Below are 68,359 nucleotides of genomic sequence, written 5' to 3'. Positions count from 1 at the left end.
TGTTAGAAAAAGTTGGGGCGTCACATGCCCCCATGCATTAATCATGAATTGTATAATTTGATTGATTTTAGCAAAAATTTTGCGAAATTTACGCTGAAATTTCCATGCGTACCTTTTCGATGTAGTGGTTGAGAAAGAACTTACTTGAGGGTAATCCGGACAATTTGATGTTCCTGCCCCCTGTGCGGTGAGTAGATGAAAATTGCTGAAGTGAACGAGCCGCATATCAACGTCAAATTGCCGAAGTGGACCATTGTGGGCTTCTAAATGGACCGTACGGATCATTCGGGCTTTGAAACGTGAACTTGGGCCCGTTGGTTGGAAGAATGGGCTTGGGCCCAAACTTTTACTATAAGTAACTTTTTTCTTAATCGATTCATTTTCACTTATCACAAACCCTAAGCAATTGAGAATCCTCTGAACTTTCAACCAAAAAGATGTCTCAACTCTCTGAAATTCCTGCCTCTGCCTACACTCGGGAGATGGAGACCCTCGGGGCCTACCCGATATCCCGACGTTCGATGGTGAGCCGGTGCCGGTAAGCCGGAATTCGCTGACCCCCGGGACGCGACCGTTGCAGCTTCTTCCATTGCCAGGTACGGAGTTCCCGGTCCGGTACGAGACGAGTCGGATGCGCGGCTTTCAGTCCGAGGTAAGTAGAAAATTTCTTTCTCTTTTTTTTTTATTTTTTATTGCTTTTGATCCATAACTATAGCAATAGGACTATGTTTTTGCGTTTAGGCCTGCGTCAACAGTCGCGTCACGCAGGTAGGAGTTGCGTGGCGCAGCTGTTCTTCCATGAATAGTTGCGTGACGCAGCTGTTCTTGAATGAATAGTTGCGTGACGCAGCTGTTCGAGGCGCCAGAAACCCTAGCTTGCTGTGAACCTTTGAATCGACCCCTTTTAACTGTGTTAGACCTTGACTTGTTGATGTTCGATTGTTGATAGCTCTAGGCGATTTGATTTTGCCCTGAAAATTACATGAAAACAATACAAACGTAGTGGAATTAGGTTGAAATTGAACTACTGCGTACCTTCGACAGTTGTGTCACGCAGCTGTTCTTCGGAAGAACAGTTGCGTGACGCGACTGTTCGTCAATGTGTAAGTGTCTCGGATAGTTGCGTGACGCAGCTAGCGAGACGCGTGGCGCGACTTTGTGGTTGCGGGACGCAGCTAGCGAGACGCGTGGCGCGACTTCGTGGTTGCGGGACGCATCTATTCTTAGGGCCACATATTTCAAACAGTTGCGTGGCGCAGCTGTGGAGTGGCGTGGCGCAAGTGCAGAGATGCGCTACGCGGCTGTGCTTCTGAGTGCGCAACTCGGGCAGAGCTGCGTGACGCAGCTGTGTAGGCGCGTGACGCGGCTTTGTAGTTGCGTGACGCAGCTACGGTTCAAACCGAACTTTGATTTTTATTTTTCATGCCATAGAAGAAAATGAACAATTGTTAGTCTTATATTTGTTGAAATCGAAATTTTTCTTACAGGTTAATCTGGGCAAGGCCCGCTCGGGCGGATCGGCTACTGATGCTTTTGCTTTTTGGGATCTGCTGGACCCGCCTATGCGAGCTCAGGTTATCGCTGCAGGCTTCGGAGATTACGCCGTAGGATTGCGCCGCACGCAGCCTCGTTTCCCGCCCGCAATGCGATATGCATTGATGGAGAGGTGGAACGATTGCACACATACTTTCGTGTTCGGGTTCGGCGAGATGACTCTCACGCTAGTTCACTATGCTGCGATTACTGGCCTGCGCTTCACTGGCCCGGTTCCCCCACTGGATGCTCGGTATCAGACGGCCACTCTTGGGGCCCAGTTAGTCCATTCGTTGCTCGGTGTCACTACGCAGACCCGGTACACCGTCCAGGGGTGCATGTCTTACGAGACGGTCTTTCAGTTCTGGGCCGAGAGGATCAGGACCCGGTTGGAGGCTTGGAGGGAGTTGCCGGAGGAGGCCCGACCTACTGCTCCTGCTTACACTCGGGAGGAGAGGGACCAGGCTGCTCGGTCCTTCTTGTTTTACATTATTTCGTCCCAGTTGCTGTGCACCTCCCAGAATAAGGGAGATTCGGCAGTGCTGGCATGTCTTCGGGATCTGAGCCAGGTCGAGTCCTTCGACTGGGCCACACTCGGTTTGGCTCACCTCTATCATGGTCTGGATGTCTGGACCCGTGGTAGTGGTGAGTCGAACTGGCTGTTCATCCAGCCACTGGAGGTAAGCTTTTTCGCCCTTCACCTTTTTATTTGTTATTGACAACCATCCAACCAACTGATGTCATTCCTTTCTCTGCTGCAGGTATGGTCCTACGAGTACTGTATCTATCCCGGCGGTCCGAGCGGCGACTCTCCTATCGAGTCCAGGAGGATTCCTCGCTACCTGGCCCACTGTCACCACACTTATGCTAGTGGCGAGGATCCCGAGTACTGGCGGAGCTTCCTTAACGATCGGGAGCTGTCTGCTGTGAGTACACAGATATTCTGAACCTTTAGCTTATCTTCTTTTTCCCTTTTCTTATTTCAATGCACAACAAATACTGATTTCTTATTTTGTAGCTGTCCTTGTCTCCATGGGACTGCGAGGCTTGGAGGACCTACCCGGGCCGGGAGGTGGTTGAGTTGCACACCCGGTCGAGGCTGTTGATGCGAGGATACTGGGCTGACCGGTACTTTCTCGGAGAGAGAGTCTTTGACACCCCGATAGCTCCATCACAGCGGAGGGTGCCTCATGCTCCTCCTCGGCATATGTGTCTGCTGGAGGGCTTGACCCGGGAGGATTTGGAGATAGAGTACAGAGGCTTCTCGGTGAACGATTTCCTGTCCATCGGTGACTTCCCCTCTTACTTCGCCTCCCGGATGCAGGCCTGGCTTCCCGAGGTCCTCGAGTACACCCAGGTAACTCATCTAATCTTCTGCTTATTTACTATTGTCACTATTCTCGCTGTTTCAAACCACTGATGCCATTATTCTCTGTAACTTAATCTAGGAGCGGAAGACGCACAAGACTGCGGCTCACTACCGAGCTGAGGCAGCGGCTGAGGCAGGTGGCGCGGCGGCTCCGGCTGGACCGGCCGATGTAGTGCTTGGCGACGTGCCGTTCCCACCTGGTATGGAGGTAGTGCTTGATCCTGGTCTAGGTCTTGGATCTGGCATTATCATCCCTGCTGATCTTCGGCAGGCTCCTCCTCCGGTGCAGCTGGACCCTGAGCACACTACACATGTAAGTTATAAACCGAATTTACAAAGTTAGAAGCATTGTACCTGAGTAATCTTTTAATGGATGTTCCTTGTTTGCAGGTGCCGGCTCAGAGGTATCAGGAAATATGCCAGCGGTTCGGGTTTGCTCGAGCTTACATAGGTCGGCTCTACTCCGAGCGGCACGAGTTGGTATGAACTTTACACACATTTACCTTTTTGCTTCTTATTATTTTGGTAAATTTTCTTACATATGCTTGCCTTTACAGGAGCTGGAGAACGGGAGACTGCGGAGGCATCAGTCCTGTCAGTCTAGTGCCGTGAGCCGGCTTCAGGCAGAGGTGGAGCGGCTTCGGACGAGATTAGAGGTCGAGGGCATCCCACTCGACTCTTCTGATGAGGATGAGGATGGCTCTTCTTCGGATGGCGCACCACCATCTCCACCCCCTCCGACTGTTGCTGGTCCTAGCCGTAGGCGGCGTTAGTCGTGCTGCACGTCTCCTCCATTTTTGAACATTTATTAGTTTTTTCATCATTTATTCATTCATTTTTTTTTGGATGGTTGTACAGTTATACCATAATCACTATTTGTATTTCTTTTGGTATTATTTACATTTTTATTATATTTTACTTTTATTATATTGTGGCATGTGTTTGTATTTTACAGTTGTGAAGTCCTATTCCTGCAAAATAAAACACAAACACAAACACGAAAAGGAAAACGGTGTCCTGTTTATTTACAAAAGCGGTCCACCTCGTTAGTGGTCCATAGACCAATTTATTATAGATAAAATGAATGAAATAAAATGAAATAAAGAAAGAATAAAATACTGGACTTAAAATGAAATACTATATGTAAATTAATTACCAAACAACAGTGGATCGTATCACTTACCTGACAGGGCAATTAACGCGGTAATAAAAATTCAACCTCCTTATTGTACAAATCGTCCTTCTTTTTGATTAGTGCGGCTTTAAATGCTCACCAACCCGAGCAGTCCTTACATGAATGTCTTTTCAACTACCCTTGACAGTGGGCATTAAGTCGAGTGATGACCATGCTTCACTCAACGGTCCCTTTTACCCTTCTATAAATGGGAGTTTCATTTCACTTTTCCTTCACATCAATGATTCAAAGCAAATCAGTTTCTTAAATAACCTTTTTCATGGCTTTCAGAAACCAAGTCTCAACTTTCGTCCGATCTATTCCTGATGATCTATGGGGAATTCCTCCTATGAACCAACTTGCCTGGTTGAAATATTTCAAAGATTTGAAACCTGATTATGGTTTCCTTTCTTGGCTCGTTGCTCATTTTAATCCTAACATCATGGTTTTCCGATTTGAAGACACTGAAATAACCCCGACTTATGAGGAAATGTGTGCTGTAATGGATCATCATCCTGAACAAGATGAAACTCCTGCCCTTCCCCCAGGTCCTAGGTATAATCTAGCTGAGATCGTAGCCCTGTGTCCGGTTTACCTCCCTGATGGCATAAACGTGGATCAAGGTCTTCCCTTGGAACCTTTCTTGAACAAGGTTTTGTTCGCTGATCTAGATCTTCCTTGGATCCGAGCTTGCTGCTTCTTGCTACTGAATGTGTATGCCATGAAGAACCGTCAACCCAAAATTGGAGATTTTCGACTTCTGACCGTTGTTCGTGACATGCAATTACACCATCATACCGTCTTTATGATGATCATGGGAGAAACAATGTGTTGGGTCAGAGATATTGCCCTTCACATCACCGACTTCAATGTTCATCATCGCGGTTGTCCATTGCTATTGCAAGCCTGAGCTCTAGACAAATTAAGCCTGATTCCTCCTGTTCTCGCTCGCTTGATTCCGACCTACAGTGCTGCCATTTTTCAATCTCGGTCTTGGAGACGCTTCGATTTTGGTGGTAATCCTACCATTCGATGGACTTGTCCTTGGTGGAGGATTAGACTGGTCACGATTGGGAGTATGAATCTCAATTATGTGTTGTATGCCAGTCTAGACCGTTCCATGGCCTATTTCCCTGATAGGATCAGCCGTCAGCATGGGATGATACAACGCATTCCTAGAATTCACAACTTTGAGAGTGGTCTTATTACGCAGCATCTGCTGACCAATCTGGTTGACCGTTGGCGCGACCGAAACACCAGGTACCTAGGTGAAGGAGTGATGCAGGACACTGTGACACCCGCGTACGTGAACTGGTTTTATGCCTTATGATGGTGTTGGGTTCTGCAAGGGTCAGTGTCTGATGGTAGCCCTTGTTGAAATAAATGCTGTTATTGCTTTCTCTGTCTTCTTTTAAGCTCGAGCTCTGAGCTCCTATTTAATGTATCTGCTTTCTTTGAATCAATGTATTTACTATCTCTGGCTTTATTAACTCCTGCTTTCTGCACATGTGAATAGACAACAAACTTTTTCTTTCGAAACTATTTGTTGTGTTAGTTATTTGGGCCTCCTGCCCTTGGGTTAATAAATGAAAGCTCATAAAGAAAAGATTACCCTACAAAGACAAAAAGCTTATGCTTGGAAACGACAAAGAATGAAGTGATTGCTCTATCACCTGTACAAATAAGACAAAAATAACAAATGTGACTCCTTTTATGTATACATGAACTTATGTGAATGTAAAGGTTTATTCATGGCTTTATTGATCCTCCCAGGGAAATTACTGAGAAAATGGTATTCGTCCCTCTGATCAACGTTTTAAAAGAATTCATTATTTAGGCAGGGCCAACAGCCAGGACGTTTCAAATCAAGTGAGTCGATCTTTGTTTAAATAAGCAGAGAGGAAGATCTTGCATTCTTCGACCACAACCCCGAAACAGGAAGAAAGACTTTGGAATTCAAATCTTTTATTAATCTTACTTCTTTTCAATATTATACAGAAGTAAAGAGATTTTATTCTAATACAATGGTCGTTCGCTCTAACTACTTGATTTCCTATTCTCCTTCGAGTCAAGTTGATGGCGTTGAGCAACCAATCACACATTTATCACGAACGCATGGCATGAATTCTGCATTTAAGCTAAGCACCACGCGTTAATCCCGAGATTTTATCATTTTGCAATTTTTTTTATGCTCTAACTTTTGCCTAGGCCGCCCTTTCGGGTTTTCAACCTAGCGAGCTCATCTTCTGTCAGACCCGCTTCTACTAATACTCTGAGAGACTTCTTTTCAAGCTCTACCGGTAACACTGCCTCCATTCCGTATACCAATTCAAAGGGAGAAGCTCCATTCACTGACTTGAAAGTAGTGCGATGCCCCCAGAGCGCGAAAGGAAGTTTCTCAGCCCAGCTTCTGTACCTTTCGCACATCTTTGACAGGATTCTTTTGACCTCCTTGTTCGCTGCTTCTACTGCACCATTAGCCTGAGGGCGATAAGGAGAAGAATGATGATGCTCAACCTTATATTTATAAAGCAATTGGCCAACCTCTACTTGAAAATGAGAACAATTATCTGTGACTATGTGATGGGGAACACCATAGCGACAGAAAATGTTCTATTCAATGAATCTTGCCACATGCTTGGCGGTTAGGATCTTATAAGATTGAGCTTCGATCCATCTAGAGAAGTAGTCGACTACAGCCAATATATACTGATGGCCGTTTGATGCTGCTGGCGAGATTTTACCGATGACGTCTATACCCCATGCAGAAAAAGGCCAAGAAGGAGTTGTTGGATGGAGTTCAACAGCAGGCAAGTGGCTTTTATTGTCGTGGTATTGGCAAGCTTTGCAACGACGCACATGTTGAACACAGTCGCCTTCCATCTGCATCCAAAAATAACCTTGCCTCATGATTTTTCTAGCTAAGCTCATGCCACTTAAATGAGTACCATAAACTCCTTCATGAACTTTTCTCATTATGTCTTCCCCTTCTTTCTTGCTCACACATCTTAACAACATCCCATCCCAAGCTCTTCTGTAGAGTTCACCATTAGCCAGGACATAGTTCAGAGCCATTTTCCTTAAGACGGCACGGTCTTCTTTCGTCGCATCATCAGAAAAAGTACCATCTTTCATATACCTCAGAATATCCGTAAACCATGGTTCTTCCTCCGACTCCACCTGATTCACATAATGTTCTTGATAGCACGGGATATTGGTTGCGGTAATGATAAATGGCTTCTTCGGAACTTTACTTAAATCTTGCCAAGCCGACGCTAAGTTTGCCAAGGCATCTGGAATTCTGTTGTAGATTCTTCCTATGTGAGTGAAAGTGATCTTATCAAACAGTGCTGCCTTTTTCAACAAGTACTCGACATAGGGTTTCAATCTCTCTTCTTCGACTTTCCATCTCTCGTTGGCGTGCTCAATAACCAATAAAGAATCTCCTATCACCTCAACTTCCTTAGCATCGGATGCAAGAAGGGCTTCCATTCCCATGATGCACGCTTCATATTCTGCCATGTTGTTAGTGACCGGGAACAGTAGTCTCTTGCACATGGTTGTGACTTGGCCGTTAGGTGCTTCCATGACGATACCAGCCCCAGCTCCATTTCTGTTAGCTGATCCATCAAAGTACAACTTCCAAGCTCCTGTTTCAACGCACAATAAGTATTCATCCAGAAATTCCAATTCCCATGATTCGTCATCTGTCACAGGGTTTTCTGCTTGGAATTCTGCCATGGCTCGGCCTTTGACCGTCTTCTTCGTTACGAACTCCGCATCCACACTAGACATCTGAATCAACCACTTAGACAGCCGTCCCTCTAGAGTAGGTGTTTTCTGCAAATACTTCAACGGATCAATTTTGGAGACGAAAGTACCCTGAAGGAATCAAAATACGGCCTCAACTTCTTTATCGACCATACTACTGCCATGCACGTTTTCTCTATCAGATTATATTTCTCTTCGATGGGCAATAGTTTCTTGCTGATGTAGTAGATAGCTTTCTCTACTCCAGCAGAATCCAGCTGTACCAACATTGCTCCGACTCCTGCATCTTCTATAGATAGGTACAAGATTAGAGGTTCTCCTGGTCTTGGTGAACTGAGCACCGGTGGATTCATCAGATATTTCTTTATGTGGTCAAAGGCCTTCTGGCAGTCCTCATTCCACTTAACTGGCTGGTTCTTTTTCAGTAACTTGAAAATTGGAGCACAGGTGATGGATAACCTCGAAATAAATCTACTGATGTACTGAATTTTACCCAGGAAACTTCTCACCTGACGTTCTGTTCTCGGCGGTTCCATATCTTGAATGGCTTTTATTTTGTCTGGGTCAACCTCAACCCCGTTAGGTCCTACAACAAAACCTAACAATTTTCCCTTCGTTACTCCGAATACGCACTTCTTGGGATTGAGCCTCAAGTTGTACTATTTGACCCGTGCGAAGAACTTCTCCAGCATCTCTGTGTGTTCTTCCTGTGTTTTTGTCATGATCACCATGTCATCTACGTACACTTCCAGTCCCTTATGGATCATATCATGAAATAACGTAGTAGCCATCCTCTGATATGTTGCCCCGACGTTCTTTAGTCCGAACGACATCACTCTATAGCAAAATGTTCCGAAGTCTGTGGTGAAGGCGGTCTTATGCTTGTCCACTAAGGCCATCAGTATCTGGTTGTATCCGGAGAATCCGTCCATGATAGAATAACATCCCATTCCGGCAGCGCTGTCTATCAAGACATCTATGTGCGGAAGTGGAAAGTCATCCTTAGGTGATGCTTTGTTCAGGTTCCGGTAGTCGACACAGACCCTTATCCTCCCATCTTTCTTCAGCACCGGGACTATATTTGCCAACCATTCCGGATAGTGAACTACTTCTAAAAATCCTACATCCAACTGCTTCTGGACTTCAGTTTTGATCTTGTCCTGCCATTCTGGTCTGACCCTTCTCCTTTTCTGTTTCACTGGCTTGATATTCGGATCAGTAGGGATGAAGTGCTTTGCTATTGATCTATCAATCCCTGGCATGTTTGCATAACTCCAGGCAAATACCTCTGAATTTCTTTTAATGCATTCTTGAAGATCCTATCTAAGCTCGGGTTTGAAGTCTGATCCGATTTCAATTATTTTTGGGATTTTCAGTGGTGCTTAAATTAAATGCAAAATGATGCAATGCATTTATGTCAAATATGCGCGTGGTATAATCAATGCCATGAACATGACAGTCAGGAAAACAAGAAAACAAATAGTCAAAGTTCACTTCCATTGATTGAAATAAAAGAGGAAAACCATCCATATTGTTCTCAAAACAAGCATCAGAAAAACAAAACACAGGATTAATTGCCTGTTCAATACATTCATTACAAGCATCTTTTATTGTCCAGATCACTTTAGCTGGATCTACATCTCCTTCATCTTCCTTCGGGGTAGCGTCTTTCTCGGCCTCTCTGTGCTCTATCATCTTCTCCGCTTTCCTCTCTGCCTCTTCGGCATCTTCAGCAGCTAGAACAGACTGGAGGATCCTCGCCTTGGCTTTTTGCTCTTGTACTAACCTAGAAGCTTCATCCCCAATCCCCAAAAAGTCTTCAAACTCGGATATTTTCTTCAACCAATCAGATTCAGTGTTCCAAGGAAGGTTCGGGTGACTTGATTAGCTTCTCCTCATAATCAGTCATAAATATCTCTAAACCGGGATAGGTCTTCCCCCTACTTTGAAATTCCCCTTCAGCTTGTGGAATAAAGAAGATATGATTCAAATCTGACCCTCTAACTGGAGACCGAATCTCATACTTCTCCTTTTTCCTATTTTCAAAGTATCCCAGTCCGCGCTTGTCTTGCTGCCCAGATGCAGATGAGAGAGGCTCAAATCTTCCTTGTAGCTCCCGGCCCAAACCTCGGCCATACTGCCATTGCATTTTCTTCATCATCTTTCTCGAGAAAGGACTCATCCTATTTACTGCACTCTTGCTCTCGGTGGCGAATGCATCAATCACTGCTACCTGAAAACCCGATAACGGTACCGCCAGCTCTAGACCTTCCACTGTAGCCACATTCAGAACTTCCTGTGCATTGACTGTCACCACATCTGTACCCCACGGGATTTTCACTTTTTTGTGCAGAGTGGACGGAACTGCGCCTAAGGGATGGAGCCATGGTCTTCCTAACAAAAGAGCATAGTTGGCCAAGATATCAAGCACAACTACATCTACCCAACTTTCCACTGTGCTGTGGATATCTTCGCTTTAAAGGTCCCCTTCGCATTCTGCATAGTATTGTCATAAGCCTTGACCACCATGTTTGATGGCTCAAGCTCTGATTCCTTGATCTTAAACTTGGACAGCATTTTCAACGGACATACACACAGTGCTGACCCATTATCGACCATCACGTTCCGGGTGTCTCGTCCATTGACGGCAATCTGAATATACAATGGCTTACAGTGGTTCCTTCCTTCCGGTGGGAGGTCTGAGTCGAAGAAAGTGACTTCACCGATTCTACGCTGTAGCACGTTGATCATATCAACACTCTGGATCCGAGCCGGCACTCTGATGAAAGTCATGGCTTCAAGCAAGGCCTCTCTATGTTCTTTAGATGCTATCAGCAAATCCCATATTGAAATGTCTGCTCTAGTTCTTTGTAATTGACTCAGTACCGAACTGGCAGTCACCCCACTAGGCATCTTATTTTGACTGCTCTCTCCGCCCTCGACAGTCTTTTTGTGACCTTTCACTATCTCCTCTTCTTTCTTTTTCTCTTTCGATTCCTCTCCGTCTTTCTCCGTCATTCTCTTCCTTGTTCCATCGACAACAACCTCTTTTCCCTTAGCCTGCATGCTGCTCTCGGGATTGTATACTCGTCCACTCCGGGTCAAACTCTGAACACCTACTTCATTCACTTCTTCCTCACTGTTGTAGTACCATTGTTCCTCTTGATCGGCTAAGCTCTTTTGAATGGCTAACTGGAGTTGCTCATCCTCATCTTCCGGCACATCGCCCACCTTTACCGTGATGCTTTTCTCGATTTCAATCTTCACTGGCACCTTTTCTTCTTCATCGCTACTGCAATCGTCCCATATATTCAACATGGCGCACATCCGCTCTTCCCATTCTGCTTCAGCTAATACTACCTCTTCCGGTAATCCACTCTCGATTGCATTGACCGATCCACCTGACTGAGTCTTACGGGAGGGATAATTATACTGATATTGGGGAAGCGGGTTGTTCTTGGTGCTTGGCTTGTTCTTGTCTGAAGGCTTGGTAATCTTCCCGCTATCGATCAAATCCTGAATATCGAGCCTCAATTTGAAACATTCATCAGTTGAGTGCCCTTTGCACTGATGATAATCACAATTTCTATCCATGTATCTTCCTCGTACGGGCTTAGTAGGATCGACTGGCAGCTTTGACAACACTCCGTTTTTGATGCATGACTTTAGTACTGTGCTCAAGGGTCTACCTAAATCTGTGAATTCTCTTCTGGCTCTTTCATTAACTGCCCCCACTGTGGCATTACTGTTCCCTGACTGGTTCTGATTACTGCCCCCGACACCTCTGTCACCATAAGAAGTCCAGTAGTTGCCAAACCCTCTGTTCTTTTTCTTTTCTTCCTTATACAGCTCCTCGATGTTCAGGCCAGCGCTTTGAACTAGAGCAAAATCGGTGAGAGGCTGGGTCAACATTCTTTCCTTGAAGAAGGGCAACAGGCTCCTACTGAAGATACGGATCAATTCTTTATCCTTCGGCCTTGTCTGAACTCTATACAACTTCGTTCTCCACCTTCTATAATAATCAGAAAAGCTTTCATCTTTTCCCTGTCTTAAACTTTCCAGATCACACAAACTGAATTCATCACTTTCTTCAGTCTTGAAGTGCTTAAGAAAAGCGGTCTGCAGCTTAATCCAATTCTTCTGAACCTCCTCATCTAGACCATCGTACCACCTCCGATAGTCTTTATGCAGTGTTTACAGAAATGCACGCAAGACATCTTCCTCATTATATCGGTTCATCTGTGATACTCAGAGAAATTCAGACAAGTGAGAGCGAGGATCATTATCTCCTTCGAATATGGTATGTTTGAATGTTTTAAATGAGGCCGAACTAGTTGGGTGTAAAACATACTCAGTGATGTGAAAATTAGTGACTGGGTCTTTCTCCTTTACTGCCGCCATTTTGTCAAATCTTTCTTTCAAATCTGCAAGTTGCTTGAGCACATCATTCTCAACAGGGGTAGTGTTTCCCACAGAAGTCTGATTATCTGACACAGGGTCGGGCACTTGTCTCTCTTCAACCATAGGCTGGCTACTAGAAGGGGGAGTATTTTGGTTTTGAGCCCTGTCTTGAGCGAGAGCAGTGGCCACAATCTGAGCAATGGTTCTTATCTGAGCCTCGGAAAATCTGGTCTCATTTTCCGTGTTATCTGCCATTTCTACTGGATCTGAGTCGGATTCTGAATCTGATGAACCTGGATAGTTTACTGAACTGACCGGGATGAACTCGGGGATTGGGGATGTTCTGAGCAGCCGCTGTCCAGGGTGTCGGTGCCAAGCTCTCGAAGTGGTTTCCCGGGTTGGATCAATTCTGATAAAAAAATTCTGAGTTAAAGGGGGTCCTGCATGTATGCATGCGAAAATGAAAGCACATAGGATGAAAAATGCATTTCTAATGTGCTAAAGCCAGCATGGAAATAAGATCTCGATTTCAACGACTGGACCAAAAATTCGATGTGAATAATATGACAATAACTTATTTTGTATTTAAACCTTTCAGTCATTATCTGTCGTCGACCGTTCCTTTTGGATTTACGGTCGACTATTTTCTCTCGAATCCCTAACTTTTGCCTTGGAATGAAAGGTTTTCCAAGCGGGATTTTTATTTCATGGTGTATATTTTGTATCCTTACTTTTTGCCTTGGAACATATGGTCCCAAGCAGGATTTTCATTTTGTTTTGTTACAAATATTGTAATCTCTCACTCATTTTCAGATAATGCGAGAAATGTTAAAATACATAGGAATTACAACCCCCTTATAACTCCCTTTTCTTTTGGGTATTAATTCACTATAAGTGATTGCATTATATTATTCAAAACGAAGTTGAAATCCAGTCTCATAATCAAGGTCAAATGTCCATGCCGAACATTAGCTCTTATTAATGCATGGCTGAAAAAGAAAAACGTTACATGGTGCATGAATGTCACAACATATGTATAGTTTATAACATACAGGGGAACAGGAGTTGGGAAATGCATGCCTTCCAACCTTATTTCTCCCACACACGGATTCCATTGGTATAAATTCCGACATCTGTTTCCTAGGAATTGGTCTAAGCTCGACAACCAACAGGGGGTTTTGAGATTGACGATATAATCTCTCGTAAATGAATGCGGCATTACAACAGCAAATAGAATCGGGTGCACCTTAGGGGAAGTAACTAAGGCTTTTATCTATGTGCAATGGCTTTAGTCTTATTGGGCTTAACAAAGTCTGGGTTCCGCAAACAGGATTCAGGCTTTGTTGGGCCTACTCCTTTTGACGCACCTTTAGGGTGCGAGGCTTGCGGTTGGTAGTAATGTTAATTCTCGGATGGATGCACCTAAATCGCATGGTTTAGGCTAGATCCACTGTCAAACTTAACACCAGTACCGAAGGGTGATATGGGTAGAATGAGGCGAGGAGAGAGAAATGCAAATGAATGCAAAAATCCTAGAAATAAAAAAGGAAAGCAATTAAGCACATACGGACGATTAAAGAATTTTTCGACGGCTTTTCTATTCAATTTTATTTAAAAAGTAGGTTTTTTAAAGTCAATTCCTAATTGCAACCACTAAATTATTTATTAAAAACAACCGGGGATTAGTGGGTGCAAACTCCCCAGTGAAGTCGCCAAAACTGTTTTCCCCCCGGAGAAAATCAAAAGGTTTAATGTTTTGATAAGTATGTTTATTTTGGAAAAGTGGTGATAAAAACCTCTTTTTGGATCGCGGTGCCGATAAATCGGTCTTATAAATCATTTTGAGTCGCCACCCATTATTTCGGCAATGGGACCGTTTCCAATTATATTTTATAAAAGTGACTTCATTTAACCCAATTTTATTCAAGGCCTATTATTTAGAAAAATTGGTCAGGCGAACCAATGAGGTTCTAGGTAAGGGAATTGGGTACACCGGCCTGTTGGAAGCCGATGCCCGGAAAACCAGCCTCTTTTAACCTACGATTTCTAATTGATTTTATTTTAGAAAAGCCAATTATTTAAACCCAACCCGAACAAATCGAACCGAGTTCCTACATGGAAAATTATTTAATCGTCCCAATTAGTATTGTTCATTGCATTCATCATAAATTAAACATCACAACCATCATTCATCCACCACATTCAACAAATAAAAATTAAAAGACCCGCTCTTGCCTTATGGTTAAAGGCGGGCCACAAAACCGAATTTAATAGTATAATTAATGATAAAAAAAATAAATCCTAAAAATCTCATAATCATCAATAATCAATTGATTCAGTTTGGTTAAGACTCAGTTTGCCCATAATTGATCATTTTCCGGGTTATGATAAAAATCTATTTAATGAAATGAGATAAAAATAAAATGACAAAAATAAATTAGAACTGGGAAACAGTCGCGTCACGCGGGTGTTCTATGGAAGAACAGTCGCGTGGCGCAACTCTTGTCCTTTATTCTGGAAGTTATAAAAGTTGCGTCACGCAGCTGTTCTATGAAGAACAGTCACGTGACGGAACTCTATCATATTACTAGTATTTAGAACAGTCGCGTCACGCGGGTGTTCTATGGAAGAACAGTCGCGTGACGAAACTCTTTTATATTACTGATACTTAGGACAGCTGCGTCACGCGGGTGTTATATGGAAGAACAGTCGCGTGGCGCAACTCTTACCTACGTGACGGAACTATTTGTGACTTATTCCAAATCCTCAACTTTATTGATTATTTATTCAGGATATCACATTAAATACAAATATGAGAATAAAAGTATACTGGGTGTACAAATAGCTGCGTCACGCAGGTGGTCCAGTCCAAATCAAAGACTTTTGGACATGAACAGCCGCATCACGCAGGTAGTAGCTGCGTGACGCGACTGCTCTGGTCCGCAACTACCTTTCAAACTACCCTTTTTTACGTTTCTTTTTTGTTAACAGTGATTTAACACAACCCAGAAATACTTAGAAATGGGCAAAATGTCGTTTAACCAATACCAAATTAATCAAATACTATAAAAATGGGATTTTTAAGAGATAGAAAATTAGAAACGAAAAAGAGGAGTTAGAATCGTTACCTAGCCCTCAGATTTGAGGATTGCATGCACTGAAATTGATTTAGAGACGTTGTTTCACGCTTCCAGAAGTGTGATAGAACCAAGTCTTTTCTCTCTTTTTCTCTTTTTCTTTTCTTATATTTTTTTTGCTTCTTAATTTCAAAACTAAATGGTTAATGGTTTGATCTTCCTCAAGTTTACTCACTTGAGTTCTTGGGGAAGAAAACCTAGCCGTTTTAGTCGAAAACTTAGTTTTTTAGTTTCTGGATTTTTTAGAGAAAAATGAGATAAAATGCCAAAGTCCCGTTTTTTCTGTGAAATGTTGTATTTATATGGCTAGGGCAACAGGGCAGTCGCGTCACGCGGGTAGAAGCTGCGTGATGCACCCGTAAGCTGCGTGACGCAACTTACTTTTCGTACAGTTGCCGCGTATCCATACAAACAGTGCAGGCCGTTGCACGGGCGCGCGCCAGAGGTGTCAGCCCTGTTAGAGCTGCGTGACGCAGCTAAGAGTGCCGTCACACAGGTACTAGCTGCGTGACGCAGCCCCAACACGGGTCAGGCTCCTTTGGGCGGTTTGATTCAATTTTTGGTTCAAATACTTCTGGTTTATCGTGATACTTTGTCCCTTATCCTCATATCATCATCGGGTCAGGTGGAGGCATAAAATCACTCGTCAACATATATTCATATGGATAATTTGGTTTCTTCCTAACATTTTGTTTATCTTAGGAATTAAATCATTAATTGGAAGTAGTTGTTATATTTCTAGTAATAATTTAACAAGATAAGAGGAAATAAATAAATTGGTTGATTTGATAAATTGTTTTCTAAGTGTTCAAGTAAGTATATATATGCATGTCTGCAAAAGATACTTTTAGTAACCTAAAGTTTTGTGATTAATATGTTTAAGAATACTAAACTAAAGAAAACTTAAGTTTTAATGCATTTCAAATGGAGGTCAATGAGTAGGAAATTCATTTGTTTCTTATTGGTTTTAAAAAGAGAAACTTGAAGATTTAAGATGGTTCTAAAGTGTAATTGATGTAGAAACAATTTTAATTGAATTTAAAGGAAACATCCTATTTATACCTAATAAAAGATAAGCATCATGAGAATGATTTTAAAGATATCAATATTTAATCAAGTGCAAGTTAAGTTAAAGGAGATTTTCTTGATCCTTAAGGCATAATAGAAATAGGACTATTATTTGTGGCGAATTCTTTTATTATATTCGTTTTAAGTACAAAGCTAATTTGTTATTTTCCACGTCTCAAAACCAAAGTTCATATATATAAGAGTCATAAGAAAGGTATCCTAAAGTTTTAAAAGAAAATTTAAATGGTAGAAGTAATTTATATAAGGTTATTTTTTTTCTTTTAAATTAAATATCATTTGATATTACCTCACACTTAAAGTTATTCTTCATTTTAAATAAAAAATATGGATTTGCACTAAAGGTAGAATTGGAAGAGAATCTCCATTTAAAGCTTAAGAAAGATTCTATATGGAACTATTTTAAGGAGTAGATTTAATATTCTTATTTGATCTGGAATAGATGTAATAAACAATTAGTTCCATTTTATTAAAATAATTTAAATATCAAGTAAGTACATAATTTACATTAGAATTTTAAGAAACCGATTATTATTATTTAGAATTTTTGAGCGCCACTAGGCATCATTACTTATCACATTGTTTTATCAAGCGCAGGCAGAGAAAAGTAGCAGTGTTGCAAGTAGATGGCCAGTGATATGTATCGAGACTAGAGTTACACTCATTTTGGGTAGATATTTCTGTATTCTGGAATTAGATTATTAAGTGATTAGATACTATAACATGTACATATAAATGATAAGTGATATGTAAGAGTATATGAAAAATTTATTGTGCACGTGTGCTCAGTTAATTTATTTGTGTATGTGACGTGTACTAATGCTTGCTTAGAGATATATCTATTAATAAGCAGCTCACAAGCTTACAGATTCTCAGTAGTATGGCCTTTGGCACCAAATGCGGCATTCCTGATCTTATTTTTATTGAACAGATAAGGAGAATTAAAGAATATATGATCTTCTTTAGTTTATTGATTGGTTGAGTATTTACTATTTTCTCTTATAATTAAATCCTTTGATTCATTGAATAAAGGATGATCGTGCTCAACTTTTAATGAAATATTAATTGAGGTATTGGTCGAGATGAAGATTAGTTTGTGTTTAATTAATTGAGATTAAGGGGCAAATGTGATCTACTAGACATCTTAATGGAGAAAAATTTACTTCGTTTTAGATTGAATTGTAAGTTCAGAATATAACCTTTTCAATTTAGGATTAAATAATATAATGATTGAATGTCCTATATTAGGTTTGGTTAAACCAATCATGGATTAAGAAATAAAGTACAAATAACCTTAGAATCTTTTTAGTATTGAAAAACACCAAAGTGGTTTTTTTATTTTTTTATCTCTTCTGGGCCTTTTGTTTTGTGAACAATTTTGAGTTTTCAAATTCACTTTTCTCATAAACAACAAAATTGAGCATTTAAGATTATTTTTAATTTCAGTTTGCTAATTAATTAGCTTAAAATTTTATAATTATTGCTCCGTTGAGAGACGACTTTGGTCCACTCACTCGGTGTTACAGTTACCTCATATGCTTTCCAATGTCATCCAAGTTAAGTTATATGGTGACTTTTGTGGGACGAACAATAATGACAATCATAGAAATAATATCACCTACACATAATCATACTAAATGAAGATTAGTAACAAATTAGCCTTTCTCTTAATGCTTTATCTTTCATGCATAATTCTTTTGCATTCAAACCATAGATTCCAATTAAGTTAAACTTTCTAGGTTTTCGATAGTGCCACTACAACAATACTCTTTGAGATTATTGAGAAGTGCCCAACCCGCGATGAATCCTCAATCCTTTGAGAATTAAACAGTATGCAACACTGTTTTGTGTGTATGCTTTGTGCATGAGTGTGTGTATGCTTTGTGCATTTTGTGTGTATGCTTTGTGCATGAGTGTGTATGCTTTGTGCATGAGTGTGTATGCTTTGTGCATGAGTGTGTATGCTTTGTGCATAAGTGTGTATGCTTTGTGCATGAGTGTGTATGCTTTGTGCATAAGTGTGTATGCTTTGTGCATGAGTGTGTATGCTTTGTGCATTTTGTTTAGGCATTTTGCCAAAAATGTTGATTTTAATGGCTTTTAGCCAAAATGATTTGATTTAGGCAATTGTTGCCAAAAATGTTGATTTTAGGCGATTTTCGCCAAAATGGTTGATTTTAAGGCCTTTGGCCAAAAGATTGATTAATTTAAGCGATTTGTCGCTAAAATGGTTGATTTTAAGGCCTTTGGCCAAAATGTGTTGTTTTAGGCAATTAGTTTGCCAAAATGTGCGATTTAGGCTTTAATGCCACGATTATCAATTAATCGAGCGTTCGAGCTTAATCACAATTTATTGTCGAAACGTGATTGATTAAGGCTTTTAGCCACAATTATTGATTAATTGGACTTAAGCCGGATTTGTTCGAAATAAGGCAATTGAACCGTAGTTATTAATTAACTAGGCTCTTTTAACCAATATTATCGGATTTAAGGCTTTAATACCACAGTTATTAATTAACCGAACATTTAAGCTTAATCGTGTTTAATTAAGACAGTTTATTTGTCTAAATGATGACGTGAATGCATTTATGCAATTGTAGAATTATTAAGAGTAGAAGAGAAATATGCATGAAGTGCTAAAATTAAATAGGCAGAGTTTTGTTTACATACCTGATTTAATCGACGACCGCTTCTTAACTCCAGATTAAGCTCCTTGCTTGGGAATTAATTAATTTTAATTTGTTTAATTTTAGTGTTCAAATATCACAACAAAAATGCAATAGAAATTAAATTAAATGCAAAAAGCGGTAAAGAAATCGCAAGGAGCGTGAGAGGGAGAAAGATCGTCCGTCAACACAGACCGGGGTACCAGAAATAGGCTGAAAATGGTCTATTTATAGGCCATTTTCGGTCCCGGGCGGGGGGTGCCGCCTGGGAGCGCGGCAGCTGCCGCCCAGTCGGTGGGGCGGCAGGGCCCGCCTAGTCTGGGGGGCAGGTGTCGCCCAAGCTGGGCGGCGGGTGCCGCCCAGGGCGTGGGGGGGCAAGCCCCGCCTGAGTGGGGAGACAGGCCCTGCGGGCGATGGGCGGGCACCCTCGCACGCGTGGGGCGACAGGTCCCCGCGCGCGCTGGGCGGCTGGCCTCGCCCGCGCGGGGCGACAGGGAATCGCCCGCGGCGCTGGGCGGCAGGCCTTAGCCCTGCGCGGGGCGACAGCCTTCGCCCGCGCGCGCTGGGAGGCAGGCCTCCCGCCCGCGAGCTCTGGGCGGCAAGGCTCGCCCGCGCGAGTGGTAGGCATCGTCCAGAGCGGGCGGTACAGGCCGCGCGCGCTGGGCGGCAGGCCTCGCCCACGGGGGCGGAAGCCTCGCCCGCGCTGGTCGGGCGCCTTTCCTAGGGAAGTGGGGCGGACAGGTGCGCCCAGGTTGGGCGGCTGCTGCACGCCGGCCGGCGGCCGGAGTCGCCGTTGGCCGGTGGCAGGCGCCGCCGTGCCCGGGCGGCCGGCGCCGCCGTAGCCGGTGTGGACACCGTGCCTCGCTCTAGGGGCTTTTTTGGGAGTTTATGACCTCCAAAAATCATTCCGGGACCGGTTCTGCGATCCTCGTGAAATTCCGGACGTTTCAAGTACCATATTGACATATTTTCGGTGAACTTTCAAAACGGCCTTCGGTCCGGCCGGACTGTTTGCAGTCCGGCATTGACATTGTAGAAAAGTCAAAATTTGAGTATTCACAGGTCCCCTCTCCTTTGTTAACCTTAATATTGACTAGTCCCATTGAAAGCCGCCTTGTGAATAAGAAAACGGAGAGGAAGATCTAGTCCCTCTTTTATAAATTATAATTTCCTGTTTGAGTGTGCGATTGCAATTAATTGCTGATAAGCTATCGTGAACTTTACTTTAAATTACGAATTAGGTATGCAAATTGCTTCCACATAATAATTAATAGTTGAAGTTCTAAATTCATGTACTAGATTCATTACTTTTTCTGACATTGTTTACTAATTTTAATGGTATTCTAAAAGAAAATAAAGAAATGTGTAGCTACGGACAATCATATGTGTTTTAAGTAAGTATAATCAGTCTAATAAGAAAAGAATGATAGTGTCTTATGTTGTGAAATAATTAAAGTACTTTTTGTATTAATATACACATATAAGTGTGATATGTTCACTATCTTGAAAGTATGAATACAGAAAGATTTGAAAAGCTTGATGTGGTATAAATACAAGAAAAATGTGTTTTCTTGTATTTTCTCGAAGTAAGATTAGTATGGCCTATTCAAATAAATGATTTTGCAAATAGTTTTTAATTTGTTCTAAAGAGTAGAATTTCAATCCTAAAAGATGATATCGATGTGCAATTAGTATTTAATAATTAAATAAATTTAAGAAAAGTAATTTTGTGGAATATGATTGCTTGAAATAAAAAGGGTTTTCTACCAAGTGATCCGAAATGATTGAAATTATTTAAATATAAATATAAGTAATTAAATGATATTGGGATTTGGAATGCCATTTTTTATAATGCTAATATTACGTGTAGATGTAATATTTCAATTTTTATTATATGTGATTGATATATTCATATGGATAATTTGGTTTCTTCCTAACATTTTGTTTATCTTAGGAATTAAATCATTAATTGGAAGTAGTTGTTAATATTTCTAGTAATAATTTAACAAGATAAGAGGAAATAAATAAATTGGTTGATTTGATAAAATGTTTTATAAGTGTTCAAGTAAGTATATATATGCATGTCTGCAAAAGATACTTTTAGTAACCTAAAGTTTTGTGATTGATATGTTTAAGAATACTAAACTAAAGAAAACTTAAGTTTTGATGCATTTCAAATGGAGGTCAATGAGTAGGAAATTCATTTGTTTCTTATTGGTTTTAAAAAGAGAAACTTGAAGATTTAAGATGGTTCTAAAGTGTAATTGATGTAGAAACAATTTTAATTGAATTTAAAGGAAACATCCTATTTATACCTAATAAAAGATAAGCATCATGAGAATGATTTTAAAGATATCAATATTTAATCAAGTGCAAGTTAAGTTAAAGGAGATTTTTCTTGATCCTTAAGGCATAATAGAAATAGGACTATTATTTGTGGCGAATTCTTTTATTATATTCGTTTTAAGTACAAAGCTAATTTGTTATTTTCCACGTCTCAAAACCAAAGTTCATATATATAAGAGTCATAAGAAAGGTATCCCAAAGTTTTAAAAGAAAATTTAAATGGTAGAAGTAATTTATATAAGGTTATTTTTTTTCTTTTAAATTAAATATCATTTGGCCCATAATATACAGTTGGAACTCTAGATGTCTAGTTTCAAATGCTATAAATATTGTGAAAAAATTCCATTTTTCTTTAATTGTATGATCCAAAGAGTGAGGAAAAGCCACCTCTGTCTACTAAGTTAAATGTCGATTTTCGATCGATTCGCTATCGTTTTGAACATGATAGTGTGAAAAAGACGTGTGCACAGTTATCTCTTAGCTTTTAAACTTAGTCACTAAAGCAATTGTCTTTGGGTTGCGCTCTTTTGAGGAAACATCAACAATGTGGAATTGGTAAGATCTACACTCGGACTAATTACAATTGAGTTTATAAATAAAAGCAAAAAGTTGTAGAATGTACAAGTACAAACACATGCCCAATGTCTTGCCATAATTTATGTCATGTGTCATTCCTAAAAGGTATCCATTAACACCTATATTTGTCTACCATTAATTTCTACATTACACACATTATATGCTTATAATAACGGTATTTTCCACTAGACATAATTTATACCTATAATAATGATATCCTCCAGTACAAATATGATGATGTATTCTTAGAATTCAAATAGCTTCTAATCTTGTCTTTTATAAGAGAACAAAACACTTAAATATATTAAATGTATTTTGCAAGAAGGCATCATTTAACTAGTTACGGTTTCATCTTAGGACCAGATTGTTGACTTGCTCGCCAAAACTATGAATAAAATGACATACTGACTTGGTTTTCAAATAGTCGTTGTTATAATTACCAATACTAACTTTATGGGGGGTGGGAGAGGAAGTTAGTGGAGAAATCATTATAAGCAAATAATATGATAAAAAAGACATTATTATAGGACTACTTCATTTACACGCAGATGGAGAATATCCTTATTATAGGCATACAATATATGTAGTGGAAAAATCATTGTAGACACATATTGTAGGTTTTAACACAAACATTTTAGAAACAAAGTATGACATCAATTGTGACTCAATCTTAGGGGTGTGATTCTATGAATTATGAGACTAACGGAAATTTAGGATAATACTTTAGTGAGAAGGTGTTTCTTAGAATATTAAAGAGTTGATATTATATTTCTCTTAATAATTAGTTATACATCAAATCTTTTGATAGTTTTCTTTAACTATTAATATATCTATATTATTATCCATATCTTATGTTATGGAAACAAATATATTTAATCAAATATATAAAAAAATCATGTTGTACATATATGTTACAAATTAGCTTGAGACATCCTCGTCATCCACACACAATCATCCTATAAGATAATGTACTAGGGTCTTCAATGCAACTTTTACATTAATTACCTACCTTTGGATTGAGAATTCCTGTAATCTTTGGCTTAACATTTGTCAATACTGATTTTGCAGGACCTTCCTTGCCAGTATATGTTAGGTCAATATTACAGAGTTCAACATTTTCACATGGGATGCCACTGCTGCAACAAAGTTCAACAGCAACTGGAGTTGCAGAAGTTCCCTTTATATTTTTGAAACCGACATTGCTGATTTTAACTTTTGATGGAGCCTAACAAGGTAAGGAAAAAGAGAATAAAATAGTGATCATTTATAAGCACCAATTTATGATAACATAACTAGAAGACTTACTCTTGCTAAAAATTACCTTTTCGTTGCATTGATTCCACGGACAATACATTTGGTCTATCAGGATAGGGTTGCTGACGTTTTTCATTGTGATGTCCTCAAAATATATTTCTGAGGCAGTAGCAGCATACTTTGCTGGCCAAGATTTAATTCTCACACCATTATTTGTATTTGAGAGGGTACTTTTTTTAACATAAATTCCATTCACAGGTTCTTCACTTTCATACTTTCCTAAGCTTCCTATACTGATGCCATGACCTGGCCCACATGCTACACCTGTGATTCTTACTTCTTCAGATCCATCCCCAATGGAGATACAATCATCACCAGTGCCAATTCTTGTATTGATAATATTTATCCCTTGAGAGCGCCCAATATGAATTCCATCTGTGTTGGCACTGTCTTCTGGAGCTGATATTGTAACTTGTTCGAAAGTTAAGTTTTTGCATCCCAAAACATTAATGTGAAAATGTTTACTGTCGAGGGAGGTTATATGTTGGACTTTGCTATTGGTAACGAAATCAAACCTTATATTCTGATAAATTTTTAAATTAAGAGGAATACGAAAAAGGAAACAAAAAAGTTTGTCAGTACTAATTTCACAATTATCTATTAAGAAGGAAATGAAAATGCTTACCACAGGCAGCATCTTGCAGTTTGAATCTCTATGACAATTATTCATCCCCCATGCCGTTTTTCCTTGTCCGTCAAAAGTTCCACCACCATTTAGAGTGAGATAATCAACATATCTAAATCTAACCCAAGAATCCCCAGAGTGAGCACGGGGGTTTGTTGGGGCCTTTAGGGTTCCTTCAATTTGCAATGTCATTGAACCTTTACAAGGACCTACTAGATCTACTTCAAGTAAAGAATATGTACCCTTTGGTATGATAACTTTGGCTGCACCTGGTGTTGAACAAGCATCAGCCCAAGCTTTCCTCAATGGCTAAGAAAAAAATAAAAAAACGCATACAAAAGTTAGTTTCAAAATATTTATAAATGAAATGAATAAGGATATATACGTGCTCATACTTGAGAAATATCTGATTTTTCATCACACTTGGCACCATATTTTGTCACATCAAAGTCGTGTGCTACAATGGGAGAAGCAAACAATAGCATTAGATGAATCACTAGGACATTTATTAAGTGATTCATTGTTTTCTTTTGCTATGTTGCTTCTCCTATTGCCTTTAGCTAATTTTGTTGGGAATTGTATACAATACTTTTTTTGCTTTTTGATTCTTTATAGCTTGTGCATTCAACTAATTTTATCAAAAAGTTACAAATCTGCGATATTTTCGAGCAAATTCATCCTATTAGTAGCTTTCTGCAGTTGGTAATTCGAAGTTACCACATGTTCTAAGCCAAAAATGCACAATTACATTAAGTTATAACCACTAGAAATCTTTTGTTTTCTAAATTAAGATTCCATCTTAGGTGACGTAACAAGATTTTATCATTATTACTATTTTTTTTAATTCATCCAAATGCCCCAATGGGCCAGAACCCTCTCCTTAATTCATTAAATTAGCGAAAACTCTTTTGGTCAAAACGATTGCAACTTAAGATCTCTCACTCCCCTAAAACCAGTCAGACAACACCTAATTGGAAGTAAATTATTAGCATATTAGCATATACGTTAGGATTTATTCACTTAAAGGTAAACATTGAGGTAGAGACACGATAAAAAAAAATAAATTTCAATTTGGCTTTTTAATTATTCTGAATAACTCAAATTAAATTAATATGGCTTAAAAATTGATGAAGTAGAGAGAAGTTACAACACCTTCGAACATCTACAAACTTTGAAATTTCTCTTACAATGGATTTTTAATGTATTTATTGAAATAATTAAAGTGGATCTTGATATATACATAGCAAAAAGAGTTTTGCTATGCTTCAACACTCCTCCTTGATTCTTTGCTTGTTACCGTTCTTTATAAATAAAAAATGTCACAATTAATATTGTCGAAGTGGGACAATGTTAGAAATTTTAATGAGGGCTACTATTTATTGTGGACTTTTTTAGTTTGCAAAAACGAACTGAATAAATACAGTTTAAAAATGTGTGTGAAGCCCAATTTTGTGTTTATGTGATCAAATGTGTAATGTATTTATGCACCTCTAGTGGGCTAGTACAGTAAGGCAGTTAGAAACGTAGGCCTAGTCCTATAAGGACTTATGATGGGAAGGTCAATAGGATTCTATATAAACTGCTAGGTCCCCTCTCCTTTCTTAACCTTAATATTGACTAGTCCCATTGAAAGCCGCCTTGCGAATAAGAAAACGGAGAGGAAGATCTAGTCCCTCTTTTATAAATTATAATTTCCTATTTGAGTGTACGATTGCAGTTAATCGCTGATGAGCAATCGTGAACTTTACTTTAAATTACAAATTAGGTACGCAAATTGCTTCCACATAATAATTAAAGTTGGTGTTCTAAATTCATGTACTAGATTCATTACTTTTCTGACATTGTTTTCTAATTTTAATGGTATTCTGAAAGAAAATAAAGAAATGTGTAGCTACGGACAATCATATGTGTTTTAAGTAAGTATAATCAGTCTAATAAGAAAAGAATGATAGTGTCTTATGTTGTGAAATAATTAAAGTACTTTCTGTATTAATATACACAGATAAGTGTGATATGTTCACTATCTTGAAAGTATGAATACAGAAAGATTTGAAAAGCATGATGTGGTATAAATACAAGAAAAATGTGTTTTCTTGTATTTTCTCGAAGTAAGATTAGTATGGCCTATTCAAATAAATGATTTTGCAAATAGTTTTTAATTTGTTCTAAAGAGTAGAATTTCAATCCTAAAAGATGATATCGATGTGCAATTAGTATTTAATAATTAAATAAATTTAAGAAAAGTAATTTTGTGGAATATGATTGCTTGAAATAAAAACGGTTTTCTACCAAGTGATCCGAAATGATTGAAATTATTTAAATATAAATATAAGTAATTAAATGATATTGGGATTTGGAATGTCATTTTTTATAATGCTAATATTACGTGTAGATGTAATATTTCAATTTTTATTATATGTGATTGATATATTCATATGGATAATTTGGTTTCTTCCTAACATTTTGTTTATCTTAGGAATTAAATCATTAATTGGAAGTAGTTGTTAATATTTCTAGTAATAATTTAACAAGATAAGAGGAAATAAATAAATTGGTTGATTTGATAAATTGTTTTCTAAGTGTTCAAGTAAGTATATATATGCATGTCTGCAAAAGATACTTTTAGTAACCTAAAGTTTTGTGATTAATATGTTTAAGAATACTAAACTAAAGAAAACTTAAGTTTTAATGCATTTCAAATGGAGGTCAATGAGTAGGAAATTCATTTGTTTCTTATTGGTTTTAAAAAGAGAAACTTGAAGATTTAAGATGGTTCTAAAGTGTAATTGATGTAGAAACAATTTTAATTGAATTTAAAGGAAACATCCTATTTATACCTAATAAAAGATAAGCATCATGAGAATGATTTTAAAGATATCAATATTTAATCAAGTGCAAGTTAAGTTAAAGGAGATTTTTCTTGATCCTTAAGGCATAATAGAAATAGGACTATTATTTGTGGCGAATTCTTTTATTATATTCGTTTTAAGTACAAAGCTAATTTGTTATTTTCCACGTCTCAAAACCAAAGTTCATATATATAAGAGTCATAAGAAAGGTATCCCAAAGTTTTAAAAGAAAATTTAAATGGTAGAAGTAATTTATATAAGGTTATTTTTTTTCTTTTAAATTAAATATCATTTGATATTACCTCACACTTAAAGTTAGTCTTCATTTTAAATAAAAAATATGGATTTGCACTAAAGGTAGAATTGGAAGAGAATCTCCATTTAAAGCTTAAGAAAGATTCTATATGGAACTATTTTAAGGAGTAGATTTAATATTCTTATTTGATCTGGAATAGATGTAATAAACAATTAGTTCCATTTTATTAAAATAATTTAAATATCAAATAAGTACATAATTTGCATTAGAATTTTAAGAAACCGATTATTCTTATTTAGAATTTTTGAGCGCCATTAGGCATCATTACTTATCACATTGTTTTATCAAGCGCAGGCAGAGAAAAGTAGCAGTGTTGCAAGTAGATGGCCAATGATATGTATCGAGACTAGAGTTACACTCATTTTGGGTAGATATTTCTGTATTCTGGAATTAGATTATTAAGTGATTAGATACTATAACATGTACATATAAATGATAAGTGATATGTAAGAGTATATGAAAAATTTATTGTGCACGTGTGCTCAGTTAATTTATATGTGTATGTGACGTGTGCTAATGCTTATTTAGAGATATATCTATTAATAAGCGGCTCACAAGCTTGCGGATTCTCAGTAGTATGGCCTTTGGCACCAAATGTGGCATTCCTGATCTTATTTTTATTGAACAGATAAGGAGAATTAAAGAATATATGATCTTCTTTAGTTTATTGATTGGTTGAGTATTTACTATTTTCTCTTATAATTAAATCCTTTGATTCATTGAATAAAGGATGATTGTGCTCAACTTTTAATGAAATATTAATTGAGGTATTGGTCGAGATGAAGATTAGTTTGTGTTTAATTAATTGAGATTAAGGGGCAAATGTGATCTACTAGACATCTTAATGGAGAAAAATTTACTTCGTTTTAGATTGAATTGTAAGTTCAGAATATAACCTTTTCAATTTAGGACTAAATTAATATAGTGATTGAATATCCTATATTAGGTTTGGTTAAACCAATCATGGATTAAGAAATAAAGTACAAATAACCTTAGAATCTTTTTAGTATTGAAAAACACCAAAGTGGTTGTTTTATTTTTTTATCTCTTCTGGGCCTTTTGTTTTGTGAACAGTTTTGAGTTTTCAAATTCACTTTTCTCATAAACAACAAAATTGAGCATTTAAGATTATTTTTAATTTCAGTTTGCTAATTAATTAGTTTAAAATTTTATAATTATTGCTCCGTTGAGAGATGACTTTGGTCCACTCACTCGGTGTTACAGTTACCTCATATGCTTTCCAATGTCATCCAAGTTAAGTTATATGGTGACTTTTGTGGGACGAACAATAATGACAATCATAGAAATAATAGCACCTACACATAATCATACTAAATGAAGATTAGTAACAAATTAGCCTTTCTCTTAATGCTTTATCTTTCATGCATAATTCTTTTGCATTCAAACCATAGATTCCAATTAAGTTAAACTTTCTAGGTTTTCGATAGTGCCACTACAACAATACTCTTTGAGATTATTGAGAAGTGCCCAACCCGCGATGAATCCTCAATCCTTTGAGAATTAAACAGTATGCAACACTGTTTGACCCATACAAAACTCATTATTTTACATATGGTTAGAGGTATCGCTGCTCTATTATGACAGTATCACATTAAACCAAGCCACCCTGACCCTATTCATATAATGACATTAGACCCATGGTCTTTAGGTTATATGTACCTTAACAATCTAAACATATATGAACGTAATGAAAATGAATTTTCACATGCATCCTCCATGCATACCATTGTCCATGCATGCACCCTATATACCATGAATTTAAGGAACCCTCCTATTATGAGTGTACCCTTCCTATACATAAGCCCTAGTTCCTTAGGGATGTCCTTACTTTAAACCCTAGTTTTGTGGGCACTCATGCTTATACTATAAGTTTGACCCTTGTGTCTCTACCCTGTTTTGAACAGAACCCTGTCGGGAGAAATTGAAAATGACCCGCTAAATGCTCTACATGAGCAATTTGCTGGTGCCGTTAAGAATCAAGAGGAAACCTTTAGGAAACCCTTACTTAGACTCTTAACAATTAGAGGAGAGCTATACTAGACGAATTGGCTAATATTGTCACCCGAGATATGAGGCCCATGGAAGACCTAGCTCATAATACAATAATTCAGTACGCTTTAGCCCATTCTTCTTCGCCCCTATCTGCCTTAGCCCGACCTGCCATTTATGTTAACCGATTCTCATCATATCGACCAAACTCAAGTGATACCTATTTAATCTGATTGCTTTCTTTTAAAAAGGGAGTCGCCATTTTTTTTTAATTTTAAGGGAAAAATCTAAGGAAAATCCTAATTTGACTCTAGAAATTGGTCCAAAATGGATAAAATGCACTAATCACGAAAGTCCAAAAAGATTCAGGTATTAGGTTTTCAGTTTTAAAAGTATCAATCAATTATTCTAAAGTTTAATGTTTTTGTGAAATGGAAAATGTTTTAAGATTAACAAAAGCATGGCAATTATAGTGAAGCAGTAAAGAAAGAAATTTAAAGAAAGTGATAACGAAGGGAGTAAAAGAATCAATCAATGAAAGGGAGTGTCATTTCTAGTCTCATTTTGAGGATTCTAGGACGGCCACGCACCTCTCACCATGGAAAATAAAGCAAATGAAGAAATCTATAAAAAAAAGCAATGATAGAATGGATTAATGATGGGAATGTCACCTGTAGCCCCATAAGGGGATTATAGGGTGACCATACATTTCCCCAAACCGAAGCAAAGAAAACAATCATAAAAAGCAATAGAGGAAGCACAAATATAACAGAAAGAAGAGCATAAAGAAATCTAAGAAGGGAGTATGGACTCTAGCCCCTTATGGGTATCTAGGCCAACAACACGTCTCTAATTTGTTTACAATAAAGCACACAAAGAAAGTCAAGAAGAAACAAAATAGGGGAAAGGGGGGGGGGGAGGGTTTTGTGGACTTTGGTTTGTAACCGAGTTTAGTAGTCGTGTCTGCCTGCTTATCTTATTTAATAGGAAACATAACCAAGCAGTTCTTTCCATTGTGAAATGGGGGTTGCTTGAATATGAAAAAGTGTGCTTTTGTCAGTTTTTGGCTTTAGTCATCAATTGGAAATCAATCATGCCATTTCGCTTCACTCACTAAGTTTTGAGAAAACGATGGCTTTAGTCATCGATTTGATTGGAAAAGAGGCTTTGATCGCCAATCCGACTTAAAAAGAAACTTTAATCGGTGAACTAGAGTAGGAGGATGAATGGTCCAACTCTCATATCTAATGTGGGTTTAGAGTGCGATTGAGGCCTGATCTCCTTAAACAGGTGGCCGACCGGTTGTCACTAGCGGTCGTCCGGCACGAATCCGTTGTCGCTGTTAGCCGAGCGTCCAACATGGTCTCCAGTTCGACTGGTTTAGTTCAGTCTTTTGATTTGAGTAGTTAGAGGTACAATTTAACTCAGATTTTGGCCCATAATATACAGTTGGAACTCTAGATGTCTAGTTTCAAATGCCATAAATATTGTGAAAAAATTCCATTTTTCTTTAATTTTATGATCAAAAGAGTGAGGAAAAGCCACCTTTGTCTACTAAGTTAAACGTCGATTTTCGATCGATTCGCTATCGTTTTGAACATGATAGTGTGAAAAAGACGTGTGCACAGTTATCTCTTAGCTTTTAAACTTAGTCACTAAAGCAATTGTCTTTGGGTTGCGCTCTTTTGAGGAAACATCAACAATGTGGAATTGGTAAGATCTACACTCGGACTAATTACAATTGAGTTTATAAATAAAAGCAAAAAGTTGTAGAATGTACAAGTACAAACACATGCCCAATGTCTTGCCATAATTTATGTCATGTGTCATTCCTAAAAGGTATCCATTAACACCTATATTTGTCTACCATTAATTTCTACATTACACACATTATATGCTTATAATAACGGTATTTTCCACTAGACATAATTTATACCTATAATAATGATATCCTCCAGTACAAATATGATGATGTATTCTTAGAATTCAAATAGCTTCTAATCTTGTCTTTTATAAGAGAACAAAACACTTAAATATATTAAATGTATTTTGCAAGAAGGCATCATTTAACTAGTTACGGTTTCATCTTAGGACCAGATTGTTGACTTGCTCGCCAAAACTATGAATAAAATGACATACTGACTTGGTTTTCAAATAGTCGTTGTTATAATTACCAATACTAACTTTATGGGGGGGTGGGAGAGGAAGTTAGTGGAGAAATCATTATAAGCAAATAATATGATAAAAAAGACATTATTATAGGACTACTTCATTTACACGCAGATGGAGAATATCCTTATTATAGGCATACAATATATGTAGTGGAAAAATCATTGTAGACACATATTGTAGGTTTTAACACAAACATTTTAGAAATAAAGTATGACATCAATTGTGACTCAATCTTAGGGGTGTGATTCTATGAATTATGAGACTAACGGAAATTTAGGATAATACTTTAGTGAGAAGGTGTTTCTTAGAATATTAAAGAGTTGATATTATATTTCTCTTAATAATTAGTTATACATCAAATCTTTTGATAGTTTTCTTTAACTATTAATATATCTATATTATTATCCATATCTTATGTTATGGAAACAAATATATTTAATCAAATATATAAAAAAATCATGTTGTACATATATGTTACAAATTAGCTTGAGACATCCTCGTCATCCACACACAATCATCCTATAAGATAATGTACTAGGGTCTTCAATGCAACTTTTACATTAATTACCTACCTTTGGATTGAGAATTCCTGTAATCTTTGGCTTAACATTTGTCAATACTGATTTTGCAGGACCTTCCTTGCCAGTATATGTTAGGTCAATATTACAGAGTTCAACATTTTCACATGGGATGCCACTGCTGCAACAAAGTTCAACAGCAACTGGAGTTGCAGAAGTTCCCTTTATATTTTGAAACCGACATTGCTGATTTTAACTTTTGATGGAGCCTAACAAGGTAAGGAAAAAGAGAATAAAATAGTGATCATTTATAAGCACCAATTTATGATAACATAACTAGAAGACTTACTCTTGCTAAAAATTACCTTTTCGTTGCATTGATTCCACGGACAATACATTTGGTCTATCAGGATAGGGTTGCTGACGTTTTTCATTGTGATGTCCTCAAAATATATTTCTGAGGCAGTAGCAGCATACTTTGCTGGCCAAGATTTAATTCTCACACCATTATTTGTATTTGAGAGGGTACTTTTTTTAACATAAATTCCATTCACAGGTTCTTCATTTTCATACTTTCCTAAGCTTCCTATACTGATGCCATGACCTGGCCCACATGCTACACCTGTGATTCTTACTTCTTCAGATCCATCCCCAATGGAGATACAATCATCACCAGTGCCAATTCTTGTATTGATAATATTTATCCCTTGAGAGCGCCCAATATGAATTCCATCTGTGTTGGCACTGTCTTCTGGAGCTGATATTGTAACTTGTTCGAAAGTTAAGTTTTTGCATCCCAAAACATTAATGTGAAAATGTTTACTGTCGAGGGAGGTTATATGTTGGACTTTGCTATTGGTAACGAAATCAAACCTTATATTCTGATAAATTTTTAAAGTAATAGGAATACGAAAAAGGAAACAAAAAAGTTTGTCAGTACTAATTTCACAATTATCTATTAAGAAGGAAATGAAAATGCTTACCACAGGCAGCATCTTGCAGTTTGAATCTCTATGACAATTATTCATCCCCCATGCCGTTTTTCCTTGTCCGTCAAAAGTTCCACCACCATTTAGAGTGAGATAATCAACGTATCTAAATCTAACCCAAGAATCCCCAGAGTGAGCACGGGGGTTTGTTGGGGCCTTTAGGGTTCCTTCAATTTGCAATGTCATTGAACCTTTACAAGGACCTACTAGATCTACTTCAAGTAAAGAATATGTACCCTTTGGTATGATAACTTTGGCTGCACCTGGTGTTGAACAAGCATCAGCCCAAGCTTTCCTCAATGGCTAAGAAAAAAATAAAAAAACGCATACAAAAGTTAGTTTCAAAATATTTATAAATGAAATGAATAAGGATATATACGTGCTCATACTTGAGAAATATCTGATTTTTCATCACACTTGGCACCATATTTTGTCACATCAAAGTCGTGTGCTACAATGGGAGAAGCAAACAATAGCATTAGATGAATCACTAGGACATTTATTAAGTGATTCATTGTTTTCTTTTGCTATGTTGCTTCTCCTATTGCCTTTAGCTAATTTTGTTGGGAATTGTATATAATACTTTTTTTGCTTTTTGATTCTTTATAGCTTGTGCATTCAACTAATTTTATCAAAAAGTTACAAATCTGCGATATTTTCGAGCAAATTCATCCTATTAGTAGCTTTCTGCAGTTGGTAATTCGAAGTTACCACATGTTCTAAGCCAAAACTGCGCAATTACATTAAGTTATAACCACTAGAAATCTTTTGTTTTCTAAATTAAGATTCCATCTTAGGTGACGTAACAAGATTTTATCATTATTACTATTTTTTTTAATTCATCCAAATGCCCCAATGGGCCAGAACCCTCTCCTTAATTCATTAAATTAGCGAAAACTCTTTTGGTCAAAACGACTGCAACTTAAGATCTCTCACTCCCCTAAAACCAGTCAGACAACACCTAATTGGAAGTAAATTATTAGCATATTAGCATATACGTTAGGATTTATTCACTTAAAGGTAAACATTGAGATAGAGACACGATTAAAAAAATAAATTTCAATTTGGCTTTATAATTATTCTGAATAACTCAAATTAAATTAATATGGCTTAAAAATTGATGAAGTAGAGAGAAGTTACAACACCTTCGAACATCTACAAACTTTGAAATTTCTCTTACAATGGATTTTTAATGTATTTATTGAAATAATTAAAGTGGATCTTGATATATACATAGCAAAAAGAGTTTTGCTATGCTTCAACACTCCTCCTTGATTCTTTGCTTGTTACCGTTCTTTATAAATAAAAAATGTCACAATTAATATTGTCGAAGTGGGACAATGTTAGAAATTTTAATGAGGGCTACTATTTATTGTGGACTTTTTTAGTTTGCAAAAACGAACTGAATAAATACAGTTTAAAAATGTGTGTGAAGCCCAATTTTGTGTTTATGTGATCAAATGTGTAATGTATTTATGCACCTCTAGTGGGCTAGTACAGTAAGGCAGTTAGAAACGTAGGCCTAGTCCTATAAGGACTTATGATGGGAAGGTCAATAGGATTCTATATAAACTGCTAGGTCCCCTCTCCTTTCTTAACCTTAATATTGACTAGTCCCATTGAAAGCCGCCTTGCGAATAAGAAAACGGAGAGGAAGATCTAGTCCCTCTTTTATAAATTATAATTTCCTATTTGAGTGTGCGATTGCAGTTAATCGCTGATGAGCAATCGTGAACTTTACTTTAAATTACAAATTAGGTACGCAAATTGCTTCCACATAATAATTAAAGTTGGTGTTCTAAATTCATGTACTAGATTCATTACTTTTCTGACATTGTTTTCTAATTTTAATGGTATTCTGAAAGAAAATAAAGAAATGTGTAGCTACGGACAATCATATGTGTTTTAAGTAAGTATAATCAGTCTAATAAGAAAAGAATGATAGTGTCTTATGTTGTGAAATAATTAAAGTACTTTCTGTATTAATATACACAGATAAGTGTGATATGTTCACTATCTTGAAAGTATGAATACAGAAAGATTTGAAAAGCATGATGTGGTATAAATACAAGAAAAATGTGTTTTCTTGTATTTTCTCGAAGTAAGATTAGTATGGCCTATTCAAATAAATGATTTTGCAAATAGTTTTTAATTTGTTCTAAAGAGTAGAATTTCAATCCTAAAAGATGATATCGATGTGCAATTAGTATTTAATAATTAAATAAATTTAAGAAAAGTAATTTTGTGGAATATGATTGCTTGAAATAAAAACGGTTTTCTACCAAGTGATCCGAAATGATTGAAATTATTTAAATATAAATATAAGTAATTAAATGATATTGGGATTTGGAATGCCATTTTTTATAATGCTAATATTACGTGTAGATGTAATATTTCAATTTTTATTATATGTGATTGATATATTCATATGGATAATTTGGTTTCTTCCTAACATTTTGTTTATCTTAGGAATTAAATCATTAATTGGAAGTAGTTGTTAATATTTCTAGTAATAATTTAACAAGATAAGAGGAAATAAATAAATTGGTTGATTTGATAAATTGTTTTCTAAGTGTTCAAGTAAGTATATATATGCATGTCTGCAAAAGATACTTTTAGTAACCTAAAGTTTTGTGATTAATATGTTTAAGAATACTAAACTAAAGAAAACTTAAGTTTTAATGCATTTCAAATGGAGGTCAATGAGTAGGAAATTCATTTGTTTCTTATTGGTTTTAAAAAGAGAAACTTGAAGATTTAAGATGGTTCTAAAGTGTAATTGATGTAGAAACAATTTTAATTGAATTTAAAGGAAACATCCTATTTATACCTAATAAAAGATAAGCATCATGAGAATGATTTTAAAGATATCAATATTTAATCAAGTGCAAGTTAAGTTAAAGGAGATTTTTCTTGATCCTTAAGGCATAATCGAAATAGGACTATTATTTGTGGCAAATTCCTTTATTATATTCGTTTTAAGTACAAAGCTAATTTGTTATTTTCCATGTCTCAAAAGCAAAGTTCATATATATAAGAGTCATAAGAAAGGTATCCCAAAGTTTTAAAAGAAAATTTAAATGGTAGAAGTAATTTATATAAGGTTATTTTTTTTCTTTTAAATTAAATATCATTTGATATTACCTCACACTTAAAGTTATTCTTCATTTTAAAGAAAAAATATGGATTTGCACTAAAGGTAGAATTGGAAGAAAATCTCCATTTAAAGCTTAAGAAAGATTCTATACGGAACTATTTTAAGGAGTAGATTTAATATTCTTATTTGATCTGGAATAGATGTAATAAATAATTAGTTCCATTTTATTAAAATAATTTAAATATCAAATAAGTACATAATTTACATTAGAATTTTAAGAAACCGATTATTCTTATTTAGAATTTTTGAGCGCCACTAGGCATCATTACTTATCACATTGTTTTATCAAGCGCAGGTAGAGAAAAGTACATAATTTACATTAGAATTTTAAGAAACCGATTATTCTTATTCTTAACGGGTTCTTCATTTTCATACTTTCCTAAGCTTCCTATACTGATGCCATGACCTGGTCCACATGCTACACCTGTGATTCTTACTTCTTCAGATCCATCCCCAATGGAGATACAATGATCACCAGTGCCAATTCTTGTATTAATAATATTTATCCCTTGAGAGCACCCAATATGAATTCCATCAGTGTTGGCACTATCTTCTGGAGCTGATATTGTAGCTTGTTCGAAAGTTAAGTTTTTGCATCCCAAAACGTTAATATGAAAATGTTTACTGTCGAGGGAGGTTATATGTTGGACTTTGCTATTGATAATGAAATCAAACCTTATATTCTGATAAATTTTTAAAGTAATAGGAATACGAAAAAGAAAATAAAAAAGTTTGTCAGTACTAATTTCACAATTATCTATTAATAAGGAAATGAAAATGCTTACCACAGGTAGCATCTTGCAGTTTGAATCTTTATGATAATTATTCATCCCCATGCCGTTTTTCCTTGTCCGTGAAAAGATCCACCACCATTTAGAGTGAGATAATCAATATATCTAAATCTAACCCAAGAATTCGCAAAATGAGCACGGGGGTTTGTTGGGGCCTTTATGGTTCCTTCAATTTGCAATGTCATCGAACCTTTACAAGGACCTACTAGATCTACTTCAAGTAAACAATGTGTACCCTTTGGGATAATTACTTTGGCTGCACCTGGTGTTGAACAAGCATCAACCCAAGCTTTCCTCAATGGCTAAGAAAAAATAAAAAACGCATACAAAAGTTAGTTTCAAAATATTTATTAATGAAATGAATAAGGATATATACGTGCTCATACTTGAGAAATATCTGATTTTTCATCACACTTGGTACCATATTTTGTCACATCAAAGTTGTGTGCTACAATAAGAGAAGCAAACAATAGCATTAGATGAATCACTAGGACATTTATTAAGTGATTCATTGTTTTCTTTTACTATGTTGCTTCTCCTATTACCTTTAGCTAATTTTAGGAAGCCCTTACTTAGACTCTTAACAATTAGAGGAGAGCTATACTCGACGAATTGGCTAATATTGTCACCCGAGATATGAGGCCCATGGAAGAGCCAGCTCATAATATAACAATTCAGTATACTTTAGCCCATTCTTTTTCGCCCCTATCTGCCTTAGCCCGACCTGCCATTTATGTTAACCGATTCTCATCATATCGACCAAACTCAAGTGATCCCTGTTTAATCTGGTTACTTTCTTTAAAAGGGAGTCAATATTTTTTTTTATTTTAAGGGAAAAATCTAAGGAAAATCCTAATTTGACTCTAGAAATTGGTCCAAAATGGATAAAATACACTAATCACCAAAATCGAGAAGGATTCTGAGATTAGGTTTTCATTTTTAAAACTATCAATCAATTAGTCTAAAGTTTAATGTTTTTGTAAAATGGAAAATGTTTTTAAGATTAACAAAAGCATGACAATTATAGGGAAGTAGTAGAGAAAGCAATTTAAAGAAAGCGATAAGGAAAGGAGTAAAAGAATAAATCAATGAAAGGGAGTGTCATTTCTAGTCTCATTTTGAGGATTTTACGATGGCCACGCACCTCTCATCAAGGCAAATAAAGCAAGTGAAGAAATCTATAAAAAAATCAATGACTGAATTGATTAATGATGGGAAAGTCACCTCTAGCCCCATAAGGGGATTATAGGGTGACCATACATTTCCCCAAACCAAAGCAAAGAAAACAATCATAAAAAGCAATAGATGAAGCACAAATATAACATAAAGAAAAGCATAAAGAAATCTAAGGGAGTATTGACTCTAGCCCCTTATGGGTATCTAGGACAATCACACATCTCTACTATTATTTAAATGGCAATAAAGGGAATTATTTTAAGAAATTAACTTCAACAAATAAAAGAGAATAGAAAGAAATCAAGTAAGGCAATTTTTGATAAGAAGAAATCAATGAGAATTTAGTTCGACATAATAATTAAATAAAACTCAATTAAACTCGAAAATAATTCCATAATCAATGTGAATCATGAAAAGTAAAAACAAGATTAAAAGTTAAGAGATAAAAACTAGTCAACAAATAACATGGATAGCTTCTTTGAATCTTGACACATATCTTGATCACTCGAAGTCTTAGAGAGAGAGAGAAAAACAATAAAACAACAGATGGTAGAACCAAAGATATCTTTACACTGAATGGGTTCTCTCTTTATATAGATTTCCCGGGGAGCAAACTCTGGCTTCCTTTGGGAAATAGAGTCTTTATTGAGTAGGAAATTTCTTGGAGATAGGAGACTGTTTAGACTTTTAATTTTTTTCTCAATTAGGACTCCCCATGTGTCTAAATAGGAATTGAACTTAATTGGCACGTTAGGAAAGTATTTCATATGGGCCCGTGCAAGTGGTAGGGACTGGGCTGACATTTTCAGCCTAAAATAAAACTTGATTTTCGGCACGGGCGTGTTGTGGGGCACGCGCTGGGCGTGCTGGAGTCTAAGTTCTAAGGATGATTCAGCACGGGCCGTGCTCAGGGGCACGTTTAGAGAGGAATCCGTGACACGAGCGTGCTAGGCTTTGAGTCTCCATGATGGATGCAGCATAGGCCGTGCTCAGGTGAGCACGCCTTTGAATTGATATCATCTTGAGGCACGGGCGTGCCATATAGCACGGTAAGGGTGTGCTAGGCTCTAAGTCTCCATGCTGATTTTCCCTAATCACGCACGGGCGTGTTGAGTTACATGGCCAGGATGTGCTAAAGTCTGAGAGTTTTGCTTTATTTCGCTCTTTGCTGTATCAGAATTCTACAAAATTTCCTCAAGATCAAGTGAATTATGTTTCAAAGAAGCTTTTAACAAAAACATAACTAAAATTGAATAAAAACTAACTACTAAAAATCTTAACAAAAATTATATTAAAAATACTATAAAAATAACACCTATCAAAATTCTCCAAACTTAAACCATTGCTTGTCCTTAAGCAACAAAACTAAAAACAGAAGAAAAACAAGAGCTAAAACAAACTAACAAAGCTAACTTAATATGGTTGGGGATAATTGTTCACAACTTAAAAAGTATCAAAAATTATTATCATGAGAATGAATCAAGTGTTTCCTATGTTAATTATATTCTTAGCGAAAATTCAATTATCAACAAAACATATTCTTTAATTTAATCATTAGTTAATAAGATTTTCAACACCAATTTATTTAACCTATGACAAATAGAATATGAATTTTCACAAAAATTATTTAAGCTTTAAATAAGATGTTTTAAAAATATAAATCCAACATTCCCATAGGGAAAATTAGTAATCCCTTCTCCACAATTGAAATATACACAATCAGAAAGATCAAGATTATTTAAATACACACAATCAGAAAGATCAACATTCCCATAGGTTATGTTGGGGTCCTTAGAGGTATAATTTTAGTTAACAAAGAAAAAGGATAAAAGGATAGACAAAAAGTGCAAACAATGTAAAATATCAAGATTTTCATCATATCAAAATAAATTTTTATTTGTAAAGGGAGATTATCTTGAAGTTTTTCACTAGCTCAAAATTATAGACGCTTTAGCGAGGTCTCTTCATGATTTATTGATAATTTTTCCTTGCTTAAATTCCCCAAACTTAAATTTTTGATTGATTGCTTCTTCTATAGGGCGTTTCTCTTTGAGTTTTTCTGCTTGCTTCACTTGCTAGTATTAATGGAATTTTCTCCCTTTTTTTGCTATGTTTTAATACGAATCAAATCCTTCAATTATACATTATTGCACTCGAGATAAAAACTTAAATTGGTTTAATGGCTAGGTTTAAAAAGGGTAAACAAGAAAAAACTTTGGTTATAAGCTTCAAATTGGTTGGAAAGGTTATAATTTAACTTAGGTGGCCTAGGCTAAATATGGAGTTCAACAAAGAATGCCTAAATCATGTCTTTCTAAATGTAAGTATTTGAAATTTTGACTCAAAGGGAATTTTAATTTATTCTAGGAATGCCAAGGTTAAATAAATTTTGATTAAAACATATTTATATATCATAAAATCACAAAAAAAATCGGTGTTCTTGATCTTAAAAACAAATAGTTAAACAAAACAATCATGTTAAGTCAAAATTTAAAATTTAAGCTCAAAAGCAAATAGCTTCGAAAAATAACTAGATTCATCACAAGTTAATAGATTATGATAATTTCCAAGCTTGCTCATAATTATTCCAACCGTATTAAGCTAAGGAAACAAATAAAACTAAAATTTTAACTTAAATTTTCCTTCCCCCAACTTAATCTAACACATTGTCCCCAATGTGCTTAAAATCAATTCCCCAAACTTATCATATTATCAAGAATGTGCCAAAAGAATATGAGAGCTTAGAAACATTACCACCATTATATTTAAGAATACAATAAAATTTGAAGGAAAAGATACGATAAAAGTTGGGTGTTGGAAATTATCAATGCTACGAAAAACAAACACTGAAAACAAGGAAACTTAAAATCCAAAATACTTAGTCCAATTAAATAAAAAGAAAAAGAAAAAGAAAAAATAACCAAAAGTAATCAATCCTCAGGTGGTGGAGGTGGATGCGGCTGCAGCAATTGAAGCACTAGTTAGAGTTGGTCAGCAATTCCCTGATATTGGCCTTGCATGGTGTCTATTCGAGAGTTGAGGCTCTCATGCATACTTTCTATTGATTGGAACCGGTCAAATATCATAGCCTCCATTCCATGAAGGCAAGCATCAAACATATCCATTCTAGACATCATACGAGAGAAAACTTCATCGTTGGACAAATCAGAAGCTCCCTGAAAGGAAGGACCAGCTCCAGAGGTACCTGCACCAGAAAAAGTACCAAAACCGGCGAATGATTGCGGATTATCCTCCTCCATATTAGTATCGCCAGCCTCTTCAGCTTCCTCATCATCAGAACTCTCTTCTCGGGATATCACAATACGGTATGAATCCCCTACCTTCTCTACTAATTTCATATGCACCATGATATCTAAGTCAAGTCTAGTAGCTTTTCCACCTCCCACAGTGTCATAAACCGGTCGAGCAGGGTTCCAAACTCTCAAATAGGATGCAATACGGATCACAAAACACCCCATCATGATAGCTCCCTTGTCTGCCCTTGCAATTCTAGCCCATCGTTGGCATAACCAATAGCCAACATTAAGCAATATCCCCTGATCTATTGCCTAGATAAAGTATAATTCATTTATACTCAACACTCCATCACTTTCACTATGCCCAAAAATTGTGTTAGCCAAAAATTTATGAATGTACCGATAGGCTGGGTTTCTCAATTTAGAAGCTTTTGACAATCTAGGATTGTAATTATTCTCCCCAGTCAGTGTTGTCCATGTGCTTCGATCTCTACAATCTTTAGGTATTTGTTTAAGGGTATTTTCAGTGGGGAGCCCAAAGATATGACTAACTTCGTTTACTGAAAGCTCATAGTTTCTCCCAAAAAGCCTAAACTTAATTTTACTAGGGAAATTATCAGGCAAAAGAAGAATAAGAGCAGAATATGAACTCAAGAATTCTAAGGTCATTGATGCATAAACAAAGTCTTTCATTGCAATAAATTGTTCCCACCCAATGTGCTTAAGAGGTTTTAACACAGCATCTCCAAGCCCTACTTTTGCTAAAGCAGATTCATCAATAAAGCAATTGGGCAAAATGAGGCGAAGAGAGAGTTTATTGTACCTTTCCTATTATTCTGGTGAGTCGAACTCAAACGAAGGAGGAGCAGGAGCCATAGGAGGAGGAATTGTTGGCCGAATTCTAGCGGCCACTGAAGCTGCAGATCCGCTTTATTTGTATCTTGGAGGCATGGTGAAAGAAAGAGAAGAGAAATGAAAAGGGTTGCTAAGCTTTAGGGAGAGACAAAAAGAGAGAGATGAAGGAGAAGGAGAAGGGTGTGCTTTGAGAAGAAGTTAAGAATTGAGGGAGACGGCTAGGGCATGCACTTTAAATAGAGAGATGATAAAGGGTTGCACAGTAACAGAAAAGACACTCTTTAAAAATGCAGATTTGGAACGTGGCATGGGCGTGCTATGTAGCACGGTCAGGGCGTGCTAGCTTCTGAGTCTTTGAGGCGGTGGCTGGCACGGGCGTGTTGATGAGCATGGCTAGGGCGTGCTAGAGTTTGGCCTGCGAGGAAAAAACTTTGTCTTACCTGGCACGTGCATGTTGATGAGCATGGTTTGGGCTTGCTAGAGCCTAAACCTGGACGACCAATTTTGTACCTTTTCACAGCACGGGCTTGCTGATAAGCATGGCTAGGGCATGCTAGATCCTGTGCCTCAACTTTTACCAGAAAGAAATCGACTAAAAATAGAAGAACAAGCATGATTAAAAATTTTTGGGAGAGTGATAAAAGAAAGTAATAAAAATAAACCAAAATAAGAAAGATAGGGAAAAGAATATGGGTTGTCTCCCATAAGTGCTTTTGTTTAACGTCATTAATCTCGACGCACTAGACCCAATTTAGGCAAGATTTAGAAAGACTTATAGTGGTTTTGACTGGATCAAAGTCTCCATTTTGGTAAAATTTTAATCATTGAGCATTGACTTTGAAACTCTGGTTTCCATCCACTATTTCAACTGCTCGATGTGGAAAAATTTCTTTGATCATGAATGGTCCCGACCAACTAGAGCGCAATTTTCTTGGAAAAAGATGAAGTCTAGAGTTATAGAGCAATACCTGTTGGCCTACCTTCAGATTTCTCAGAATAATGTGCTTATCATGCCACTGTTTGGTACGGTCTTTATAGATCTTGGCATTCTCATAAGCATGAAGTCTCATTTCATCCATCATATTCAATTGAAGTAACCTTTTTTTACCAACCTCTTTGGTATCAAAGTTAAGAAACTGGATTGCCCAATATGCCTTATGCTTTAACTCAACATGAAGATGACAAGCCTTATCATAAACCATTCGATACGGTGACATACCAATTGGTGTTTTAAATGTAATTCTATAAGCCCAAAGTGTGTCATCAAGTTTTTTGAACCAGTCCTTCCTTGATTGGCTAACTATGGTCTCGAGTATTTTCTTGATCTCCCTATTAGTTACCTCCACTTGTCCACTTGTTTGAGGGTGATATGTGGTACGTACACGATGAGTAATACCATATTTTAAAAGGAGAGAATCTAAGTACTTATTGCAAAAATGCTTACCTCCGTCTGTGATTATTGCTTTTGGAGTACCATGACGTGTGAATATGTATTTCTTAATGAAATTCATCATGCTCTTGGCATCATTGCTTGGAAGAGCAACAACTTCCGCCCACTTCGAGACATAATGCACCACTACTAGAATGTATTGGTTGCAATAAGAAGATGGAAACGGTCCCATGAAATCCAAGCCCCAAACATCAAAGATCTCCACTTCAAGGATATTGTTTAATGGCATCATATCTTTTGGAGATATTTCCTAACCTTTGACAATGATCACAAATACAAACAAAATTAAAAGCATCTTTAAATAAGTTAGGCCAATACAAACTGCTTTCTAAAATACATGCTACCGTTTTGCTTGCTCCAAAATGTCCTCCACATTCCATTGAATGACAGAAACGAAGAACACTTTTCATCTCTTCTTCCGACACACATCGTCTGAAGAGTTGGTCACTACAATACTTGAACAAGAAAGGCTCCTCCCAATAGTAATATTTAAGATCATGAAAGAATTTTTTCTTTCGTTGATAAGAAAGATTGGGAGGAGTAATCTTACAAGCAAGGTAGTTAACTATATCGGCATACCATGGAGCTTGTATATTTGCTAGAAGAAGAAGATGTTCATGGGGAAGTCTTCATTAATTTGCAATTCTACTTGCCCTTCTTCCCTGTTTTCGCTGAAATCCCAAACCCCGGAAGGATTCCGAAAACTATCTCTTTATCTTTGTTGTTTATTTGTTTTTGGAAAAAGGTGATAAAAATCTTTTTTGGATACGCGATGCCGATAAATTGGTCTTATAAATTATTGAGTCGCCACCCATTTTTTCGGCAATGGGATCGTTTTTATTTTTAATTTTATTAAATGACTCCTTTTAACCCATTTATATTCAAGGCCGAATTATTTAGAAAAACTAGTCAGGCGTACCAAGTACGATTCTAGGTAAGAGAATTAGGTACATCGGCCCGTTGGAAGCCGACGCCCGGAAAACCGGCCTCTTTTTAACCTATGATTTCTAATTGATTTTATTTTAGAAAAGCCAATTATTTATCTGAACCCAACCTGAATAGATCGAACCAAGTTCCTATATGGAAAATTAATTAACCGTCCCAAATAAATTCATTCAATGCATTCATTCATAAATTAATCATCACATCCACCATTCATCCATAATATATAGCAAAAATAATTAAAAGACCCGCTCTTGCCTTATGGTTAAAGGTGGGCCACAAACGGAACTCTTGTTATTATCCTGGAAATTAGAATAGTTGCGTCACGCAGCTGTTCTATGAAGAACAGTCGCGTGATGGAACTCCTAGCTATGTGACGGAACTGTTCGTGACATTATTAAAATACGCAGACATATTGATTATTTATTCATAGCGAAATATCAAATACAAATATACAAACAAAATGGAAATTAAGTACACGAACAGCTGCGTCACGCGGGTGGTCCAGTCCAGATTAAGGGCTTTTGCACATGAACAGTCACGTCACGTAGGTAGTAGCTGCGTGACACGGCTGCTCTGGTCCGCAACTACCTTTCAAACTACCTTTTTGTTGACGCGTGATTTTATGCCTCCACCTGACCCGATGATGATATGAGGACAAAGGATAAGGTTTCACAATAAACCAGGAGTGTCTGAACCAAAAATTGAATCAAACCGCCCAAAGGAGCCTGACCCGTGTTAGGGCTGCGTCACGCAGCTAGTACCTGTGTGACAGCGCTCTTAGCTGCGTCACGCAGCTCTAACAGGACTGACACCTCTGGCGCGCGCCCGTGCAACGGCCTACACTGTTTGTATGGATACGCGGCAACTGTACGAAAAGTAAGTCGCGTTACGCAGGTAGACGGGTGCGTCACGCAGCTTCTACCCTCGTGACGCGACTGCTCTGTTGCCCTAGCCATATAAATACAACATTTTACAGCAAAAATGGGACTTTTGCACTTTTGACATTTTTGCTCTCATTTTCCTCTAAGAAATACAACTTTCTAAGTTTAGATATCTAAAAAACGACTAAAGCTCTTTCTCAAGAACTCCACTGAGCAAACTTGAGGTAGATCAAGTCATAGATATTTAGATTTAAGATCAAAGAAAGATAATACAAAAAAAAGATAAAAAAGGAGGAAAAGGGAGGAAAACAATTTGATTTTCATGAAAGAACTTGATGATTGCGCTCCTGGGATTGTGAAACATTATCTCTAAAATCAATATCAGCGTATGCAATCCTCAAATCTGAGGGCTAGGTAACGATTCTAACTCTTCTTTTTCGTTTTTTTAGTATTCTATTTCTTAAAATCTCATTTTCACATTGTTTGGTTGAATTGTTATTGATAAAACGCAAGTTTGCCCATTGTTGAACACTTTTGGTTTGGTTTTAATCACTTTAAACAAAAAGAACACGTAAAAAAGGAAGGTTTGAAAGGTAGTTGCGGACCAGAGCAGCCACGTCACGCAGCTACTACCTGCGTGACGCGACTGTTCGTGTCCAAAATCCTTTATTTTGGGTTAGACCACCTGCGTGACGCAGCTGTTCGCGTATTCAGTTTTTTTATTTTGTTTTTTTTATATATACTCTGTTTAGTATTTCATTGTAAATAAATAATCAATATGTCTGAGTGTTTTAAATAAACTATGAACAGCTCCGCCACGTAGCTAGAAGTTCCGTCACGCGACTGTTCTTCATAGAACAGCTGCGTGACGCGACTATTCTAGTCTACAGGATCATAACTAGAGTTCCGTCACGCGACTGTTATTCATAGAACAGCTGCGTGACGCAACTGTTATAAGTTCCAGAATAAGAGACTAGAGTTCCGTCACGCGACTGTTCTTCATAGAACAGCTGCGTGACGCAACTGTCTCCCAGTTTTAATTTACTTTTGTTATTTCATTTTAACTCCACGTTATTAAGTAGATTTTAACCCTAATCCAGGAAATGATCAATATTGGGCAAATTAAGTTTTAATCAAGCAAAGTCAATTAATTATTGATGATTATGAGATTTTCAAGATTTTATTTCTTATCGTTTATTATTAATTACATTACTAAACTCGGTTTGTGGCCCGCCTTTAACCATAAGGCAAGAGCGTGTCTTTTACTTTGTTTGATGTGTATTATGGATGGATGATGGATGATGTGATTTATCTGTGATGAATGCAATGAATGAATCTAATTGGGACGGTTAATTATTTTTCCACATAGGAACTCGGTTCGATTTATTCGGGTTGGGTTTAATTAAATAATTTGGCTTTTCTAAAATAAAATCAAATTAGAAATCGTAGGCTAAAAGAGGCCGGTTTTCCGGGTGTCGGCTTCCAACGGGCCGACGTACCCAATTCCCTTACCTAGAACCTCATTGGTTCGTCTGACCAATTTTTCTAAATAAAAGGCCTTGAATAAAATGGGTTAAAATGGAGTCACTTTCACAAAATAAAAAAATGGAAATGGTCCCATTGCCGAAAAAATGGGTGGTGACTAAGAATGATTTATAAGACCGATTTATCGGCATCGCGTACCCAAAGAGGCATTTATCACCATTTTTCAAAATAAACACACCACAATAGAATCCTATGATTTTCTCCGGGGGGAAAAATAGTTTTTTGGCGACTCTGCTGGGGATTTTGCACCCATTAATCCCCAGTTGTTTTTAGTAAATAATTTAGTGGTTGCAATTAGGAATTGACTCTAAAAGCTTACTTTTCTAAATAAAATTGGTTAGAAAAGCCGATGGAAAATTATTAATCGTCCGTATGTGTTTAATTGCTTTCTTTTTCCTTCATAGGATTGTTGCATTCATTCGCATTTCTTTCTTCTCACCTCATTCTACCCATATCACCCTTCGGTACTGGTGTTAAGTTTGACGGTGGATCTAGCCTGAACCATGCGATTTAGGTGCATCCATTCGAGAATTAACATTACTACCAACCGCAAGCCTAGTACCTTAAAGGTGTGTCAAAAGGAGTAGGCCCAACAAAGCCCGAATCCTGTTTGCGGAACCCAGACTTTGTTAAGCCCAATAAGACCAAAGCCCATGTGTATAGCTGAAAGCCTTAGTTACTTCCCCTAAGATGCACCCGATTCTATTTGCTGTTGTAATGATGCATTCATTTCCGAGAGATTATTTCGTCAATCTCAAAACCCCCTGTTGGTTGTCGAGATTAGGCCAATTCCTAGGAAGCAGATGTCGGAATTTGTACCAATGGAATCCGTGTGTGGGAGAAATAAGGTTGGAAGGCATGCATTTCCTAACTCCCATTCCCCTGTTTGATATAAATTGTACATATGTTGTGACATTCATGCACCATGTAACATTTTCCTTTTTCAGCCATGCATTAATAAGAGCTAATGTCCGGTATGGACATTTGACCTTGATTTTGAGACCGGACCTCAAATTCATTTTGAATAATATAATGCAATCCCTTATTGTGAATTACTACCTGAAAGAAAAGGGAGTTATAAGGGGGTTACAATTCCTTTGTATTTTAACATTTCTCGCATTATCTGAAAATAAGTGAGAGATCACGACAGTTGTAATAAAATAAAAATGAAATCCTGCTTGGGACCATAGGTTCCAAGGCAAAAAGTAAGGATACAAAAAAATACGCAATAACAAGAATAATAAAATCCCGCTCGGAAATTCTTTCATTCCGAGGCAAAAGTTAGGGATTTGAGAGAAAATAGTCGATCGTAAATCCAAAAGGAACGATCGACGACAGATAATGCCTGAAATGTTTAAGTACAAGATAAGTTATTGATGTATTATTCATACCGAATTTTTGGTCCAGTCGTCGAAATCGAGATCTTTTTTCCATATTGGTTTTAGCACATTAGAAATGCATTTCCCATGCTATGTGTTTTCATTTTCGCATGCATACATGGAGGGCCCTCTTTAACTCAGAATTTTTTTATCAGAATTGATCCTTCCCGAGAAATTGTTTCGAGAGCTTGGAACCGACATCCTGGTCAGCGTCTCGTCAGAACCTCCCAATCCCCGAGTTCACTCCAATTAGTTCAGTGAATCATTCAAGTTCATCAAATTCAGAGCCTGACTCAGATTCAGTAGAAATGGTGGATAACACGAAAAATGAGACCGGATTTTCTGAGACTCAGATAAGAACTATTGCTCAGATTGTGGCTGTGGCTCTTGCCCAAGATAGGGCCCAAAACCAAGCTACTCCCCCTTCTAGCAGTCAGCCTGTGGTGGAAGAAAGGCCAATTCCAGAACCTATATCAGAAAACCAAGCTTCTGTAGGAAACACTGTCCAAGTCGAGAATGATGTGCTCAAACAACTTGCCGATCTGAAAGAAAGATTCGACAAAATGGCGGCAGTAAAAGAGAAAGATCCGGTCACTAATTTTCACATCACTGAGTATGTTTTGCACCCGACCAGTTCGGCTTCATTTAAAACATTCAAGCATACCATATTTGAAGGAGACAATGATCCTCGTTCACACTTGTCTGAATTCCTCCGAGTATCACAGATGAACCGATATAACGAGGAAGATGTCTTGCGTGCATTTCCACAAACACTGCATAAAGACTATCGGAGGTGGTATGATGGTCTAGATGAGGAAGTTCAGAAGAATTGGATCAAGCTGCAGATCGCTTTTCTTAAGCACTTCAAGACCGACGAGAGTGATGAATTCAGCTTACGCGATCTGGAGAGTTTAAGACAGGGGAAGGACGAAAGCTTTTCTGATTACTACAGGAGATGGAGAACTAAGTTGTATAGAGTTCAGACAAGGCCAAAAGATAAAGAATTGATCCGCATCTTCAGTAGGAGTCTGTTGCCCTTTTTCAAGGAAAGGATGTTGACCCAACCTCTCACAGACTTTTCTTTAGTTCAAAGCGTGGATTGAACATTGAGGAGCTGTATAAGGAAGAAAAGAAGAAGAATATGGGGTTTGGTAACTACCGGACTTCTTATGGTGACAGAGGTGCCGGAAGCAGTAATCAGAATCAGTCGGGGAATAACAATGCTATAGTGGGATCAGTTAATGAAAGGCGTAGGAGAGAGTTCACTGATTTGGGAAGACCTTTGAGCACGGTGCTGAGATCATGCATCAAGAATGGAGTGTTGTCAAAGCTACCGGTCGACCCGACTAAACCAATTCGAGGGAGGTATATGGACAGAAATTGCGATTATCATCAGTGCAAGGGACATTCAACGGATGAATGTTTTAAATTGAGGCACGATATTCAAGACCTGATCGACAGTGGGAAGATTACTAAGCCTTCGGACAAGAGCAAACCAAGAACCAAGAACAATCCGCTTCCCTAATATCAGTACAATTATCCACCTCGTAAGTCTCAGTCGGGCGGATCGGTCAATGCGATTGGGAGCGGATTACCAGAAGAGGTAGTATTAGCTGAAGCAGAATGGGAAGAGCGGTTGTGCGCTATGTTAAACATATGGGATGACTGTAGTAGTGATGAGGAAGAAAAGGTGCCAGTGAAGATTGAAATCGAAAAAAGTATCACTGTGAAAGTAGGTGATGTACCAGAGGATGAAGATGAACAGCTCCAGCTGGCCATTCAGAAGAGTTTAGCTGACCAAGAGGAACAATGGTACTACAGCAGCGAAGAAGAAGTGAATGAAGTAGGTGTTCAGAGCTTGACCCGCAGTGGGCGAGTATACAATCCCGAGAGCAGTGTTCAGGCTAAGGGAAAAGAGATTGTTGCTGATGGAATAAAGAAGAAAATGACAGAGAAAGGCGGAGAGGAGCCGAAAGAAAAGAAGAGTGAGGAAGAGGTAATGAAAGGGCAAAAGAAGGCTGTCGAGGTTGGAGAAAGCAGTCAGAACAAGACACCTAGTGGGATGACCGCCAGTTCAGTGCTGAGTCAATTGCAAAGAACCAGAGCAGACATTTCAATATGGGATTTGCTGATAGCATCTAAAGAACATAGAGAAGCCTTGCTTGAAGCCATGACTTTCGTCAGAGTGCCGGCTCGGATCCAGAGTGTTGATATGATCAACGTGCTACAGCGTAGAATCGGTGAAGTTACCTTCTTTGACTCAGACCTTCCACCAGAAGGAAGAAACCACTATAAGTCGTTGTACATTCAGATCACTGTCAATGGAAGAGATACCCGGAATGTAATGATTGATAACGGATCGGCACTGTGTGTATGTCCGCTAAAGATGCTGTCCAAATTTAAAATTGAAGAATCAGAGCTTGAGCCATCAAACATGGTGGTTAAGGCTTATGATAACACTATGCGGAATGCAAAAGGGACTTTCAAAGCAAAGATATCCACTGGAGCCGTGGAAAGCTGGGTAGACGTAGTTGTGCTAGACATCTTAGCCAACTATGCTCTTTTGTTGGGGAGACCTTGGCTCCATCCATTGGGTGCAATTCCGTCCACTCTGCATAGAAAGGTGAAAATCCCATGGGGTACAGATGTGGTCACAGTCAATGCACAAGAAGATCTGAGTGTAGCAACAGTAGAGGGCTTAGAGCTGGCAGTGCCCTTATCAGGATTTCAGGTTGCAGTAATTGATGCGCCCACCACCGAGAGCAAGAGTGCAGTGAATAGAATGAGTCCTTTCTCAAGGAAGATGATGAAAAGAATGCAGTGGCAGTATGGCTGAGGTTTAGGTCGGGAACTGCAAGGAAGATTTAAGCCTCTCTCATCTGCATCTGGGCAGCAAGACAAGCGCGGATTGGGATATTCTGAGAACAGAAAAAAGGAGAAGTATGAGATTCGGTCTCTTGTTAGAGGGTTAAATTTGAATCATATCTTCTTTGTTCCACAAGCCGAGGGAGAATTTCGAAGTAGGGGGAAGACCTATCCCGGTTTGGAGATATTTATGACTGATTATGAGGAGAAGCTGATCAAGTCGCCCCAACCTTCCTTGGAACAGCTAATGGATGGAACTGAGTTTATGGTAGGTATGACAGAAGCAAACACTGGATCTGATTGGTTAAAGAAGATATCCGAGTTTGAAGACTTTTTGGGGATTGGGGATGAAGCTTCCAAGTCAGTGCAAGAGCAGAAAGCCAAGGCGAGGATCCTCCAGTCTGTTCTAGCTGCTGAAGATGCCGAAGAGGCAGAGAGGAAGGCGGAGAAGATGATAGAGCATGGAGAGTCTGAGAAAGAAGCTACCCCGGAAGACAAAGGAAGTACAGATCCAGATGAAGTAATCTCGGCAATAAAAGATACTTGTAATGAATGTATTGAACAGGCAATTAATCCTGTGTTTTGTTTTTCTGATGCTTGTTTTGAGAACAATATGGATGGTTTCCCTCTTTTATTTCAATCAATAGAAGTGAACTTTGACTATTTGTTTTCTTGTTTTCCTGATTGTCATGTTCATGGCATTGATTATACCACTCGCATATTTGACATAAATGCATTGCATCATTTTGCATTTAATTTAAGGACCACCGAAAATCCTAAAATAATTGAAATCGGATCAAACTTCAAACATGAGCTCAGACAGGACCTTCAAGAATGCATTAAAAGAAATTCGGAGGTATTTGCTTGGAGTTATGCGGATATGCCAGGGATCGACAGATCAATAGCAGAGCACTTCATTCCTACTGATCCGAGTATTAAGCCAGTAAAATAGAAAAGGAGAAGGGTCAGACCAGAATGGCAGGACAAGATCAAAGCTGAAGTCCAGAAGCAGTTGGATGCAGGATTCTTAGAAGTAGTACATTATCCGGAATGGTTGGCAAATATAGTCCCGGTGCTCAAAAAGGATGGAAGGATAAGGGTCTGTGTCGACTACAGGGACCTGAACAAAGCCTCGCCTAAGGACAACTTTCCACTTCCACACATAGATGTTTTGATAGACAGTGCTGCTGGAATGGGATGTTATTCTATCATGGACGGATTCTCAGGGTATAATCAGATATTGATGGCCTTAGTGGATAAGCATAAGACCGCCTTCACCACAGACTTCGGAACATTTTGCTATAGAGTGATGCCGTTCGGACTGAAGAATGCTGGAGCAACATATCAGAGGATAGCTACTATGTTATTTCATGATATGATCCATAAAGGATTGGAAGTGTATGTAGATGATATGGTGATCATGACAAAAACACAGGAGGAACACACAGAGATGCTGGAGAAGTTCTTTGCACGGGTCAAGCAGTACAACTTGAGACTCAATCCCAAGAAATGTGTATTTGGAGTGATGAAAGGAAAATTGTTAGGTTTTGTGGTAGGACCTAACGGGATTGAGGTTGACCCAGACAAAATAAAAGCCATTCAAGATATGGAACCGCCAAGAACAGAACGTCAGGTGAGAAGCTTCCTCGGTAAGATTCAGTATATCAGCAGATTTATTTCAAGGTTATCCATCACCTATGCTCCGATTTTCAAGCTACTGAAGAAGAATCAACCAGTCAAGTGGAATGAGGACTGCTAGAAGGCCTTTGACCACATAAAGAAATACTTGATGAATCCACCAGTGCTCAGTTCACCAAGACCAGGAGAACCTCTAATTTTGTACCTATCTATAGAAGATGCAGGAGTTGGAGCAATGTTGGTACAGCCGGACTCCGCTGGAGTAGAAAAAGCTATCTACTACATCAGCAAGAAACTATTACCCATCGAAGAGAAATACAATCTGATAGAGAAAACGTGCATGGCAGTAGTATGGTCGATAAAGAAGTTGAGGCCGTATTTTGATTCCTTCAGGGTCACTTTCGTCTCCAAAATTGATCCGTTGAAGTATTTGCAGAAAACACCTACTCTAGAGGGACGGCTGTCTAAGTGGTTGATTCAGATGTCTAGTGTGGATGCGGAGTTTGTAACAAAGAAAACGGTCAAAGGTCGAGCCATGGCAGAATTCCTAGCAGAAAACCCTGTGACAGACGACGAATCATGGGAATTGGAGTTTCCTGATGAAAACTTGCTGTGCGTTGAAACAAGAGCTCAGAAGTTATACTTTGATGGATCAGCCAACAGAAACGGAGCTGGGGCTGGTATTGTTATAGAAGCACCTAACGGCGAAGTCACAACCATGTGCAAGAGACTACTGTTCCCGGTCACTAACAACATGGCAGAATATGAAGCGTGCATCATGGGAATGGAAGCCTTCTTGCATCCGGCGCTAAGGAAGTCGAGGTGATAGGAGATTCTTTACTGGTTATTGAGCACGCCAACGAGAGATGGAAGGTAGAAGAAGACCGATTGAAGCCTTATGTCGAGTACTTGTTGAAGAAAGCAGCACTATTTCACAAGATCACTTTCACTCACATAGGAAGAACCTATAACAAGATTCCAGACGCCTTGGCAAACTTAGCATCGGCTTGGCAGGATTTGACTAAAGTTCCGAAGAAGCCATTTATCATTACCGTAGCCAATATCTCGTGTTATAAAGATCATTTTGTGAACCAGATAGAACCGGAGGAAGAACCATGGTTCACGGATATTCTGAGATACATGAAAGATGGTACTTTTTCTGATCCTTCTTGTTTTACATCATCTCATCCCAGCTGCTATGCACCTCCCAGAATAAGGGAGACCCGGCGGTGCTGGCATGTCTGAGGGATTTGAGCCAGGTCGGGACCTTTGACTGGGCCACACTAGGTTTGGCTCATCTCTACACGGTCTGAATGTCTGGACTCGTGGTAGTGGTGAGTCAAACTGGCTATTCATCCGGCCTCTGGAGGTAACATTCTTTCACTCTTCAACTTCTTCTTTGTCATTCTTAACTGTTCAACTAACTTATATCATTTCTTTCTCTGTTGCAGGTATGGTCATACGAGTATCGTATCTATCCGGGTGGTCCGAGCTGTGACTCTCCTGCCGAGTCGAGGAGGATCCCTCATTATCTGGCCCACTGTCATCATACTTATGCCAGTGGCGAGGATCCAGAGTACTGGAGGAGCTTCCTTAATGACCGGGAGCTGTCCGATGTAAGAACAAACAGAACCTCTGAACACTTAGCTTAGCTTTGTCCCCTTTTTATTTTAATGCACAACAATTACTGATTTCTTATTCTTTTGCAGCTGTTCCTAACTCCGTGGGATTGCGAGGCTTGGAAGACCTACCCGGGCCGGGAGGTGGCTGAGTTGCACACCAGATCGAGGCTGCTGATGCGAGGGTACTGGGTTGATTGGTACTTCCTCGGAGAGAGGGTCTTTGACACTCCGGTAGCTCCAGCACAGCGGAGGGTGCCTCATGCCCCTCCAAGCCACATGTGTCTCCTGGAGGGCTTGACCCGGGAGGATCTGGAGGTGGAGTACAGGGGCTTCTCGGCGAACGATTTTCTGTCCGTCGGTGATTTCCCTGCTTATTTCGCCTCTCGGATGCAGGCGCGGCTTCTCGAGATTCTCGAGTACACTCAGGTGACTTTTCGGATCTTCTGCCTTATTTACTTTCACTATTATTTTCACTGTTTCAGATCACTGATACCATTACTTCCTCTATGACTTAATGCAGGAGCGGAAGATGCACAAGACTGCGGCTCACTACAGGGCAGAGGCAGCGGTTGAGGCGGGTGCAGCGGCTGCTCCGGCTGGACCGGCCGGTGTAGTATTGGGTGACGTCCCGTTCCCACCGGACATGGAGGTGGTGCTGGACCCTGGTCTAAGCTTGGGATCGGGCATCGTCATTCCTGCTGATCTTCAGCAGGCTCCTGATAAGTATAAATTTTATAGTGTTTTTAATATAGTTTTTATTAGAATTTTAGTAAGTTTTTACTTCTTTAATTTAATTTTAAATCACTTTTAGTATAATTGTGTTTAAAAGCTTCCTTGTTCTTTATTCCGCTTGATCTAAACAAAAAATTTGCAGAAATTTGGCGCAGAAAAGAACTTTAGAATGCAAGGCACTCAGCTTCTAGCACGCCCAGCCCGTGCTGGAAGGCACGCCCGTGCTAGAAGCCAAGTGAACCACGAGGAGAGAAGCCAGCACGCCTAAAGCGCGCCCCGAAGCACGCGCGAATCTCGCAAACGAGAGGCAGAGAGTTAGACCGCGCAACTCGCGAGCGCAAGCCTCACATGCGCGAGCGTGACCAACACTCGCGAGCGCGAATCTACACTACGCGAGCGCGAGTCTCACATGAGATGCCGCAGTGCTTCAATAGCCAGACTTCCAGACTACAGCACGCCCAGCCCGTGCCATGAAGCATGCCCGTGCTGTCCAGGCGGAACCAGTATGAATTTAAAACGCACATCAAGCCTTTCTCACATGGGCCGACTTCAAGGAGTTTCCTAAACACACTAAACAAGACCTGGACCTATTCTTGAAGAAAAAGGAGTCCTAATCAAGAAGAAATCAAGAGCCTAAACAGTTATGATCTCCTATAAAGGACTTTGTACTAAATAAGAATTCTATTTCCAAAAAGGAGTCAGACTTGCCTTCAGGACCTCTATATAAAGAAAGGAACTTCTCATAGCAAGAGAGATCGTTTTCTTTGTACACTTCTTTACATAGTTCTCTCTTCTCAAAGATTTCAAGCTTCAAATAATTGTGCTAAGATTCAAGGAAGCCATCAACATAGTTGTGATACAGTTTTTATTCTAAACTTTTCATCTTGTTTCTTTCTTTATTATTGTCTTTAAATATGATGAATGATTCAAGTGTGATTGAGTTTAATTTAATTACTATGTCTAGCTAAACTTTTATACTAGGGATTTGATGTAATTTAATTCGATTCCAGCTTATAATATTAGATTTATTTTTCTTTGTTCTTGTTATAACTTATTATTGTGCTTAAGGCTTCCAGGCAGAAAAATTCCCCTGGATTGAATTATTTCAATAACATCATTCGGGAGAAGGGTTATTGATATGAATAAGGTAATAATTTACTTGAGAATAATAACTTGATGTGGAAACTATATGGTTTGACTCAAGGGGGGCTTTCATAAGTTAATAAAGTATTAAGTTGTGAATTCATAAAACAACCATAAAACCTAATGATCTGATTCATGTTTAATTTCACTATTAATATAGGTGATTAAATTGGATTAGAATAGCTAACAATAAATCGGGAGAGCTTGTTAGTAACCTTAGGGTTGTTTTTTCCTACTTGAATAATTAAACTTGATTAATGAACTAATAGAACAAGCTGGATAGAATTAAATGAAATCAAATTCCCTAGTAGCTTAATCCCCTGATTTCTTTTCACCTAAATTTTGTGTTTGATCTCTTTTACTTTGAATTTTATTTACTTTACAGCGAACTCCTTTTATCATCGTCTAAATAATAATAGGTTAACATAATTTTGGTAATTGATAAACAATCCCTGTGGATACGATACTTTCTTACTCTATACTACTTGTTGCGATTTCGTACACTTGTGAAAAACGCTGCCAAGTTTTTGGCGCCGTTGCCGGGGATTGGCGTATCAATATCAATACGAATTACCCTGTTATTAATTTAGACACTCTTTCGTTTTTATTTAATTTTCTTTTAAGTGCTGTTCCAGGTGTTTTATGCAAAGAAGATCAAGGACAACTGAACCTTTAGTCTTTGACCTAGAAATTGAAAGAACCTTTCGTAGGCACAACGCTGCAAGAAAAGCAAGAGAAATAAAACTCGATCAACAAGCAGTCATGGCCAACGAAAACGAAAACAGAAACGAAAGCGTAGTTGGACCACCACTTCAACATCCGATCCGTACCTTAAGGGATTATACAACACCTAATTTGAATGGGACAACCTCAAGTATTACAAGACCTAGGGTAGAAGCTAATAACTTTGAGATTAAACCTGCAATTATCCAAATGCTCTCTACCTCGATCCAATATGGAGGTTTGCCTAGTGAAGATCCTAATGCTCACATCACCAATTTTTTGGAAATTTGTGACACATTCAAACAAAATGGTGTTTTTGAAGATGCAATCAAATTAAGACTTTTTCCATTCACTCTTAGGGATAAAGCTAGAGCATGGTTACAATCATGTCCCGCTGGAAGTTTTACCACATGGGATGAATTAGCTCAAAAATTTCTAGCTAAATTCTTTCCATCCTCAAAAACCACCAAGTTGCGCAATGAGATAATGACATTTGCTCATCATGATCAAGAGAGCTTGTATGAAGCTTGAGAAAGATTCAAGGACTTGCTAAGAAAGTGTCCGCATCACAGTTTGCCCAAGTGGTTACAGGTACAAACTTTCTATAATGCTCTATCTCCTAATATTAAAATCACTTTAGATGCAGCTGCAGGTGGATCTTTTGAAAAGAAAGGTATTGATGAAGCATATGAGTTGATAGAGGAGATGGCAAGCAACAGCCACTACCAAAATAATACCGAAAGAAGAAGAACTGCAGGAGTCTATGAAATAGACGCCATTACAGCACTTAATGCCAAGGTAGATAACATGGTAAGGAAATTGGACATGTTAACTACTAACCCTGTGAATGCTGTTATGCAAATTTGTGATAGGTGCAATGGACAACATGGAATTGGGGAATGCATCATGGACTTTTTAAATCCACAAACTTTGGAGCAAGTGAACTATGTGATGAATCAAGGAAGAAAGAATTACCCTTATTCAAATTCATATGATAACAGGTTAAGGAATCATCCTAATCTATCCTATGGTAATCCTAACAATGCCTTGAATGCACCACCAGGTTTCCACCCTCCAGAAAAGAAATCCCATGATGACCTCCTCACTGCTCTTTCTAAATCACACATGGAATTCATGAATGAAACCAGAGAAAACCATAAAATCCAGCAAGCTGCAATTAGGAATTTGGAGATCCAATTGGGGCAATTTGCAAACATGATGGCATCTCGACCTCAAGGTACGTTACCTAGCAATACTGAAAAGAATCCAAAAGAACAAGTGCAGGCTATCACTTTGAGAAGTGGCAAACAATTAGATGAACCACCAAAGAAAGAAAAGGAAGTAAAAGAACAACCAAGGGTGCCTATCATTGACTTAGAGGAGAAAGAAAAGGTAAAACCTTATGTTCCCCCTGTCCCCTTTCCACAAAGATTAAAGAAAGCACAAGATGACAAGAGCTTCCTCAAGTTTCTGGATGTGTTTAAGAAGCTCCAAATCAATATTCCTTTTGCTGAAGCTCTTGCTCAAATGCCTAGTTATGCTAAATTCTTAAAAGATATCCTGAGCAAGAAACGAAAAATTGATGATCAAGGAACGGTAATGTTAACCGAGGAGTGCAGTGCAATTATCCAAAACAAACTGCCTCCAAAGTTAAAAGATCCAGGAAGTTTTTCTATCCCTTGTAACATTGGTAATCTTGACTTTGAAAAGGCTTTGGCAGATTTGGGTGCTAGCATTAATCTTATGTCCTATGAAGTTTTTAAGATGCTAGGTATGGGAGAGCTCAAACCAACAAGGATGTCTTTGCAATTAGCAGATCGTTCAATTAAATATCCTAAAGGGATTATAGAAGATGTGCTTGTAAAGGTAGGTACATTCATCTTTCCTGTTGATTTTGTCATTCTTGATATTGATGAAGACAGGGAAGGATCTCTAATCCTTGGAAGACCCTTTCTTGCAACTGCAAGAGCATTAATTGATGTTTATGAGGGTAAGTTGACTCTAAGAGTTGGACGGGAAGAGATTGTGTTTGATGTACTTAAATCTTGTAAACTCCCTATGGATCATGGAGACTGTTTTAGAATTGACGTAGTAGATGAATGTGTGGAGACCACTTTGCATGTTGAAAATAATGTTAATGAATCAAGCATCTTGAATGAAAAAGAAAAGGAATCACCTAAGCATGAACTGAAACAACTTCCACCTCATTTAAAACATGCATTCTTAGGTGAGGACCACTCTTTTCCTGTTATTATTTCTTCTCACTTAACGCTTGATCAAGAGGAAAGGTTGTTGCAGGTTCTACGTAGGCACAAGAAAACATTAGGGTGGTCTATTTCGGATTTACAAGGAATAAGCCCAAGTGTGTGTATGCATAAAATCTTGATGGAAGAAGACTACAAACCTTCAATCGAACATCAAAGGCGATTGAACCCGAACATGAAAGAGGTAGTCAAGGCTGAAATTATTAAACTCTTAGATGCCGGCATCATTTATCCAATTTCAGACAGTAATTGGGTGAGTCCTGTCCAAGTTGTTCCAAAAAAGGGAGGTATGACTGTTATTTCTAATGAAAACAATGAATTAATCCCCACAAGAACAGTCACAGGTTGGCGTGTGTGTATAGATTATAGAAAATTAAATAAAGCAACACGCAAAGATCACTTTCCCCTTCCCTTTATTGATCAAATGCTTGAAAGACTTACAGGATATCCTTTTTATTGTTTCTTAGATGGCTATTTAGGGTACTTCCAAATACCTATAGCCCCTGAAGACCAAGAGAAAACTACATTCACTTGTCCTTATGGCACTTTTGCGTATAGGAGAATGCCTTTTGGGCTATGCAATGCCCCTGCAACCTTTCAAAGGTGCATGATGTCCATCTTTTCTGATATGGTGGAAATATTTATTGAAATATTCATGGATGATTTTTCTGTATTTGGTTCTTCCTTCGATGCATGCCTTCATAATTTATCTTTAGTGATGCAACGATGTGAAGATACTAACCTTGTGTTAAATTGGGAAAAATGTCACTTCATGGTTAGTGAGGTATTGTCCTAGGGCATAAAATCTCTCAAAAGGGGATTGAAGTAGACAAGGCAAAAATTGAGGTAATTGAAAAACTACCTCCCCCTAACACAGTGAAGGGCATAAGAAGTTTTCTTGGGCATGCAGGATTTTACAGGAGATTCATAAGAGATTTCTCAAAAATCACTAAACCTCTTTGCAATCTACTAGTTAAAGATGTTCCTTTTGAATTTAACAAAGATTGTTTAGATGCTTTTAACAGGTTAAAGAAGGAGTTAATCTCAGCCCCGATCATCACCACACCAGATTGGACTTTACCCTTTGAACTCATGTGTGATGCTAGTGATCATGCTGTAGGAGCTGTTCTTGGACAAAGAAAAGACAGGAAGTTGCATGTTATCTATTATGCAAGTCGCACATTGAATGATGCACAATTAAATTATGCAACTACGGAAAAGGAGCTGCTAGCTATTGTTTTTGCTTTTGACAAATTCAGGGCATATCTAATTGGAGCTAAAACAATAGTCTACACAGATCATTCCGCCATTAAATACTTGCTGGAGGAGAAAGATGCAAAGCCGAGACTCATTCGTTGGGTACTTCTATTGCAAGAGTTTGACCTAGAAATTCGCGACAAAAAGGGGACCGAGAACCTCATTGCTGACCATCTTTCCAGGCTTGAATTGGGGGAGGAAGATACAAGCGAGCTACAAATCAATGAAAGCTTTCCTCATGAGCAACTTCTTCTAGTAGCAAATGCTCAAACCCCCTGGTACGCTGACATAGTTAATTATCTTGTTTGCAAAATTCCTCCTCCCAATTTTTCTTACCAACAAAGAAAAAATTTTTTTCATGATATCAAATTTTACTATTGGGAGGAGCCATTTTTGTTCAAGTATTGTAGTGATCAGCTCTTCAGGAGATGTATACCGGAAACTGAAATAGAAAGTGTCCTTAAATTCTGCCATTCAATGGAATGTGGAGGCCACTTTGGAGCAAACAAGATAGCTGCGCGTATACTAGAAAGTGGTTTGTATTGGCCTAATCTTTTTAAAGATGCTTATAATTATGTTCGTCTTTGTGATCGTTGTCAAAGGTTAGGTAACATTTCGAAGAGACATGAAATGCCCCTGAACAGCATCCTTGAAGTCGAAATCTTCGATGTATGGGGTCTGGACTTTATGGGACCTTTTCCACCATCTTATTCAAATCAATACATTCTAGTGGCGGTGGATTATGTGTCAAAGTGGGCAGAAGCTGTTGCTCTTCCAAATAACGATGCCAAAAGTGTGATGAGCTTCATCAAGAAAAACATTTTTACAAGGCATGGTACTACCAGGGCGATAATCACGGACGGAGGTAAGCATTTTTGTAATCGATATTTAGACTCCCTTGCAAAATATGGTGTCACTCATCGTGTAGGTACTCCATATCATCCTCAAACCAGTGGACAAGTAGAGGTCACTAACAGAGAAATCAAAAAGATCCTCGAAACCATTGTTGGACAATCAAGAAAGGATTGGTCCAAAAAGCTAGACGACGCTCTATGGGCCTACAGAACGGCATTCAAAACGCCTATAGGTATGTCTCCATATCGCATGGTGTATGGTAAGGCTTGTCATCTTCCTGTAGAGTTAGAACATAAGGCATTTTGGGCCATTCAATTTCTCAACTTTAATGCCAAGGAAGTGGGACAAAAACGCTTGCTACAGCTAAACATGATGGATGAATTGCGCCTCCATGCTTATGAAAGTGCTAAAAAATATAAAGATCGCACTAAACAATGGCACGATAAGCGCATTATCATGAGGGATCTAAAGGTAGGCCAGCAAGTGTTGCTCTATAACTCTAGACTTCGGTTATTTCCTGGTAAGTTGCGCTCTAGATGGTCTGGACCATTCACAATCAAGGAAATTTTTCCTCATGGCGCGATTGAAATAGTGGATGGTAAGTCGAATCGAAGTTTCAATGTAAATGCTCAACGTTTGAGAAGCTATTATAATGAAACCTTTGAACCCATCAAGACTACAATTGGTCTTGCTTAGCCTAAATTCAGATAAGTGCGTCGAACTTAACGACGTTAAACAAAAGTGCTCATGGGAGACAACCCATCTATTTTTATTAAATTTTCATCCATTTATTTATTTTTATTCCCTATTTTATTTGTCAAAATCCCAAATTTTCTCCATAAGCGTTCTTTTGTTTAGTTAAGAGTTTTTGTAGGAAAAAGTGGAAATCCAGAACCGAGCACGCCCCAGGCGTGCCCATCAGCACGCCCGTGCCATAGAAAAGAGATTAACACACTTGAAGGTCAGAGGAGAGCACGCCCTAGACGTGCTAAGTGGCACGCCCGTGTTACTGGAAAACGCCCAAGTCGCGAGCGCGACATTCACAAGCGCGAGCGCGACAATTAGAAAAGAAAGTCAGAAGAGTTGCAAGAAAAACTCGCGAGCGCACCTTCCATCTACGCGGGAGGGAGCTGAAGTCGCGAGCGCGACATTCATATACGCGGGCGCGAGCTGAACTCGCGAGCGTACCTTTCATATACACGGGCGTGAGCTGAGGTCGCGAGACATTCATATACGCGGGCGCGACAAGCAGATCTGAGTGTCAAAAGCCATTGGACCAGAAGACGCGAGAAGACGCGAGCGCGATATTCATATGCGCGGGCACGAGAAAGCACTTTTGAGAGGCAAAACGTTTGCCAGCAAAATACGCGAGCGCAACTTTCACATGCGCGAGCGCAAAAAGAACTCGAGAGGCAGAGAAGAGCATGCCCAAGCCGTGCTATGTAGCACGCCCGTGCCAGGTACGCCACTTTTGTTGTTTTACAGGTCAGAGGAGAGCACGCCCAGGCCGTGCTCATCAGCACGGCCGTGCCACGATCAGACCAACTTATTAATTGGCGCCCCTCTTTAAAGAGCACGCTTTCAAACTCTCTCTTTTCCACCCCGCACGCGCTGGCTGTCACCTCTTTTCTCCCAAACTTTCCCTTTTCTTCTCCCTTTTCTCTCAAATCAAACACTTTCCACCCAAAATTTTCACATAATCAACTCCAATAATGCCTCCTAGATACAAACGTAGCAGACCTGCATCCTCCATTGCTGCTCGAAACCGCGCAACTACGCGATCTTCCACGGCTCCTCAACCTCCTTCACCTCCTGCATTTCCATTTGAGTTCGCCTCATCCGATCAACAAGAAAGGTACACAAAATTATCTCTTCGGCCTATTCTACCGAATAGATTTATTGATGAGGCTGCCTTAGCGCAAGTGGGTCTTAGGGATATTGTGTTAGACCCTCTTAAGAGAATAGGATGGGGGGAATTTATTGATATGAAGGACTTAGTCTATGCCCCTCTAACTCTAGAATTTCTGAGTTCCTATCGCGCTTTTATTCCATTATTGCCTAATTCACCACCAAGCAGGGTTAACTTTAGGCTTCTTAGTCAAGACTTTGAACTAACTGTGAATGAAATTAGCCACATTTTTGGGTTTCCTACAGACAATAGCCAGATACAAATATCTAGTGATTTTAGTGCGCGTAATACTTGGCAAAATTTGACAGGTGAAGTGAATTACAATCCTAGATATTCTAAAGCATCCAAATTAAAAAAACCTTCCTTGCGCTACATTCACAAATTCTTATCTAATTCCATTTTTGGAAGGAGTGAAAGCGATGGGGTGCTAAGTTTGAACGAATTATATTTTCTGTGGGCTATTGAGAATGAGGTTTTATTGAATGTTGGTTATTGGCTCTGCCAAAAATTTGGAAAGGTAGCTGGAGCCGACAAGGGGGCCATAATGGTGGGATGTTTTGTAACTCGGATTGCTAGATACTTACAGGTTTGGAACCCGGCTAGGCCAATTTATGATAGTATAGGAGGAGGGCGTAGTACTAGACTGGACCTAGATGTTATGATACATATGAAACTGATTGAAAAAGTCGGGGATACATATCAAGTAGTAGGCGCCCCAGAGGCTAATCCTGATGATGCAGGAGCAGAGGCAGCCGGTGGAGCTAACATGGAAGAGGATAATCCTCCTCCTTTTCCTTCTTCTTTTGGTGCAGGTACTTCCGGTGTCGGTCCATCGTTCCAAGGCACAGCCAACATGTCGAACGATGAAGTCCTTACAAGAATGATGTCTCGGATGGACCTCTTTGACACGCACCTTAAATGTATGGAAACGATGATCGCAGACCGTTTCCAGTCCATCGAAATTATGAACGGCAGTCTTGACTCTCGGATGGACACCATGCAAGGCCAACTCCAGACCATCCTCCAGCTTCTGCAGCCACCTCCACCACCAGAGAATTGACGGATTTCTCACTTTTCTTTGTTTTATTTTTGTTTATTTTTTCTAATACATTGTCTTGGTTGCTTTCACTTTAGTTTATTTGTTATTTGAATTTTTATAACTTTTTAGTAGTTTGTTTTGTTCTTAATGTTTAGTTGCTCTTTTAGCTAAGACTCTTCCCACACCCGTTCTATTGTATTGTTCAATACAATGTTGGTAAGATTTCTTCTTCTCTCTTACTGCTTTCCTTCTAGTAATGCAATAAGTTTGGGGAATTTATGCACATTGGGGACAATGTGATTGATTGAATTGGGGGAAGGGAATTTTGGCAAAAATTTGGCAAAAATTTTTGTTTTTGTTTAACATTTTTGGAATGATTACAAGTAAGCTTGAAAGCTCTCATGTCTAGTAATGAGTGTTAAATATAGTCGATTCTAAATTCTAGCATATTTAAGTTTTGAATTTGAATTTTTGACTCAATCATGTTCATTGATCTAAACTATTTGTTTCTAGACTTTTAAAACACTGATTTTTATGAAAGTTATGATATAAAGGTGTGTTTTACTCTAAAGTATTTTAAACCTTGGCATTCCTAGAACAAAAATTAGAACTTCCTTCGAGGCGAGAAATTTAAATTGTTTACATCTTGAAAGAGATGATTTAGGCAATTTTTGTTGACCCTTATATAGCCTAGACCACCTAAATAAAAATATATGACCTTTGAAACCCACTTTGAAGCCTTAAACCGTATAATTTTCTTCTTCACCATCAATAAACCTAGCCATTAAAGCCAAATTCAAATCTCCTACCCTAAGTACAAAGGATTGTATGATTAAAAGATTCGATTTTTAATTAGAATATAGCAACAAAGAGGGAGAATTCATCAATCAATACTAGCAAATAAAGAAAAGAAGAAAGAATCAAGAAAGGGGCACGTAAAAAGCAATCAAAAGAATGAAAGAAGAATGGAAAAGCAAGGAAGAAAAGTACCAAAATATTAAGAAAAGACCTTGCACAAGATGCCTCTAGCTAGTAAGAAAGCTTCAAAACAGACACTCCCTAGAACTAGTAAAAGTGTGATTAAAATAGAATCTTGAAAATTATACAGTCTTTTGTACTCTTTGAGTACCCTTTTATCCTTTCTTTTGATTAAGCAAAAATTTGCACCAAGAAAGCCCATTACAACCCAAAATAAAGACCTTTTGATCTTTTAATCGTATGCATTTAAATCGTGGAGAAAGAATAACTAATTTTGCATATGGAATGCCACTGTTGCACTATCAATTGTCTTATTTTTTAAAGGTTGAAGATTCCTTAGATAATTCATGTCCTATTTATCATAAATTGAATAAATATTAGTGTTGACAATCTCTTTAAACTTGTATTTTACTCAATGAATGTGTTTTATTCAAAAATAAAAATCAAGCTTAAGTATGATTAGCATGGAGAACAATTGAGTTTATTCACTTGTTTACTAATCATGATATCTTGAAAGATTATTAAAATCATCTCCAACCATGTTAAACTAAGTGTCGTCAAATTATTTTTCTTTTAGTTTTGTTGCTTGAGGACAAGCAATGGTTTAAGTTTGGGGAATTTTGATAAGTATAAATTTTATAGTGTTTTTAATATAGTTTTTATTAGAATTTTAGTAAGTTTTTACTTCTTTAATTTAATTTTAAATCACTTTTAGTATAATTGTGTTTAAAAGCTTCCTTGTTCTTTATTCCGCTTGATCTAAAAAAAAAATTTGCAGAAATTTAGCGCAGAAAAGAACTTTAGAATGCAAGGCACTCAGCTTCTAGCACGCCCAGCCCGTGCTGGAAGACACGCCCATGCTAGAAGCCAAGTGAACCATGAGGAGAGAAGCCAGCACGCCTAAAGCGCGCCTCGAAGCACGCGCGAATCGCGCAAACGAGAGGCAGAGAGTTAGACCGCGCAACTCGCGAGCGCAAGCCTCACATGCGCGAGCGTGACCAACACTCGCGAGCGCGAATCTACACTACGCGAGCGCGAGTCTCACATGAGATGCCGCAGTGCTTCAATAGCCAGACTTCCAGACTACAGCACGCCCAGCCCGTGCCATGAAGCACGCCCATGCTGTCCAGGCGGAACCAGTCTGAATTTAAAATGCACATCAAGCCTTTCTCACATGGGCCGACTTCAAGGAGTTTCCTAAACACACTAAACAAGACCTGGACCTATTCTTGAAGAAAAAGGAGTCCTAATCAAGAAGAAATCAAGAGCCTAAACAGTTATGATCTCCTATAAAGGACTTTGTACTAAATAAGGATTCTATTTCCAAAAAGGAGTCAGACTTGCCTTCAGGACCTCTATATAAAGAAAGGAACTTCTCATAGCAAGAGAGATCGTTTTCTTTGTACACTTCTTTACATAGTTCTCTCTTCTCAAAGATTTCAAGCTTCAAATAATTGTGCTAAGATTCAAGGAAGCCATCAACATAGTTGTGATACAGTTTTTATTCTAAACTTTTCATCTTGTTTCTTTCTTTATTATTGTCTTTAAATATGATGAATGATTCAAGTGTGATTGAGTTTAATTTAATTACTATGTCTAGCTAAACTTTTATACTAGGGATTTGATGTAATTTAATTCGATTCCAGCTTATAATATTAGATTTATTTTTCTTTGTTCTTGTTATAACTTATTATTGTGCTTAAGGCTTCCAGGCAGAAAAATTCCCCTGGATTGAATTATTTCAATAACATCATTCGGGAGAAGGGTTATTGATATGAATAAGGTAATAATTTACTTGAGAATAATAACTTGATGTGGAAACTATATGGTTTGACTCAAGGGGGGCTTTCATAAGTTAATAAAGTATTAAGTTGTGAATTCATAAAACAACCATAAAACCTAATGATCTGATTCATGTTTAATTTCACTATTAATATAGGTGATTAAATTGGATTAGAATAGCTAACAATAAATCGGGAGAGCTTGTTAGTAACCTTAGGGTTGTTTTCTCCTACTTGAACAATTAAACTTGATTAATGAACTAATAGAACAAGCTGGATAGAATTAAATGAAATCAAATTCCCTAGTAGCTTAATCCCCTGATTTCTTTTCACCTAAATTTTGTGTTTGATCTCTTTTACTTTGAATTTTATTTACTTTACAGCGAACTCCTTTTATCATTGTCTAAATAATAATAGGTTAACATAATTTTGGTAATTGATAAACAATCCCTGTGGATACGATACTTTCTTACTCTATACTACTTGTTGCGATTTCGTACACTTGCGAAAAACGCTGCCAGCTCCTCCTCCGGTGCAGCTGGACCCTGAGCATACTACACATGTAAGTTATAAACCGAATTTACAAAGTTAAGAACACTTTACCTGAATAGCCTTTTAATGGATTTTCTTGTTTGCAGGTGCCAGCCAAGAGGTACCAAGAGATTTGCCAACGATTCGGGTTTGCCCGATCCTACATCGGTCGGCTCTACTCTGGTGTACATGAGCGGGTAAGTACAGCCTTCTTGTGTCTTATCCTTCTTCCTTATTATTATTTTTATCTTTCCTTACACATCTTTGTTCTGCAGGACCTGGAGATCAGTAGGCTGCAGAGGCATCAGTCTCGTCAGTCTAGCGCTGTGAGCCAACTCTAGGCGGAGGTAGAGCGGCTTCGGACGAGGCTGGAGGTTGAGGGCATCCCGCTCGACTCTTCCGAGGAGGATGAGGACGACTCTTCTCCCGATGATGCACCACTGTCTCCACCCCCTCAGGCGACTGCTGGTCCGAGCTGTAGGCAGCGGTAGTCCTGCTCCGCAGCTCAGCCACTTTTTTGGACATTTTTTTTGAACATTTAGAATATTTAGTAGTATTTTATTATATTATTATTATTTTTAGGATGATTGTACATTTATATTAGTTTTTATGATATTATTTACCCTTTTCTTTTCTCCTTTTTTTTTTACAGCATTTTGTTCTTATTATATCACCATACCTGTTTATACTTTACAGTTGGGAGATCTATTCCTGCAAAAATAAAATATAAACAC

General features: G+C 38.1%; 1 protein-coding gene, 1 non-coding gene and 2 pseudogenes across 3 annotated transcripts; all 4 read right to left on the bottom strand.

Moving 5' to 3' along the window:
* Positions 1-22,928: 22,928 nt before the first annotated feature.
* LOC149494562 (exopolygalacturonase-like) lies at positions 22,929-24,582 on the bottom strand. Its single transcript, XM_089723635.1, has 4 exons — positions 24,394-24,582; positions 23,999-24,307; positions 23,381-23,896; positions 22,929-23,284 (listed from the first exon to the last, which is right to left on the bottom strand). The coding sequence occupies exons 1-4, from the start codon at positions 24,517-24,519 to the stop codon at positions 23,057-23,059; spliced, it is 1,179 nt and encodes a 392-aa protein (XP_089579761.1). The 5' UTR covers positions 24,520-24,582; the 3' UTR covers positions 22,929-23,056.
* Positions 24,583-31,777: 7,195 nt separating this feature from the next.
* On the bottom strand, positions 31,778-33,436 carry LOC149494561 (exopolygalacturonase-like; annotated as a pseudogene). Its single transcript, XR_016321606.1, has 4 exons — positions 33,242-33,436; positions 32,847-33,155; positions 32,229-32,744; positions 31,778-32,132 (listed from the first exon to the last, which is right to left on the bottom strand). The product of XR_016321606.1 is annotated as an exopolygalacturonase-like (transcript).
* A 2,887-nt stretch (positions 33,437-36,323) lies between these two features.
* On the bottom strand, positions 36,324-37,463 carry LOC149494560 (exopolygalacturonase-like; annotated as a pseudogene).
* A 20,016-nt stretch (positions 37,464-57,479) lies between these two features.
* LOC149494559 (small nucleolar RNA R71) lies at positions 57,480-57,585 on the bottom strand. Its single transcript, XR_016321904.1, has one exon. It is a non-coding gene; the product is annotated as a small nucleolar RNA R71 (small nucleolar RNA).
* Positions 57,586-68,359: the final 10,774 nt, after the last annotated feature.

Source organism: Jatropha curcas, chromosome 7 (assembly GCF_041381405.1).
Source record: "Jatropha curcas cultivar XTBG-Jc1 chromosome 7, XTBG_Jcur_1.0, whole genome shotgun sequence".
Lineage (NCBI taxonomy): Eukaryota > Viridiplantae > Streptophyta > Magnoliopsida > Malpighiales > Euphorbiaceae > Jatropha > Jatropha curcas.
This window is presented reverse-complemented; position numbering and strand designations above follow the sequence as displayed.

What these genes read in the sequence shown, in the direction of transcription:
- LOC149494562 (XM_089723635.1), bottom strand. Translation starts at nt 24,519, where the DNA reads ATGAATCACTTAATAAATGTCCTAGTGATTCATCTAATGCTATTGTTT. An exon ending in AAAAATCAGATATTTCTCAA is followed by an intron (nt 24,308 to 24,393) that starts GTATGAGCACGT and finishes TTTTTTTCTTAG; the next exon opens with CCATTGAGGAAAGCTTGGGC. An exon ending in GGAATCAATGCAACGAAAAG is followed by an intron (nt 23,285 to 23,380) that starts GTAATTTTTAGC and finishes TTACCTTGTTAG; the next exon opens with GCTCCATCAAAAGTTAAAAT.